The 72,089-nt window shown below is 44.1% G+C and overlaps 2 protein-coding genes across 3 annotated transcripts; both read left to right on the top strand.

Moving 5' to 3' along the window:
* The first annotated feature begins 29,752 nt into the window (after window positions 1-29,752).
* Window positions 29,753-29,908, top strand: LOC120236825 (60S ribosomal protein L39-like). The gene has a single exon (XM_039239849.1). The coding sequence runs from the start codon at window positions 29,753-29,755 to the stop codon at window positions 29,906-29,908; it is 156 nt and encodes a 51-aa protein (XP_039095780.1).
* Window positions 29,909-48,639: 18,731 nt separating this feature from the next.
* Window positions 48,640-57,040, top strand: CCDC160 (coiled-coil domain containing 160). Of its 2 annotated transcripts, XM_039239893.1 has the most exons (4): window positions 48,640-48,741; window positions 49,872-49,926; window positions 50,908-50,954; window positions 56,031-57,040. In XM_039239893.1, exon 4 carries the CDS (start codon window positions 56,055-56,057, stop codon window positions 57,024-57,026), a length of 972 nt encoding a protein of 323 aa, XP_039095824.1. In that variant the 5' UTR covers window positions 48,640-48,741; window positions 49,872-49,926; window positions 50,908-50,954; window positions 56,031-56,054; the 3' UTR covers window positions 57,027-57,040. The 2 variants fall into 2 exon arrangements, with proteins under 2 accessions (XP_039095824.1, XP_039095822.1); XM_039239891.1 differs by lacking the exon at window positions 50,908-50,954.
* The last annotated feature ends 15,049 nt before the right edge of the window (window positions 57,041-72,089 follow it).

The following is a 72,089-nucleotide window of genomic DNA, read 5'->3' as shown; positions in this document are numbered from 1 at the left end:
ATTGTTTCACTTCATAGGTTACTGTGTGCATTAAAAGATACATTGCCCATGAAGCATCAGCACAGTGCCCAGCACTCAGTAAGTCATGGTTATAATGATCTAGACTCTTCATTCTGCCAATTATGTTTTTCTCCCACTACTTCATTATAAAAAGTCCCAAACATGAAGAAAAACTGGAAGACCTGTACAGTGAACACACACATCCGATCACCTAGGTTCTACTACTGTTAACAGCTTGTTCTAGTGACTTAAGCCTCCATCTGTCCACCCATCAGTCCATTTTAATTTTGTATGCATTTCAAAGCAAGTTTCAAAATAAGCATTCATCCCTATATGCTTTCACATGCTTATCATTAACTAGAATTCAGTATTTAGTCTGGTTTTTAGGTAAATTCAATATAGTTTGGGTTTTAGGTAAAATGAACACAGAGTGAAATGCATAACTCGTAGATGTACCCTTTGGTTAGTTTTAACAAATGCATACATCCCACAGAACACAAACGTCTGTCCAAATACAGAATATTTATTTCCATCACCCCAGAAAGGTCTCCCATGCCCCTTCGCAATCTGAAGTGATACCTTAGTGATCATCTCACTACTTATATATACTTTGATCAGCAGATCAGGATAGGAACCTCAGCAACAGGCATCTATTTCTGTACTGGCATTGCTTCTAAAATGTTGCTTTATAATGTTTTCACATCTGTTAATGAAAGTTCCATCCACTTCATGACTCCTTTTTTCCACCCTATTTTCTTGACCGTTCCTCCATATTTATTCTTACAGGTGAACTTTAGAGTCCTTGTGAAGTTTGGAAACTATCCCTCTGAGATATTGGCTCGGATTGTATGAAGTCTATCCATGTATTGGAAGGGGAAAGCTGCCTCTCCGTCTATGCTGCTACTGCTGTCCTGATTCGAATCCACCCGTAAAACAGCCCCCCAGCTGGCTTCCGGCTCAGTGCTTGCCAAGCCAGACTCTACATTGCTGTCAGGCTGATCTTATTCAACGGGCAAATTTGGCTTATGTCACTTCTCTGCTTAGAACTCATAAGTGACTTCTCTTTCTATTCAGGACAAGAATCCATGATCTGGTCCTAATCTACCTGTCCCCTCACACACACCATACATTCGGAACCAAGCACAGTTCCCCGGGGGCGGGGGAGACTTGATCTGACCTCTTAGCTTAGCTTTTTGCATAAACAGGTTTCCTAATAAAGGCCCTTCATTGGCCTTCTTGCTTGCTTTGGCTCCCCTAGGGACCCTCCTCTGGGAAGCACTTCCTGGCCCAGCCACATTCCCAATCCCAAGCTGTGCCCTGTTCCCTGCTTGCAAGCTTCTAGCGTGGGCTGTGGGCCTTAGCATATTGGTCCCTGACTACTTATCAAAACCTTGAGCAAGTCACTTCTTTCTGCGCTTCAGTGTCCTCAGTTACTGGACTATTTCTTTCAGCTAAAATTTTACTATTATCCATTTTCCTGTTTGTCCCTTGTTTTTAAAGCTAAAATAAGTGAGGATTGCCAAAAAAGCAACTTCTAAGTCAACATATGTTTGAGCTAATTAAACCTATGCCACATCAACTCTTCTGTCTAGCGAAAATTAATGGCCACGCTGATGACCTTGAAAAACCGTATTTACCCTCTGAAGTAAAGACAGAAAATACACCTGGTGGCATTACCTATATACTGAACGTACCGCTAGTCTTTAGAAATGAGTAAGCTATACACGGTGTATGTATATATTGCTCATTTTGCCCGTACCTCAGAATTTCAAGTACCACTTTCCCCCAAATTTCTAAACGAGTGAATTAGGTGCAAAGCACTTTTAGATTTATTTGAGGCCTGGAACTTTTAACACGGACAGATCAGAATTTTTGAAGCCAGAGGAGGCCCTCCGATCATCCAGCTCAGCCCTGACTTCAGGTGAAGAAGCGGGGACTGTAACAGGGAGACTGGCCTACCCCTAAGGAACACGGCCCCTCCACCCGGGCCCATTAAAGGTGGAAACCGCAGTAACTGTCTGCGTACTAGCCACCTTTCGTAAAGCACCGGTGAACCAGTGGAAACAATAAACTTGTATTATTAAAGCGGAGTTTTGGTGGTGTTAAGGATTATAACAAATAAGCTTTAATCCCCTCTTTTACTGAGCTACTTTATTAGAGGGGAGGGAAACCTTTGCTTTGCTGCCACATCAAACTTTAACAATGATTAGGCACCAACAAAGTAGTAAGCATTGGACAGCACAGGAAATATCTGTAGAGTTCTTTATGCTTGTATAATTGCCTCAAGCATTAGTCACTTTAAAAAAAAATCACACACACATACTTAATACTGGAAGACAGACTTTACTACCAAAAGTCTCTTTTCATTAAGATTTCACTTCATCACGAAGAATTAAAATCCAGCCCCCCAACCACTACCACCAGAGAATGTACTTAACCTGCAGATCTTTGAGGTAGGCCAACCTTATCAGTTTCCCCTAATGAGGAAACAAGACCTAGGCAACTAGCTCAAGGCCAAAGTGCAGTTCGGCAAGAGCCCCTTTTACTGATTAAATTGGACCGACAAAGGGTTTGAAAATTCAAACTCTATGGCAGCAGGAAGTTAAGAATGACACATCCAGGGGCTCCTGGGTGGCTTAGTCGGTTAAGCGTCCGACTTTCGCTTAGGTCATGATCTCGCGGTTCGTGGGTTCGAGCCCCGCGTTGGGCTCTGTGCTGACTGCCAGCTCAGAGCCTGGAGCCTGTTTCAGTCTGTGACTCCCTCTCTCTCTGACCCTCCCCTGCTCACGCTGTCTCTCTCTCTCTCTCTCTCTCTCAGAAATAAATAAAACATTTAANCTGTGACTCCCTCTCTCTCTGACCCTCCCCTGCTCATGCTGTCTCTCTCTCTCTCTCCTAGAAATAAATAAAACATTAAAAAAAAAAAAAAAGAATGACACATCCATAGTCCCTCTTTGTCAGCATCTCCACCCCAAAGATCGAACATGAAATTAAAGGTAGGCAACTGGTTTTGCTACCTTCATTTGTCCTAGAAGCAGAGATCTCCCGATTCTCTTTAAGCAGCGCTTCTCCTAGTATGGCCTCCAGCGGCTGCAATGCAGACCCTGAGGCCTCAGCGGACCTGTTGAGTCAACTCCTGAAGGACTGGCCATCTGTGTTTTACCAAGTGCCAGAGTCTAAGAACCACTAGGGGACCCAAACTGCCTGATGTGGTGGCGACTGGCTGACTACACTCAACACTTTGTGTTGTCAATATTCACTTCTACCTTGTGAGCTCTCAGACAGCTAACTAGCAGGGTGTGAGGAAGTTCTGCTCAAGGTTAGTCACCCTACAGAGCCCCTGAACCCCAGCCCTAACAGTAAGCTCGCACCCAACATCCTAGCCCTTGAAGCAGAGGCAACATCTCTCCGTCCAGCGGCCATTCCACCCCACGCTCTCCTCAGAATCCCAAACCCTGTTTGACAAGGCCACTCTTTCCTCAAGTTACATGTCAAGTGTGCCTAGTTCCTCAAGGGCAGGGATCCCACTGGTTCACAATTTTGCATCCCCTCATATGGATAAGCACATGTACTTAAAATGGGCACATTTCACCCAAAATCTGGTAGCATAATCAATTTCCCAAAGTTAGGGGTCTTGGTTCTTTCTGTAGATGCAACTTGAAAAGCAGCTATGCCTAACTTTCCCCTTAGGGCCACCACCACCTCCGCCACCACCACCCACCACGAGATTTTTTTTTTTAATCCTCTAGCATTCTTAATCTTTAAAAAAATAAAATAAAAAGAGTCCAATTTTAAAGATTTTTAAATCTCATTTATTTTCCAAGATCGAGGCCCAATTACATTCAGTAACAATCTGATCATGCACCAGACTGCCAAAACACACACTTCGTAACTGCAAATATTTTATTTTAAAATCTTCATATTGTTAGTTTTGCATTCCAAAACATTTGTTAATAGCGGTAACTTGAGAAAGGATTTTACCATCTTACTTCAGTACCAATACAGGCCGTCGTCAACAAAGGTCCTGCGGTTTACAGATGGATACCGTGCAATTTTTCTCCTATTTTACTAACCAAAATTGCATCGTGATCCACCCGACAACAGCAAAACAGGTCATTGGTCAATTACCAAAGAGCAGACCGCACAACCTTTACAATTTAAAATGAGAAGACGATAAAATCCTCCTTTCTTCCACAGGCCGGGACAAGTGCAATACTTTATATAGAACAAAAGTAATGCCACAAATCCCCACCCACGGATGAACGGGCACGAAGGCTGGAGACACACACGTACAGTCCCAGGGCCGTAGACCGCACACATGATCACAGTCAGTTTTGCATGGATTTGCACAGCCATATATACATATATACGCTGAAATGCAAACCTGCAAAACTAACCGTAAGTGGCAGTGTCTCTCAATAGCCTCTCCATCCCCGAGAGAGTCGTGACCCGAGAGTACTGGAAGTGCCCATACTACAGTAGAGTAAAGCCAAAACTACCTGCACTACGAGCACTTTGGTACCACGAGGGCCCGATCTTCTCCTTGGTGCGCAGCTGTGCACTGCGCAGTCCCCACCGTCTGCTCCCACCAAACGATGAAACGACAGAAAACAAACCTTTGGAACTGGTCCTGGTCAAAGTGTGACTCAAGGGATACTTTGTAACGCTGAGCATGAGGCAGCCTGTGCGGGAAGGGGCATTTAGGGCAGTAGGTTTTAAGCTGTTTCACTAACTGCACTAGATGCACCTTAACACAGGCGACACATCAGGAGGAACAGCGCAGAAGCATCCACAACTTAATTATGCACGAACTACAGTTGTCCGTAGCCATTGATTAAATCACCATGGTAATGTAAGAAGTGCTCGCATTGCAGTAGATCTCAAAAAGCTACCTGCACTGTAAGCACTTTTACATGGCCAAGGCCTATTCCTGGAGCAAAATGGTCTTCCGCGAGCTCTTCTTTCCCGTCCTCACAGATCTATTCAGACTCACCTAGCTGAAAAAAACAAAAACACAAAAACCAAGAACACAACAGAATTAGTCACCGGGCAAGTAAACTCCTAGTTTAATATTCCCGAAACAAGCTTTTCTTTGGCTCAGAGGGTCCGAGCTAGGTGTCGGGAGTTTCGGCCAAATCCTGAGAAATATTAATAATGTGAATTATTTACACGGAGCCGAACACAAAGAACACGGGCAATTTCAGAAGTCCGATTCTTAAGTGTGAGCGGACTGTGGACTTCCCCTCACCATCCAAGAAAACATCTGCGGGCCCATTATATCCACCCTGATTTAGAAGAGGCGTATCCAGAGCAAGATATGTGTAAAAGTCGGGGATTTGCTTCTTGAGGTAGGGCCTTTATACAGAATGTGACTGTTAGATTAAATGCATATTCCCTGCCCCCACCCCATTAATAGAAAATGAGAGAAATTTTAGAGCTGCTTTAAGAAACCTAGCCTTCCGCGCTCTTCACATAATGCACAGATGGCCCAGAGATGTCACATTTTGATCTATTTCAAAGGGCTCTTGTTCTGTTTAAACATTTATGGACCCATTTTCTCCATTAAACCCAAAGAAGGCAGATTAGCTCTTCTTTCCTCCATGTCATTATCGTCCATAAGAAAATCTTCGCCCATTTCCAAGTGCTTATCTCACCTAAGAAGGGGCCGCAAGGAGGGTTCCCCTACCTCTTCCACGATGGGTGAGGTTTTGTCAAAAAAGGAAAAATCCAGAGACCAAAATCTCTAATAGGTTTACCTAGTGAGGGAATTTTTCCATACAGGGCTTCCGAAATGGTACCTCCTGTACCACTAATCTAGTCTTTAAAAGAAAAACTCAACGGGTTCCTTTTAATTACATTTAAACCTAAAATCAATTTCCTACAGGGGAAGAAGACTCAAGTTAATACGGGGGGAAAAAAAAGAGTAACCTTTTCCCTCTTAAATTGAGTTTCTACCCCCACAAAGTTATTTTGTCTCCGTTAAAATAAAAAAACAAAAAAATAAAGCTAGGACTGGTCTCCTAATGCATAGTATCTGCCGACTCCGCTTGGCGAAACAGTCCCCCGAGGGTCCGAGAGCGCGCCCTGCACACTTAGTACCTTCCTTGAATTAACTGGTCATCTGGTATACATCGCGCACGCCGGGGGGCCACTGCGAGCTCTTCGAATAGTAACGAGTGGGCAAAGCCCGCAACGCCGTCCACACGCGCCTCCGCGGACCCCCGGGCCCCTTCCCGCGTGTCGCACACGCTCACCTAGTGCCCGGTTGAAGGCCCGCAGCGCCCGCGCCCAGGGTGTGCTCCAGCTGCTCGCACCACGCGCTCCCGTCCTCGTGCTGCAGCCGCCGCCGCCGAGATTAAAGAGAAAGAAACAAAGCATCATGGGAAACGGAGTTCTCCATTCAAAGCACCAAAAACGCGCCAAGCCCACGCCTCCCTCCCCCTCCATTCCCGGGTTGGTGGGAGAGAAGCCAAGGGGGAGGGGAGTCCTTTTCTCCCCTCCACGTGCACCCCCTCAGCCCGCGCCCCCCCCCAGTCCTCCGGGAGCCTAAAGGTCAGCGACGGAGGAGAAAGGGCTGCCCCCCCACCCCGCCTCCCGCGCGCTCCCCCTCAACTGCGCTCTGCTACTTTGCTCTTCTCAAGTCCCGCCCGCTCCGTCCCCCCCACCGTCCCCTCCCACCCAGCAGTCAACTGTCCCCGCTCCCGGCTGCCCCCACGGAGGTCCCCGCTTCTGCCCGCGCCTGGCCCTCGCAGGTGGCACGCGCGGCGACCCCGCGCCGGCCGGCCCGCTGCCGGCGCCCGCGCCACACGCCGCCCCAGCGCTCTGGGGGCCCGGGGCGAGCGCAGCCTCCCGCAGAGCCCGGGGAGGAAGAGAAGCGAGCAGACGCGTCCGGACCACTCCTCGGGGCCGCGAGCGCACGCCTCACCCGGGCGCCCCCGTCCCGACGGCGCGGGCCACTGGCCTGGCGGCCACCACTTGAGGAGCGCTCCGTCCCCTCGGCCCTCCGTCCGAAGCTATATCCCTGGGAAAAGCCCGCCCCTCCGCCTTTAATAGCCCAGGGAAAAAAGCCCGCCCCCGCCCACCCGGCCGCACAGGAATTAGGAAACGGAACCCCCACCCGCCACAGCGCAAACCCCACCGAGTCGCAGTTACCCACGGGCCGGGCGCAGCCGGCATGTTCCCCTCTTTGCCCCGAGCTGCAGGCTTTAATTAAAGGCGAGCCCGGGCCGCCGGCCGGGCCGGAGCCGGTGCCACTGGCGCCGAGCCCAGGGTGGCGTGCTCGCCGCCACCCCGTCCGCTCCGGCGGCGCTCGCCCCATCCCCCCACCGGAGACAGACGACGAGGCCCACGGAGCCGTGGGAGCGGGGTGTCCCCCACCCGGCGCGCGCATGCGCGCCGCCTCGCCGCTAGACTGAAAGTGTCCCGAAGGCCCGGGGAGGAAAGAAACATACACAGCACTTCCACTCTAGGCACATGTGAAAGTTTTAACCTCTGGCACCTTGTGCTACTGTTAGGAGGGTATCGCCTTTGCCAGGCGCCCCCCCTCCGCCACTAAATCAGGGTTTCTTGGCAGGCATCGCGAACAGTTGCTGCCACCGAGTACACGCACGAATGCAAGGAAGATACGGTACAATTATCTTGCTTTCTCTTCTCATTCCGCGGCTAATGAGAACCAATTGAGGGCGGACTGCTTAAAGGCCAAAGCCCAAGTGCACTGTGTGAAAAGACGAGGTCTCCGTTTCAGAAGCACAATAAACACGGGCCGGTGCATGCCGCACTGAGCACTGGGCGAAACGCAATAGTCAGACCGTATCTACTCCACGTCCCAGGCGGACACCGGCGCGGGAGAGACTTTGGGGCGGGGGGGGGGGGGCAGGGGATAGTGCGGGAGACGAGTTACAAACCGGAGGGGGCACTGAGCGGGGTCTGGGGAGGAAGGCACTGGAAGGCGAGCGGGGGGTAAGGACGGAGCGGGATGCCAAATGAAGCCGGATCCCTCCCTCCCACTATTGTTACCGCGGGAGACGGTGGCGGCCCAACGCCCAGAAGAGGACAAGGGCGCCATGTGACTCTCAACCTGGTGCACAGTAGTAGCTCAGGCAAGCCGCTTACAAAAGACTGGCCTCTCCCGCCCCTGGCCCGAGATGGAGTCCAACCTGAACGGCCAGCGCCCCTGGGGAGTCAGCGGAGGATGCGACGCGAGCCGCTCTCGTTTCTCCAGCAGGAGTCACCGCTACAGGTGGGCTTTCTCCTCTTTCATAAAACGCGCAAACAGACCTTGCAACCCACCCCGGGGCGCCTGATACTTTCTGGAAACTACGCAGTCCGAAGTTTAGCAGCCAACCAGATCCCTCCTGTGTGATGGCACCGACTGCAATGCAACTTGCGACCTTTAATGGTAGCCACTGGCAGTGGAAAGAAGAGAAGGGGGAGGGAAGAAAGCTTAAACCCGACTTTAAGAAACGTTGTATTAAAGCAAGATAAGAATAGTACCTTTGAGCTCGGGCAAAACCTGGAGTGAAAAAAAGGGGTTTTGCGAAAGTGGCGCGAAGATAATATCATGTGATCCGACCCCAGGGCGTCTCCTTCCCCTTTTGCCAAACTCCCCTCCCCCCCCAAAAAAAGGGGGTGGGGGAGTTACATCCGCTCCTCACAAACTATTAGCATAATTAATTGTGTCCTGCCGCTGCAGCCAGAGCTTCTGGTCAATGAGTAAACACATCCTCATCCTCTTCACCATCGGAACGAAAAGACCCATTACCCTGATTTGGGAAAATGTTCCCAAATAAATCTCATTATCATCCAAAGTCTTAATTTGGCATTCCGACTCTATGTGTCTGGGTTTGAGACACCGAGGAGAGTCGGAAAAGATGAAATCATCCTACTGAAAGGGAACAAGCAGAAGAGTGGCTCCCCAAAAGTGAAATGTTTAAGTAGAGGCTTTCAAATGGAAATACCATATTGAGGGACTTCGCCAGCTTAAAATTTCCCAAAAGTTTTAAACAGTTCATTAAACAAGACAGTCTCCCAGAGTCTTCCTACTCGCTCCCCCCCCCCCCACCCCACCCCGCAACTCCTACCCCTCCTCCCAGCCCTCCTTCCCTTTAAAGCCAGAACAATACCCGGAATAAGGTATTTTGAGATTGCTTTGCCAGGATATTTTCTTGTTCTTAACTTTTTTTAAAGGCTTGCAACATATAGAATGTCTGGATCAAGTTCCCAACTGGCGAAAATAATTTATTCCATCTCAGTACCTGCCTAACGCAAGGTAAAATTAAGTACAAGATATAGGCTATTTTAAAAGCGAGGACATTTTGACACATGAAGTAATTTATTTTTGTCTTTTTTCTTTTGGAAAAAAAAAAGTGTAACCATCAGCCAAAATACCTAGACAATCAAAAAAAAAAAAAGCTGAAGAACAAAGCATTTCACACACACACACACACACACACACACACACACACCCAAAAAGTCAGAATAACTAACAGCTCAAAGAAAAGCACGTGATCCCTTCATGCTTTAAAACTTGTGGTCATGCTGAGGCTAAAAGCTAAGAGCTTGTGACCCTGCAACCCTGTCCCCTCCCCCAGACCACAGCCCAGGGCTTAAGGCTCCAGGCTCCCACCAGGCTCCTGCCCCGCTCTCAGCATTGTGAGACAAACAATACTTAGGCATTCTGCAAAATAAAGGAGCCACAACTCCTAGCCCCAGGCACATCATTTACGCCCAAACAGATTGGCCTGTGTGTGTGTGTGTGTGTATCTATATATATCATATAGAACATATGCTTACACAGAAGCCCAGATGTTCTATAAGAATGTGTGAGAAAGGTATCAAAAGTGGCCCCAGGGAGGGAGAACTTCTCTTTTGTGAGCTTGAGAAGTCTCATCACAATTTAAAATTCTCGCCACTATTTTGAGCTTATAAGGAATTTAAAAAGCGGATATCTTGTAAAGTATTCCCCCCAAGATAGAGAGACTTTGAGCTTTTATCTGCCCGAAGAGGGGAGGAGGGGCCCCTCTATATTGACCTCTAGATTTAATTGTGCCGCATAAAGCTGCAATCCCAAGTAGTTTAGATTTTAGCACCTTTAAAAATGCTACCGGTAATTGACATTATACCCAGTTGAGAAATCATTTCACTTGATTTAGAAATAATATTAAGTGGCTCTGTTAAACCTAATGATTGGTATCTTAGAACAAAAAGGTCCCCATGGAAACCAGAAAGTAATTTAAGAGTATTATGTTCCTTGCACAACTAGAATAGAGCTTTTGTTCTATGTGTATTTACTACTTTAATTTTTTTTGGACTACATTTGCAGTTGAGGCCTCTTACACTCTAGTTCTGTTACATTTGTGTGGTTCTGTGTTCATGTGTGAGTGTGCATGCCCGCGAGGCCTAAAACAAAGCCAGCAGATGAGAATGAGCACTGAACAAAACGGGAAGGGTCCAAGGAGAAAATATTTCAAAGGCTAGTTTGCTGTCGGATCCTAGAGCAGAAACTATAATTTCATGAGACACAGATAAAACTGGCCTTCCCTAACTCTGTTTTTGTAAAAACAAGAAGTGTTCTTGTATTTACAAACATTTTGTATTTTCAAAAATGAATCAGTCTTGTTTTGAATGGCAACAATATTAAGATCAATCAACCTAAAAAAAGAAATTTGAGTATTTTTGTTACCAAACCTCAATTTGCTTATGAAAACACGTCAGCGGAAAAAGGAAAAAGTTAGAGTTAATCATGAGCTTCTGAATGTTATTTCTTTTCAATAGCACATACCAACATAAATCAAGTAAATAATCAAAAAACAATGCACCTTCAACTAAACAGTGTCAGTGTGAGTTAACTATCAATTTCAGGAGATGCACCCCTTGGTAAGAAGCAGAAAATTCCACTAATTGAACATGCACAGTTACTATGATTTGGTTCAAAAATGCAAAAAGTAAAAATATATTTATCCCAATCTCAAAGGGTTTCATGACGATCAAATGGCAGCAAGAGATGGATTGACTTTCTGAAACGTGAATAAGATTAAGATACACATTTTATTAAATATCATTGTTGAGTGAGCTTTACTTCCATAAACTGGTCTTGGCTAAGTTGGATGTTTTTTTAAAGAATAAGCATTTTATTATTTACAAACATCTCTTATGTTTATTAGTGAGTTAATCTCATTTTGAATGGCAAGAATAATTAAATTACAATAGAATGAAATTACATCTTACAGAATTAAGATGGAGTCTGTCGGTCCTAACACTTACAACAGGGAACTAATTGGTTAACATGCAGTGTTTTAAAATTTCACTGTTCTGTGGATCTTTGCTGCTCAGTAGTATGCTAAAACTGTATCCTCTCACTAACAAAGTATTTTTTACAGGTCAAATATTTTAAATCAAAATACTTATGCAAATATTGAAAAGATCTAAAAAAGAGCCTGCCCTCCATCAGTAGAAAAAATTTTCTCAAATTAACCCTCCTACCTTGAGCATAGACTCAGTAGACATTAAAGTGATTCACCATTAAGATTAAATAGTGTTAAAGGTATTTTTACACTCTGTTTGAAACACTTTGATTTTCCTGTTTATGTGACCTCAGAAGTGGAATTTCTGGCATTACAAACCATAAAATTGCTAGCAGACTGTAATACTATAATCAAAGAAAAAGCTATAAAACAAAAATGTTTTACACACATCACTTTTTTCAATTAATTTTCTGATTAAGTTTGCCCATCTTGGCTCCATTATGCTTTTCTACGTGGAAATAGTCACGATATGGATTGTAACCACCAAAAAAGTGTCATCATACCATTTTCTTCCAAAGCAAGCAAATCGTCGTGCTAAAGGTGATCGAATTATAGAACCATTTTACACTAGTAAATGTGCTACTTGAAACTGTCGTGATTAAGAAGTAAAAGCTCTGGGCCACAATTGTTCACTGCAACTGGGAAAAACTGAAGTCATTTAATATTCTCTGCGCTGTAACTGAAGTAAAGCATGGTCCTATCCTACAACCTCTGTGGAAAGAGTATGTTTATCCTCAGCTTGGTAGTCCTCTGCTAAACCCAGAGATTCTCTTCGACTGTCTCCTGATTTGTGATTGCTGAAGGAAGTCGAGCTATTGTCTGGCCTTCTTCATGCTGAGGAGGAAGGCGCAGTGAAATGTGTTGAATTATCCAGATGCCTGAAAGGACTCTCTGAAACCCAAATAACAGGGCGAACGCTCACTGTCAAAGGGAATCTTTCAACAGATACAGCCTATGGAGGACATCTACTTTAAAAATGAAAGAGAGATTTTCTTTTCTCGAAACAAATGTAATCTAGCTTCCTTTTGAAATTTTTGAAAGGATGTCTAAGTCCACAGGAAGGCTAAGGATTTCAAAATCAAACATGGAAGGGCGTAGTTGTATTTGTTTAAATCATGTAATTTATCACCCTCTTTGGAGCTCTGCGTGTATTTTTCTTCTATCAGAAAAGAGTGATCTGTGCATATCATCCCACACTTTTGCAAGTCCTAATGAATTTACTTGATACTTTACTCCCTACGTTTAAAAACGAAGTCACATCCCTAAGACAAACGGCTCCTTTATAGCTGTTAGTGATCCCATTTCTATAGCTGCTACTTATTAAAACATCTTTAAGAATTAAAACAGTTTGTGCGCGAGAAGAATAAAGCAAGGAGAAAATGTGGAAGTTATGATTCAAGTATGGGCTGGATATTTGCGGAACTTTTTAGGTATCACATTGATAAACTCACTGAGCTAAACAACATTATTGTAGGCTATGTTTTAAGCATTCCAGAACTCAAGGTTAAAGTAGCAAACATGAAATGTTGGTGTGTATTACCAAAAAACACTGTGCGGCAGCATGCTAAAGCTTTTTATGTTTTTTCTAATTAATTAAGTAGACCAAAGTTCAGTGTTTCCTTGGAGGATACCAAGGCTAATAAACAAAGCCATTTTAAATATAGAGTCTGCTTGTTGATTTTGGAAGAACAGCAAGACAAATAATCCTAGTGAATATCTAGGGTTAAAACATATTTTTAGAATGTAATACTTGACTAATCTGTAAATCCTCTCATATTTGTTTCATTAGCAATTTTGCTTTTAAAGATCCTTTAAATAAAAGCATGGAAACCACTAGATCTTGATGAACAGTAGTAAGTAGCGTCTTCACAGCAAGACTAAGACGTACACCTTGTAAATGTCAACAACCTCCAGATCCAATTACACTATTTGAGGCTTTCTTCAATTTGATCTGAAATCCAATTTGGTTTCTTCCTTTGCATATTTTAATCATGTGTTTTCTGTTGTCAGGCAGAAACTTATTCTTCCGACATCATATTACGTATTAGTGTATTTGGATGTTACATCCAAATATACTGGTAGCCTTATAGTGATTCCTCAACCCAAATTATTTTCAATAATCTAATGTCTAAAGATAATCAACAAACTAGAAATTAAATCGACCCCATCAGTGTGGTTAACCACCTGACAAAAGCAAGACCAATTTTTATTTGCTGTAGTCCCACTCAACTAATTACCCCCTCTTCATTAAGCTTCAAAAGGCTCTTCTTTAAATAGTTGTTTATAACATCCTTAAAATCTGCTGGGGGAGGGGGGAAATGTCATACATTTACTTGAGTTTTAAATGTAAGCATCAAAGTTAGGAGAATACATTTTATATTTTGGTTCCTAAACAAAGTGTCCTATTTACACTTGTTTTGGTCAACAGTTCCTTGGTTTCCTGCAATTTCAACTATTTCATCTACAATTCAAACCCACCATTCTTAAACTAATCTCTATGTTTGATGAAACTCCAGTAACAAAGTTACAAGTTTACACAAAGGTCTTAAAAGTTAAGATCTAAAGCTCTTGGCAAATTAACTCCAAAATTATTTTTGCTGGCTTTAATACTATCATGTATTCACAGCTCCAGAAATTAACCCTAGTGTTTGGCAGACTGGCACAAATTGTTGGGGGAAAAAAAATCCCACATTCCAATTTGCCTTTCATTTTGCCCGACTCCTGGTCAAGTTCTTGCATCCTTTGGACACTACGTTTCTGATGAGGTACTGCACGTAACAGCACTAGAGCTTGAAATGCCCTAGCAGGGAATCTCTTAAGGAATAATTGGAGCCAATACTTTAGGTTGGCATGCTTCTTAGCGGATATCTAACCTAATCATTCCATTTTACAGATGAGGAAACTGAGGCCCCTCGAAGTAACTTGCCTAAGATGCCTCTACTAATTGTCGCCTGACCAGAATGAAGAAAACCACAATTTTGGGCCAATTTTGAAAGAAACTTAAGTAGTCCTTGACTTATTTTCAAGCTCGATCTTCCCGTGTGGCTGTTGGGAAAATTCAATGAGGTAATGTGTGAAAGCAGCAGAGTGATCACAGTGGGCAGTGTGGTGCTGCTGGGGCCTCAACCCACCTTCTCCCTTCTTTGCTCTTTCCTGATGCCCCGTGCCCATCTTGCAGACTCCTTCCCAAGACCCTGGCTTCTTACTGCCAAGATCTGAAGCACCAGAGGTGCAAGCAAGACCCCGAAGGACCGTTTGGGGAGACGCATGCTATCAAAGCTGTAACGATCTAGTCATCCTCACACTTCAACTACAGTCCAATTATACCGACTGAAAAGACACACCAACTACCACTCTCCTACTCAAATGTTCCAAGGAACCTGGCTGGCTGTCGCACAGGGAAGTGGGTATCTGCTTTCTCACCCCCCCCACCACACCCCTGCTCCAGACTGGGATCTGAAATCGTGAAACCAGATAATGACCCTTTGACCATCCAAATGCAGCTTTATGTTCAAATTCATAACCTGCAAACTGAAATGTTCCTGACGTGTTAATCGCCTCTCAGATTTTTCAACTGTATAGTTAAAAAGGAGAAACACACTCGTTCTCTCTCTGATGCCTTTATATGTACTAGCTTGACATTAAAAGAGCTGTTAATATTGTATAAACTGTTATACCATCTGTGTTATAATTCTGCCTCATCAGGTTTTATGGAACGCCCCCCCCCCTCCATTTCCTTCATTCCACCAGGCATGTCATCAAAGGAGAATAAATTAAGTATTGTGCCAGAAAATGTGGTCTACTTTCTAAAAGGCATCTATCTCTAGCTTTCAGAAATGCCTTTTGGAATGAGCAATGTGGAAACAGTGTCCCCATTGTTGTATAGGAATGTCATGAATTGGATCCCCACCCCAGCCTTTTATAGAGAAAAAGAATAAAAAGCGTTCATCTGAGTTTAAAATTATCATATTTTATAGCATATGCTAACATGCTAATGAGATGAGGTATTATCACATCTCTGCCGAGGCCATTATGGATAATTGAGCTTTGTCCATCCGCCCTACTAGATTGTAAACTCTGATGGTGGAGACAACTTCAACTTTGCAGTTTTATGAGCCCCTTTCAGAGTGTGTTGACACTTCCATTGTTGGTCTAGTGACGAGGTTGAGTATTTGTATTGGGGGATATCAGAAATGCCAGCTCTTTTCCACTTGGTAAATTCTGTTTCAACACAAAGTGTTTACTAGCCACCCAAAACCGAAGGGAAGGGACTAGATAACACGAGCAATTCTTTACCTCTGTCGAAAAATATATAACCGAGAGATCAAGCAGTGTTCTCCAAGCAAATAAAGATAACTCTAGGGAGTTTCTCTGTAAAGATTTCGACAGCTCACAGAGAAGTTCCTTTTGGTGGTTTGGAATAGAAAAGGGTAGGAGAAGATTAAGGAAAGCCAGTTCAAAGTGTAAGAGAAGGGGTTTTGCATCTCAAAGAGGGGGAGGGGGTGGGAATCTAAGAAGACCCGGGCTGGGATTTTGGGCCTTACCCTTTTCCACTGACTGCTCAGTCAGCTCTCTCTCCCAAAACCATGTGGTGGTGCCGAAAGGGACCTGGAGAGAGAGGGTCAGGAGATTTCAGTTTCAGTCTGCGCTCTGTCACTAACTAGCTGAATGACATTTAAGCAAATCACTTACTAGATTACCTCTGAGGTCTCTTCCCACTCCATAAATCTTCGCTCTTTATCTCCTTCCTCCCTCCTTTATGTTCTTCCCTCCCCCCCACCCCCCACCCCTTCTTCCTGGTCTTCCTTTTAACTGCAGTAATAGTAATAATGAATTAGTTACCTCTGGAGAGAGAGCTGAGACGGTGTGTGGAGAATTAATGGAGACCCTGCCTTTTTATCTCTGTCGTGAACTCTTTTCTTTATTTCCGTGCGTTTGCTTTATTGATTGAATTACAATATCTCATAAATGTAAGGTGCTTTATTACATTTAAGTATTCAATGATCTGCCCCAAACGTTCCTCTTTTGTGGATGTAAATGTTAACACAAAACATTTGGCCACAAAGGGTGCAGTAAATCAGGGATTCGTGTGGAATTATTCCACATGGACCTATCATGTAGGAAAATACTCCACAAGAGTGAGTGTCCCGACGCGCCGGGTGCCTTCTGCCTCATCTTTTATTCTATGAACAAGGGTTTCCGTTCATGTAAGTCAGCAGAAAGATTCTGGGAAGCCCTTTGACTATGATTGTGTCTGAAGTGGATTCATCCTTTACCTCCCGGCATGGACACGTGACTGGCAGCCATTTGGGCAGATCAATGGTCTCTGGTTCTCTCTCACTCTTGAAGGGCCATTTCGGGTTACACCTCCCGCAGAAAGCCTTCCTGTTAAATCTCCACCTTCTCTGAACGAGCACGGCACTTGAATTCCATTTTGCTTAAACGGAGTACTTGCGTGTTTAGAAAGAGAATAATGATTCGTGGCCTCTGCGTCGGAGCTGGACGTTTTTCAAAGCACATCAACGCACGTACGTTATTTTGTCTGATGGTCAGCTGAAGTGTGGGAGGTTAGATGGTGGAAGTTGTCCCCATTTCCACTGGCAGAGAGCGGGACCTACAAATGCCACAACTGCGTGCAACCTCTGGCCTTCGGGCGCTTCGCGGTCCCGAAGCCTGCTCCTCACTCCCGCCTCGCCCCCAAGAAATGGTCTTAGCTGCTCTCCCCTCCATCAGTTCCTTCAGACAAGGGATACCAGTACCCGAGATGCTCAGTCTTTGGTGATTCTGTAGCTTTATCAGTCATCGGCAGAAGAGCCTGGCTAGATTTTTCACCTAAACTCAAAATAAATCTATTTATTTATTTGTTTGTTTATTTTTAATTAAAAACATTTTTTAAGTTTAGTTCTTTTGAGAGAGACAGAGACAGTGTGAGTGGGGAAGGAGCAGAGAGGGGGAGAGAGAGAGAGAGAGAGAGAGAATCCCAAGCAGGCTACAAGTTGTCAGCTGCAGACCCCGATGCGGGGCTTGAACCCACAAACCCTGAGATCATGGCCTGAGCCGAAACCGGGAGTCGGATGCTGAACTCACTGAGCCACTGGGCGCCCCTCAAAACAAATTTAATAATTCAGACCCCCTCACCTCAAAAACCACTCAAGGCAAAATTAAGATGAATAATCTGTGACATTGATTGAGGGCTTACTATGTGCCATTATCGCTCTAAATACTTTATATAAAAATCTCACACCATGACCCTATTTCACAGGCAGTTATTAGTGTTACCCTTCTGTTCTAGGTGATGAAGTGAGGTTCTAAGGACAAGTAATTGGACATGATGGAACTTGAGACCAAGCGAGATCAGCCACTCAGGACCATTTCAGAAATCTCCATTCTCGTCACAAAGGAGACACAGCAAAGCCATGAGGGGAGCATTTGGATAAGTAATCAGAGTTAATTCCAGTGTTAGGCTCAGTGATAGAATGTGGCTTCCTTCAGAGCTTCTGAGAGGGAGGGAAATAGCATTTGCTGGAACAGAGTCAAATAGTCGCTTACCCACCAATGAGAAACCTAATGGGATACAGTTTAAGGGCAGCGACGGTTGGTTCCTTTAACACTTTTGAGCAGTGCCGTCCCAGAGAAAGATAATACAAGCCACACAGGCAACTTTACATTTTCATGTAGCCACATTATAAGAGCTTTAAAAAAGGAGTATATTTTAGTTAACCCCAAACATCCAAAATATACTCATTTAAACATGTAATCAACATAAAAACTAGTAACGAGATGCTTTGCTTTTTTGTATTAAGTCTTTCAAATCCCATGTGTACTTTATACATGCTGCCCATCTCATTTCAGACTAAACACATTTCAAGTGCTCAATAGCACATGTGGCTAGCAGCGACCATATTGGACAGCACAGGCTTAGGGGATTTGTGCTGCCTTCTGGCACGGACCAGTCTATTAATAGCACCAGCTACTCTGTCCCTCTTTCTTATTCATCGTCCACGGCATGGCTGTTAGCTGTTAATATTACTTTGCCAATGTTCCCAGGTCATCAAGCCATCTCCGTTAATAAAGGGTTCACTCCATATTCATCTTGTAATAACAGCTAACATTTATTGAATATGTATTATGTGCTAGGCATGCTTCTAAGTGCTTTCGCTTTATACATGTAAAGTCATAAAATCCTCACAGCGTCCCTATGAGCTGATCTTTTTACCATCTTCCCACTTTCCACTTGAGGAAACCAAAGTTATTTAACTGCCAAAAACCACACAACTGTTAATTAAGTGGTGGAGCCATGAGTCCAGCCCCACAAGCTTAACCACCTCTCTACACCCCCCCCCCACTTCCCCACCCCCTGCCAGGCTCTAGAACCAGGGCCACAACCAGCTAGGTAGCACTTCATTTGAGTCAGTCACAACTTGGTCGCAGCTCCCCCTCCGAGACTCTCCAGACCTGAGAGGGATTTGGACACAACTGCTTTCCTTTTCTGTGGTCACTGCTCATAGCGACTAGTACATAGTTCATATATAGGGTTTATGTCTACCTGTGTGGGTCTGTACCTACCTACACACACACACACTCACACACACACACACACACACAATATCAAACACAAACTATAGTGTTCATAAAAACCATAGAATTGTAGAGCCAGACGGGCTCTTAAAGACCATCTCCTCAACAAAGCACAGACCAGCACGTTGAAGAGGCTTACTCAAACTTCCGTGGCAGAACTAGAACCCAGATAAACTGACTCCAAGTAACTTAATGTCTACTAGAGTCCTCTCACATAGTGCTTTCTGCTTGAAATACAATAGATGCAACAGTGTAGCACGTCTGTTTTCACGAATACACCCTTTTTCCAACGCTTCTCTGCCAAAATACCACGTTTTCTTGTGTCCCAATTCGCAAAAAGCACTTGGGCTTTCTAGAAACTTAAAATTGGGGAGCTCAGAATTAAAATGGATTCCTCTTGCCTTACTCTGTTCATGCCTCTGGTTTAAGCATTTCCATTGTTTTCTAAATGCTTCACCAGACCAACAACATATTTAAGTTCTTTAAGGATTAAGACACTATCATAAACACTTACAGGAATTCCTACATACCGCCTAATTCTTGAGAATAGATGTGTAATTAACAAAATTGAAATTGTACAATGATCAGTATGAAGAGGTTGGGCTTAGCCCTTTCGTTTCAAAGATTTATTTTTTTTCATGATGTTAAAACAGGCTCCTCAGAAAGCATTGTTACCAGCTTGACCTTTAGGATTAGTGCAGGTCATCATTCCAGCCAAAGGGACAGCAGTAACATCTCACCAAGATTCTTTCTTTCAGCAACTAACTAGTCACAGCTCTTTCCTCGGATCCTTCTGTTTCAAAGAGGAGAGTTTGATGGTAATTTCAATGTTGAAATGTTTCCCACTTAAGTCCAAAACATACGTGATTTCGTATTTTTAAAAAAATCCCACCGCTTTTATATATTATGTTTCAAAGTGAAGATGGCTGTGAAACTTGACCTCAACGCGACTTTTTAAAAGTGCTCAGAAAACTGTTCTTCTAACAAGCATGATGAGAGCCTGCTCTTTAATGATTTTTTTTTTTGGCCTGCCTACATAATTTATTCTAAATCATTAAAATATCAAAATAGTTTACATTAAATAAATCCTTGAGTATGAAAGAGGACGGTCTCACCCACTGTTGGATAAAGACTGAAAAGGCTATAAAGCCAGTCCCAGTGTAGAATAGTGTAGTGACAGCTTAATTCTCAGGAGCTGTTACTTAACAGAACTTTAAAAAGAAAAATGACATATCCTTGAATTATTTATAAAATCATGCAAAAAAAACCACTTCAGGGACCATGGGAAATTAATTTTGCTCTTGCTTTTAACATTTTCAGAGCCTACCTCGGTGAACAAAATGCTAAGTACAAAAACACATGAATTAACATTTAGGTGCTTGAGCAAGACTCCTGGTTTTTGTTTATTGCTCTTTGATTTTTTGTAGTAGCTCATTGTAAAAGCCCTGGGGCACACCTTCAGAATACATGAATAATGTCAATAATAACTAATACAGCCTGCTGTGGAAAATACTCTGTTTTCAAAACCACAGGTTAGTTCCTGGAAGTCAGCCGGTCAGAGAAAGGATGTGGTATAGCAGCAAGTTGAAACAGCTCGTACAACAAAGAGATCTGGTGACTTCTGCCTCCCAGAGGGTGGAAATCGGAAAGAACTATACTTAAATAGATCATTCAGAAAGCATCGAAGGTGAAGAATCCATCCCATTTTGAAAAGTTTCACTAATCACGCTTGGGAAATCAGGTGAGAAAGGAACTCCTGTACTAAGATAACAAGATGAAAATAAGTGTTAACTCTGGATTCAGCAAATCAGTCCGGTTCATTTTGGTTGTTAGATGGAGGGCATGGACATCACTTTTTTACGAGCCCCCGAATCCAGGTTCTCATTGTTGTGAACCGAAAGAGTCATTGTAATTCACCTGGCTTGACAATTTCTGTGCAGCCTTGGCATTCTGAAGCCAAACAAGTTCCACAAAATAAACTCATTGCAGGCTCAGGAAAAGCAGCTCTTTTACAAATACCTTGTGATCAGGCTCTAGGTCACGACCTGGGTCTTGAGAAACTTGAGTTAGTAGATGTTAGTTTTTCTTAGCTCTTTGTTTACCCTGGACTTAGACATTTTGTATTATTAAAAACCTGTGGCTTTTAAGGACATTCTATTTATCTTTCCAGGCTTTTTTGATGGAAATGCCTGGATTTTCTTGGAAACAGGGATTTTATTGTGGATTCCTGGTGCCCCTTAGAGAGGCTTATTTTTCTGGACAATAGTTTTCCTTAGTGTCACTACTCTTTTCATCTCCCAATGGTCACAAGCTCCCAAGGTCGAGAAAAGTGCATCCTTTTGTTCTAATGAATCTGAAATTCCATTTTAAAAAGTGCTGCAAAGGGGCGTTCGGTTAGTAACTCAGGGCATATTTCCACCGCATGAAGTATCCAGAGGGGCTACAGACTTCAAGACGTTTGGAGAAAAAGAAAATCCAACTCCATTCAAAGTCCAAGAATTCAGCAGGAGGGTTCATAGTTTGATTATTGCCACTTAAGAGTTTTAATCTGTTCTTATCTGTACTCAAAGTCTGTTGTACCAGCACAGGCATGCTTGCCTTCATTAGAAGAATAGGACCCGGCAAGCTTTGCATAAAGAAGTAAATTACCATCGCCCCTGACATTAAGTGGAATTTTCATGGTGTGAAGAGTTCTGGGGCTCCAGACGGCATCTCGCCCTCACTATGGCATAAACATGACACTGTTTTCGTGCATTCATATGTTCTATTGGTGTACGTTATTTTCATCAGTAACTTCATTTGTCAGGGAAAGCGATCAGCATTTTTAGTTCAAAGCCATACCACTAGCCAATAGCCACATGAGGCTATTTAATAGAGTTTAATTAGTGAAAAAGTAAGCAACATGCAGTTACATGTAACTAGTCACTTTCTGTATTGGACAGTGAAGATAGAGGGTATTTCTGTCTTTGCAAAGCGTTCTGAGACAGTATTGCTTCCAAGGGGACTTTTTCTTTGCCCTGAATCTTAATACCTGGCAGCAGAAAATGCTGATTCTTGTTGTAGTTTGCCATTCACAGAAGCCCAGGCTTCTAGAAGATGAATGGCATCTCCTCTCCCCAGTCACAATGAGGAGAAATTCACTGAGGCGGGTAATTTGGTGTGATTTTTGAGAATTCTGAAAATGTCCCTCAAGAGTTGTTTGTTACTCTAAACTATAATTAAAAGCAAACAAACAAAATCCCTCAGTGCTTCAGTGCCATCCGGCTTTGATTAAGCAAAGAAGATATGTGGCTTCCTCTATTATTTTTTTCCTAGCCAGGCTGTGCAGAACACTGTAGAAATTGTATTTATGCACATAAACACTAAAGGCACATAAAATTATCATTGAAGACTGTTAAGGGAAGATGTAATGGTAATGTGTTGTAAAGTGATTGCTGTTCAAAAGATCTATGTGATTCTGTGGGGGGGGGGACTCGATTAAAGATTTTATCTCTAAGTAATCTCTACACCCAATGTGGGGTTGGAATTCACAACCCTGAGATTGAGAGTCACGTGCTCTACCCGGCTGAGTCGTCCAAGTGCCCCTTGTTTTTTGTTTTTTCTTTCTTTCTTTTTTTTAAATCACCTATTTGGCCTTTTACTTTTTACAGTAGCAATTATTTCCTTTTAGTCATTCAAAATGTTGTGTCTCTTAAATAACTGTGCTCACTAGCTTGGTTTTCTATGTTTCCCAAGTTTGTGGTCCCTTCGATTCCCCACATGTCCTTTCTCTCTCTACTCTACAGTTCAATTGGCTTGCTCGCGATTCCTTGAATCCGTATCATGCTTTCTTCATCTCCTCCCCTTCATGTTCTTCTTGCCCTCTGGAGGCTGTCTCCCCCTCTGCCTTTCTGAGACGTGTCCATTCTTCAAGGTCCGTTTGAAATGCCACCTCTCTCTGGTCCCTCCAGTTGAAGTGAGCTCTTTCTCCACTGCATTTTCACTGCATTGTAAATTAGTGTCTCACTTCCCTTTCTGGACCATAAATTCGTTGGCACAAAGATCTTGGTGTTAGTCATCACTGGATCCCTCCACACAGTTGGCAGGGAGCTGAAGCTCTAGACATGGGAAATTCTACCAGTTTCCCAAACAGACACACAAGATTTTTTAAGCTGCATCTGCATCTACGGACCAAAGGCATGAGCCCTACACACGTGGCTTTACGTTACATGTTAGCAAATAATTCACCCATGCGGATTCATTTGGGTTCATGTAGATCATTTGTATTCTTTTTTTTTTTAATTTTTTTAATGCTTTTATTTATTTCTAGGAGAGAGAGAGAGAGAGACAGTGTGAGCAGGGGAGGGTCAGAGAGAGAGGGAGCCACAGACTCCAAAACAGGCTCCAGGCTCTGAGCTGGCAGCCAGCACAGAGCCCGACGCGGGGCTCAAACCCACGAACCGCGAGATCATGACCCAAGCGAAAGTCGGACGCCCAACCGACTAAGCCACCCAGGCGCCCCGTAGATCATTTGTATTCTTACCACAGTTATATTGACCTACAATAGTGTACTTGTGAGAGCTAATGAAGAAAGAAATTGGGCTGAAGCAATATACAATCCAGTTCTAGTCCAATCTAGATTGTATTAACCCTTGACGAGATAACATTTTCCATGTACCAGATTGGTGAAGACTAAGAGGGGCTTGATAAAGCAGTGTTGCTATGGGGAAACAGAGATTCATATTTATTTCAGGTGGTGATGTATATTGGCATTATTTCTGTGGAAGGCAATCAGTAATTCGGTGAAATTAAAAGACGGCACATGTAGGGGCACCTGGCTGGCTCAGTGGGTAGGGCACACGACTCTTGATCTCAGTCAGGGTCATGAGTTCAAGCCCCACATTGGGTGTGCAGCCTACCTAAAAAAAAAAAAAAAAACAAAAACAAAAACCTCAAGAGATGGTGCATACAATTTCACTTAGAGGAATTTATCCAACAGTCACACCCCCACCCATATAGAAGAATGTTTACAGTTTTCTGAGGGAAGCGTACAATGCTGTCTAGGGAGACTTCTTGCTGAAGCATTAAACCTGAATCTAATGAAGTCTCTTGATCAAACCACCAGTTTGCAGGAAATACAAGGGAGAGAGAAAGAACGTGTTAAATAACACCATGCAATGCAGTCAGAAAAACTCAGAATGTGAGACACGGCAGGACAAACAACCCAGTTTTGCCACCAAACAAATCACAAGGAATCAAAGGAGGGGGGTTTTGAATTTAAACTCAAGAGGGTATCTTAAGTAAGAGGCACATCAATCAAATGCAATCTTTTTTTTTTTTTTTACAAATAGTTTATTGTCAAATTAGTTTCCTTTTTTATTTTTTATTTTTATTTATTTATTTTTTTTACAAATAGTTTATTGTCAAATTAGTTTCCTTTTTTTAATTTTTTAATTTTTATTTTTATTTATTTATTTTTTTACAAATAGTTTATTGTCAAATTAGTTTCCGAATGCAATCTTTTCAACCTTGAAGTATTTACTGAAGAAGTTTGCCTCAAAATGCTCTGACTGGTGAAAGCATGGGGCGGGGGTTTAGTGCATATTCTACACTTTCCTTTTTAAAACAGGGAGGTTTGATGGCAGCATTGTTTGTAATAGGGAAGAAACCTAGAAACAACCCATATTTCTAGAATAAGGACTGGCTCAATAAGTGAATGTATAGTCACACATTGAAATACTATGATATTGTTAAAGATAAGATAGATCAATCGATCGATCTCCTGATATGAAACAGTCTCTAAGATATAACAAGTGAAAAATAACGTAGGGCAATAGGAATGATATGCTCCCATTTATGTAAAAAGGAGGCTAGATATACACATTTATGCTCGTATGTGTACAGGTTATTGCCAAAAGTATTCCTAAGAAATTGCTAACATTGGTTGCCCCTGGAGAAGGGCTGGAGGTTATAGGAGAAAGGGGTGAGTGAGAGGCACTTGCTACTTTTCCAGTTTAAAAAAAATACTTTTCATTTTTTAACGCTTGAAAATACGGCCCAGACCAGTAGTTAAGAGCTAAACTTCTTGAGTTGACTCATGCTCATTGACAAATAGATGGCAGAAAATTTTCTGCTGACTGGTGAAAGCATGGGGGTTAGACCACATTTTGAAATTATCTGCAAATTGGCAAGCATTAGTGCTGTCCTCTGTGTCAAAGGAAATACAGGCATTTCTCACTCCCGAACGAGAGAAACGTTCCTATTTGGAGGTTCCCCAGAGGAACCTATGTTTATAACTAAACACATATTTTCAAGGGCTACGGAGCTGCAGAGGAAATTTGACCCTCTAGAGCAGTGGCAGAGATAATCTGAAACACCAGATAATCCAAACTTCATAATATTTTGTTTTGAAATGCACAATATTATTTTTAGAAGCAGTCCATTTATGTTCTTAATTATGTTTTGCTGAGGATAATGGACAAATTAAAGTGAATTTGTAGTCTCTGAGCACACCCCCCCTCCCCCCAACAGAAGGTGGTAGAAGCCATATGGGCCAGAAATATGCTTTGTGGTGTAGGGGATACTGATGACCTATAACTAGGTCAGGAGGTGGTGACTGAGGGTTTTTATTTCACTTCCCACCACCATTTAGACCTTCTGCCTTTGCCTTCATGTGACCTCCCCTCCAAAATCTTTCTGAGAGCATTCCATCTAATTTTCCTTCCAAACCAAAGTTTAAAATAACAATACCGATCTGTAAGAAGAGAAGAAATCATTAGCATCCTTTCTATTTATAAAGTAAAAAGATTAGGGTATTTTTCAATTAATATGTTCCACATGGACAGCTCCATTATTGCTGCCTAGTGAAAGGGGAGTGTCCCACGCACCGATTCCTCCAGGTATACAGCTTAACAAGTAGGGCAGAAGCTTTGGATAGACAGCGTGGAACGCCACAGGTCACCGGTAAGAAGGCAGTGCTTCAAACAGTGTGGTTGTTCTCGTTGTTTCCCTGTCGCGGTGGTGGTTGGGGATAGAGCCCACGGCTAAGGCAGAAGCCCGAAAGGCAAAAATGAAGTCTCTGCTCCCGACCACCCCCTGCCGGACATTGTGCTGGGTGCTTCCGGACACGGTACCACGTCTCATCCTCACAAAGACCCAGGGAAAGAGGTGAGGGTGGGGAGCAGCTGCGTGGGGCAGAGAAAAAATGGGGGCGCCCCCTCCCCAATCTCTAGCTTGGCTGTCTGGGTAGATGTGATGCCTTTAACAGAGACGGGGAAGCCAGCAGGAGCTGCAGATTTGGCGAAAGTTAGGAAGAGTTAGGGAGTTCATTTTCCACAGGATAATTGGTGGGTCAGTAGGTCCTGACGGGTCACGTGGTGCATGTGGGTCATAACCTCTTAGCCAGTGAAAGAAACAAGCCATCCTTTCTATCCCTCTGAAAATCTTAATTCCCACCATATGTTTTACTGCCCATGGCACATTACAGATCATTGATCTATTTTTTAAATGCCAGAAAACTGTATTTCTATTGTTCTTATCTTTAAACGTTCAACACTTATATTAGCAATAGAAAAAGTTTATTTTTCTTAAGTGCAAATAGCATGGAAGTATATTTCATTGACTATAATAGCTGTGTTCCCCTAAAGCGGCACATATATCCATTCATTTCGACTCCCTTGAACAATGTACTTCTTTAAAGAAATATGAGTATCCAGTAAAACATATGAACATGCTCGACCTCGCACACAGTTTAAGAATGCACGTTAAGACAGCATGATTCACCTTCCTGTGTTGACAAGGCTGTTAGGAAATCTGTAGATCTTCTCCCAACAATAATAGTGTGAATGTAAATCCCCAAAATTTCTTTGGACCCAACAGCCATGCATTTAATCGCTCCATACCACCTTGTTATCCAAGTTTTGTAACTTTTCCCTACAAACACATGCCCACAAGTAGATAAAACATTATTTAAGAATGCTTATTACAGGGGCGCTTGGGTGGCTCAGTCGGTTGAGCCACCGACTTTTGATTTTGGCTCAGGTCCTGATCTCATGGTTCATGGGATCGAGCCTTAAGTCGGGCTCTGCACAGACAGTGCGAAGCCTGCTTCAGAATCTCTCTCTCTCCCTCTCTCTCTCTCTCTGCCCCTCCCCTGCTCGCTCTTGCTCTCTCTCAAAATGAATAAACTTTTAAAAAAAGAACATTCGGGGCGCCCGGGTGGCTCAGTCGGTTGCGTGCCCAACTTCGGCTCAGGTGGTGATCTCACGGTTTGTGAGTTTGAGCCCCGCGTCAGGCTCTGTGCTGACAGCTCAGAGCCTTGAAACTGCTTCAGATTCTGTGTCTCCCTCTCTCTCTGCTCCTTCCCCATTTGTGCTCTGTCTCGCTCAAAAAAAATTTTTTTTAAATAAAAACTTAAAAAAAATAGACAATATTCATTGCAATATTGGAATAGCAAACAGCTAGAAAGAGCTTAAATATCCATGAATGAGTAGTGAAATAAATGAAGATATATCGGCCAGGGGAATAGCATGCAGCTGTTCAAGAGAATAAAAGAGATCTGTTTGTACTGGACTCTACCTTCCATGTGATCCCCTTGGCGTCCGAACAAAGGTAAACAAAAAAATTCTGTCTCTCTCTGCTTGCATATTGTAGAAAATTTGGGGATGAGTTTGCAAGAAACTATTAATGATGGTGATGCCTAAAGACAAGATTAGGGTGGGACAAAGACAGAGGAAGGCTTTTCCTTTCACTATTTACCTTACTCAGTTGTTTGCCTTAAAATCAAACCCATTCCTAGGATCTGAAACAATAGAAAATAAGATGATGAAAATTTTCTCTGAAATAAAATATATTAATTTTGTAAGCTTTTAAAACCTATGCCTCTTGGGTCATCTGGCTGGCTCCAGTCAGGGGAGTATATGACCCTTGATCTGCAGGTTGTGAGTTTGAGCCCCACATTGGGTGTAGAGATTACTTAAAGATAAAATCTTTAGGGGCGCCTGGGTGGCTCAGTCGGTTAAGCGGCCGACTTCGGCTCGGGTCATGATCTCACGGTTTGTGGGTTCGAGCCCCGCGTCAGGCTCTGTGCTGACAGCTAGCTCAGAGCCTGGAGCCTGCTTCGGGTTCTGTGTCTCCCTCTCTCTCTGCCCCTCCCCTGCTCACGCTCTGTCTCTGTCTCAAAAATAAACGTTAAAAAAGCTAAATAAAATAAAATAAAATAAAATCTTTAAAAGAAAGAAATAAAGGAGTGCCTGGGTGGCTCAGTTGGCTGAGCATCTGACTCTTGATTTTAGCTCAGGTGATAATCTCACAGTTTGTGGGATGGAGCCCTAAGTCTGGCTCTGTGCTGACGGCATGGACCCTGCTTGGGATTCTCTCTCTCCCTCTCTCTCCACTTCTCTCCTGTTAGTGGGGGAGGGACAGAGAGAGGAGAGGACAGAGGATCTGAAGGGGCTCCTTGCTGACAGCAGTGAGTCCAATGTGGGGCCTGAACTCACAAACTGTGAGATCATGACCTGAGCTGAAGTCAGATGCTCAACAGATTGAGCCACCCAGGTGCCCCTAAATAAATAAACTTTTAAAAAAATAAAAATTTTCAGTACCATTTGTTGAAAACACGATCCTTTTCCCACTGAGTTGTATTTGCATTTGGTAAAAAAATCAGTTGCCCCTATATATGTGAGTCATTTCTGAGTGTATTTTGTTACATTGATCTATTTGTGTTTAATACCACACTCTTGATTTCTATAATTTTATAACATGTCTTGAAATTGAGTAATGCTAGTTCTCCAACATTGTCCTTTTTTTCAAAGTCGTTTTTACTATTCTCAGTCTTTCGAATTTCTATATGAATTTTAGAGCCAGTTTATTGATGTCCACAAAAAAATCTTCTGGGATTTTGATTAAGATTGTGTTGAACCTGTAGATCAATTTGGAGAGAGCTGATAACTAAGTAGTAGTGAGTCTTTCTTTTTGTAAATATTTTTTTAAGTCATCTCTACACCCAATGTGGAGCTCGAACTCATGGCTCTGAGATCAAGAGTTGCATGCTTGGTAAACTGGCTGAGCCAGCCAGGTGCCCCTACAATTGATTTTTTTGATACTGATCTTGAATCCCACAACTTTGCTAAACTCAGTTATTTGTTGTAAAAGCTTTTTTGTAGATTCTAGTAGGGTTTTCTATAAAGATGATCATGTCTCAGAGAACAAAAGCAGTTTTACGTCCTTCTTTTCTATCTAGAAACTTTTTCTTTCTTTTTCTTGCCTTACGGTGCTAGTTAGAAATTCTAATAATATATAAAATATAAATGGAGAGGACAGACATCCTTACCTTGTTCCCAATTTGAGAGAGAAAGCATTCAGCTTTTCACTATTGAGTATATCAGCTGTAGGTTTTAGTAGATGCCCTTTATCCAGTAGAGGAAGGTTTCTCCTACTTCTAGATTTCTGGAAATTTTTATCAGAAATGGATATTGGAGGGCATCTGGCTGGCTCGGTTGGTAGAGCATGTGACTTTTAAGCCCCACTTTGAGCGTAAAGATTACTAAAAAATAAAGCCTTGAAAAAATTGTGCAGCACCTGGGTGGTTCAGTTGGTTAAGCGTCTGACTTCAGCTCAGGTCATGATCTCTCACAGCTTGTGAGTTCGAGCCCCAAGTCGGGCTCTGTGCTGACAGCTCAGAGTCTGGAGCCTGCTTTGGATTCTGTGTCTCCCTCTTTCTCTGCTCCTCCCCTGCTCATGCTCAGTCTCTCTCTCTCTCTCTCTCTCTCTCTCTCTCTCTCTCTCTCTCAAATAAATAAACATTAAAAAATTAAAAAATAGTTTTAAAAATTGTTATTAAGAAAAGAGCCTTTTTTTCTGCCATTGTGGTGTGTGGTTGACTATTCCTCACCATGTCTTCTCACAAGACTTTCAGAATCAAGCAATTCCTTGCCAAGAAACAAAAGCAGAATCGCCCCATTCCCCAGTGGATTGGGATGAAAACTGGTAATAAAATCAGGTACAGTTCCAAGAGGCGGCAATGGAGAAGAACCAGGCTGGGTCTATAAGGGGTCGTACATGAGATGGCACACATATATATGCTGCACGAAGGTCACATGATCCTATCCTATCATTCTGTAAACATCCCTACTATCTGAACAATAGACATGTTTTATTGGGGAAATTTTTTTTTTTGTTACTATGCTTCTGTACCAGTAGGTTGGTTCAGAAATAAATATGTGAGACCTTTATTTGAAAAAAAAATGGATGTTGAGTTTTATCAAATAATTTTTCTAAATCAATTGTGATGATCATATGGGATTTTGTTGTTGTTGCTGCTGCTGAGCTACACTGATTGATTTTCTTTTTTTTTTTAATTTATTTTTTTAAGTAATCTCTACACCCATTGTGGGGCTTAAACTCACGACCCCAAGATCAAGAGTTGCCCTTCCTCCAACTGAGCCAGCGGCGTGCCCCCTGTATTGATTGATTTTCAAGTGTTCCCGACCTTGCATTCCCAAGAAAAACCCCACTTGCTGCATTGTCCTTTAAATGGTTGGCTTAATTTGATATACAATTATCTTATTAAGAACTTTTGTATCTGTGTTCATGAGGGATTGTGGTCTTTAGTTTTCATTTCTTGTGATTCCTTAGTATAGTTTTGGTATCAGATTAACACTGGCTTCATAGAATGAATTTGGAGGCATTTCAACTGCTTCATTTTCTAAAGGAGTTTGTGTAGAATTAATACATCTTTTCTAGATGGTAGGCAGAATTTACCAGTAATGTCATCTGAGCTTGGAATTTTCTTCGTGGGAAGCTTTTTAGTAAGTTTAATTTCTTTAATAGAGAGCTATTCAACTTATATACTTTTTCTTGAGTGAGTTTTAGCAGGTGGCTTCTTTGGAAGAAGTTGTCCACTTCATCTAAGTTAGTGAATTTTTTTAAGAAAACCATTTTATTATTTCTGTTCCCTTTCTGACCATTATTATGATCGTTTCATGACTTTTTTTTAACTTAAGTAATCCCAACGCCCAACATGAGGCTCAAACTCACAACTCTGAGATCAAGAGTTGCAAGTTCCACCAACGAAGCCACCCAGGCGCCCCTATTTCATTTCATATTAGTAATTTGTGTCTTCTCTATTTTTAAAATATTTATTTATTTATTTTACTTATTATTTTAAAGTAATCTCTATATCCAACATGGGGCTCAAACTCACAACCCCAAGATCAAGAGTTGTATACTCTACACACTGAGCCAGCCAGGCACCTCTTTCTCTCTCTTTTTTGTGATCAATCTGGCTAGAGGTTTATCAGTATTATTTACCTTCCCAAAGAGCTAACTTTTCATTTCATTGATTTTCTATTTTTATTCTTTAAAGTTTATTTATTTAAGTAACCTTTACACCAGGGTAGGGCTTGAACTCATGACCATAAAATCAAGAGTCACAAGCTCTACTCACTGAGCCATCCAGGTGCCCATGATTTTCTCTATTTTCATATTTTTCTGTTTTACTGATTTCTACTTTAATCTTTATTATTGGGGGGGTGGCTCTCTTGGAGTTTTATTTGATCTTCTTTTTCTAGGTTTTTAAGTTGGATGTTAAAGCAGTGTGTGTTGTGTTTTCATTTCGATTCAATTCAAAGTACTTTTTAAAGTTTATTTATTTTTTAAAATAATATCTACACCCAATGTGGAGCTCGAACTCATGGCTCTGAGGTCAAGAGTTGGATGCTCTACCCACTGAGCCAGCCAGGTGCCCCCGGTTCAAAATATTTTTAAAATCCTTTTGAATCTAGTTTGACTCAACGTGTCATTTAAAAGTGTATTATTTAGTTTCTAAATATTTGAGAATTTCCCAGATGTCTTTCTGCTATTGATTTCTAATTTAGTTCCATCGTGATCAGAAAACATACTTTGAATCATTTTAAATTCATTGAGACTTATTTTACGGCCCAGAATACATTCTATCTTGGTCAGTGTGTGTACTTAAAAAGAATATCTATCCTGCTGCTAGTGGGAGAGTGTTCTCTAACTATCAATTAGGTCCAATTAGCTGATAATGTTGTTCAGGTCTTCTATATTCTTAATGATTTTCTGTCTACTTGCCTTATTTATTGAGAGAGGGCTGTTGAAGTCTCTAACTATAATTCTGGGTTTGTCTATTTCTCTTCGCAGTTCAATCAGTGTTTGCTTCATGAAATTTGAAACTCTGCTATTAGGCATGTAAATATTTAGGCTTTATGTCACCTTGAAGAATTGACCTATTTATCCTTATAAAATGAAAATCTTTATCCTTGATAATAGTTTTTTTCTGAAATCTACTTTGCCTGGTATTAATAGAACCATTTCAGCTTTCTTTTGGTTAATGTTAGCACAGTATCTTTATCTGTTCATTTAGTTTTAACCTATTCATCTTTATAGTCAAAGTTTCTTTTTTTTTTTATAGAAAGAGAGAGAGCACAAAGAGGCGAGGGAGCAGAGAGAGAATCTTATGCAGGCTCCATGGTCAGTACAGAGCCCAACTCAGGGCTTGACCCCATGACCCTGGGATCATGACCTGAGCCAAAATCAAGAGTAGAATGCTCAACTGAATAAGCCACCCGGATGCCCCTAAAGTTTCTTGAAAGTAGCATTAACTAATCTTGTGTTTTTTTTTTTTATCCAGTATGACAATCTCTGTCATTTTTATTTTCTGATTCTATTTCCAAGTAATCTGTACTCCCTATGTGGGACTTGAACTCACAACCTAAAGATTAAGAGTCCCATGCTCCACAGACTCAGCCAGCCAGGTACCCCTGAAAATTGCCACCTTTTAACCAGAGTGTATTACCATCTCTATTTAATATGGTTATTGATAGGTTTGAGATTAAGTCTACCTTTTTACTATTTATCATCTATTTGTCCCATCTCTTCTTTGTTCCTTTTTCTGCATTCCTTTTGATTACCCGAGTATTTTTTTTTTTTTGAGCCACAACCATGTGCTTTTTTTTTTTTTTTTACAAATAGTTTATTGTCAAGTTGGTTTCCATATAACACCCTGTGCTCATCCCAACCAGTGCCCTCCTCCATGCCCATCACCCCCTCCCCCTCCCCCCCCTTCAGCCCTCAGTTTGTTCTCAGCATTCAAGAGTCTCTCATGGTTTGTCTCCCTCCCTCTCCCCCACCATTTCCCCCCTTCTTCTCCCCCACGGTCCTCCATTAAGTTCCTCCTAATCCTCCTATACGTGCAAACATATGGTATTTGTCCTTCTCTGCCTGACTTATTTCGCTCAGCATAACACCCTCAAGGTCCATCCACGTTACTACAAATGGCCAGATTTCATTCTTATTGCCATGTAGTATTCCATCGTATAGATAAACCACATCTTCTTGATCCATTCGTCCGCTGATGGACACTTAGGCTCTTTCCATGTTTTAGCTATTGTGGAGAGTGCTGCTATGAACATTGGGGTCCATGTGCCCCTATGCATCAGCACTCCTGTATCGCTTCGGTAAATTCCTAGCAGTGCTACTGCTGGGTCCTAGGGGAGTTCTAGTGTTAATTTTTTGAGGAACCTCCACTCTGTTTTCCAGAGGGTCTGCACCAGTTTGCATTCCCACCAACAGCGTAGGAGGGTGCCCGTTTCTCCACATCCTCGCCAGCATCTAGAGTCCTCTGATTTGCTCATTTTAGCCACTCTGACTGGCGTGAGGTGGTATCTCAGTGTGGTTTTGATTTGTATTTCCCTGCTAAGGAGGGATGCTGGGCATCGTTTCATGGGTCTGTTGGCCACCTGGGTGTCCTCTTGATTACCCAAGCATTTTTAATTTTTACTTCTCATCACCTTTGTTGAATTATTAATTATTACTCTTTGTAGTGTTGTTTTAATGCATACTTTTTAGGATGTATAGTACAGATGTTCTCTCTTTGCATAGTAGCATCGCATGACCACGCAGGCTGAACTGTGCAAAGAGGTCTTAATAATTCATGACAAAGTAATGATGGTTCTGTGTTCTTAACATGTTTTACCAAAATATTAAAATTCCTTTTACTGTTGTTTATAAATGTATGAGGAAATTAAAAATAGAGGAATGTGAATATTTATTTAGTACACTATAATTTAAAATATAAGAAACTTTGAGAATTAGTTACATTTTTCATTTAAAATTAGAAAATTTGTAACAAAAGAGACTTCCTCTTCCAGGACTATGGTGTAGACGTATTTTCCCCTATTTCTCCCTCTGGGTACACCTGAAAATCCTGTACACTGTATACAAAACAAACATGCGAAGACTGACAGTTGACTAGAAGCAGACATAGTGGCTGGGGATCTCAGGGGCTGAGGAACAACAGAGTGCTGAGTTCCCTGGGTATTATTTTGCCTCCTACATCTCAAGATATGGAGATGAAGAAGTTGGCAATCCAGAAATGCTAACAGGAACAGACCCAAAAAGCCCCAATAAAAACGTGCCCTCTTTAGCCAAAAAACAGAAGAGGGGCAACCTAGCAAGAAAGGAAACATTTTCTACTAATGCTCTACTCCAGCCAAACATCACAGGAAAAACTGTGGTCCCGCCCCCAGCCATAGCAGCGAATGCTGAGTGGGCAGCTTCCAGTTCCACACGAGGAAGGCAGTGTGGTGTCAGAGAAAGCCAAATCAAGAGCCAGGGTTTAAACAAATATATTTATTTATTTTTGAGAGGGAAGAGGGTCAGAGAGAGAGAGAGAGTTTTGAGCAGGCTCGGTACTGTCATTGCAGACCCCAATGCAGGGCTTGATCTTGCCAACCGTGAGATCATAACCTGAGCCAAAATCAAGAGTCGGATGCTCAACCCACTGAGCCACCCAGGCGCCCCGGGAGCCAGGACTCTCATCTCTGCATACCCATTAATAAGCTTCCCTTCTCTCTCGTTTCCCCAGTGAGGTGTCCATGGAGTCTACATGGAGAACCTGAACTTGCTCCCCTAGCAGTAACGGTATGCTCCTTCCCCTCTCTGCTGGAGTGGTATCATAAAATAAATTGGGAAGTGTTCCCTCGCCTTCTATTTTCTGGATGGGATTAGGCAAAATTGGAGTTAAATCTTTACACATTTGGTAGAATTCTTTCATGAAACCATCTGGGGGAATTTTTTATGGATTTATCTTGTATATAGAAAATCTTTTAAAAATCACCAAAAAAAAAAAAAAAACCCTCTCAGAGCTAGTAAACCAATATAGCAAGGTAGCAGGATACAAGATCAATATAAAAATACACTAGCAATGAACACTCCAGAAATGAAATTAAGAAAATAATCTTATTTGTAACAGCATCAAAAATAATAAAACACTTAGGAATAAACTTAACACAAGAAGCATAAGACTGCAAACTACAAAACATTGGTTTTTTTAAACATTTAAATTTTTTTTCAGTTAAAAAATGTTTATTTAATTTGAGAGAGAGAATCCCAAGCAGGCCCCAAACTATCAGCACAGAGCCCACGATGTTGGGCTCAAACCCATGAACCGTAAGATCATGACTTGAGCCAAAACTGAGAGTCAGATACTCAGCCAACTGAGCCACCCCACCTCCCCAAACATTCTTTTTTAACGTTTATTTACTTTGGATGCTCCTGGGTGGCTCAGTCAGTTGAGCATCCGACTTCAGCTCAGGTCATGATGTCACAGTTTGGGGGTTCGAGCCCCACGTGGAGCTCACTGCTGTCAGCATGGAGTTCGCTTTGGATCTTCTGTTCCCCTTTCTCTCTTCCCCTTTCCCACTCCAGAGAGAGAGAAAGTGGAAGCACTCGAGAGCAGGGGAGGGCAAAGAGAGAGGGAGACAGAGATCCAAAGCGGGGTCATCCCTTAACCTGGCTATAATCATCTCAGATACTTGAGCCTGTGACTTTAAAGAGCAGATATTTTCGTGGCTCCCTTGCATCCTGCTTTTAACATTATACCAATTTTTTATCTTTTTTTTTCCACCCAAGATTCTGCCTGTATCCCAGTTATTAAGGTAGAACATGAGGGAGCCAGGGTCTTTTAATATAAATTTTAATGGTACAGGTAGGGAAATGAAGGGATCTTTTTTGCCGTTTCCTCGTGTTACTGACAATTCAGTTTACCAGAAAAGCTCCCCCAATTAAGTATTTGTTTGAGAGGATAAAACAACAAGGGGAAAGTTCTACAACTCTAATGTGCCAGGAAGGAAGCAGATCGTGCTCAGAAACAGTCATAATTGTAGAAAAAAAATGACAGTCAAGTAGCAACTGAATAATGGGGTCTGCTTGTCCACGGCAGCTCGTACCATCAGCAAGAAGTGTGCTTTCCTTCTTGACGCCTCATTTCTTGCTTCCTGGAATTTCCATCAGTATTTTGGGCCTCTTACTCTTTTCCAGCCACAGCCTTTTTTGGAGACCCCGTCTCAGGCAGTAAGAGCTTGTCAGTGACTTAAGTCTAAGTAGGTCTCTGCCTGTCCTACTGCTGTAGGGAAGGAAGTATTGTTTTTATACACTTTCTCAGTTGACAGTCTTTTCTTGCATTATTTCCTTTGTGATAATTAGGTTTTATAAATAATTTCTACCTCAAATCCTTTTTGAACACGCTAGGATATAGATTCTACGAGCAATAAGCTACGTCAGCACGGTCCTTCCTTCACGGTAGCCTGTATCACCGTCTACCATTCCATATATGTTACTTCTTTCTTTTCTCTTTTATCATATGTATATAAGATATAAGATATCCTGAGGATAGGGAGTTTTGTTTATTTTGTTTATTTTTATTTATTATTATTTATTATCATCATCAGGGCTAGAACATTTTCTTGCACAAATTAGAGCTCAATTAACATTTTTTATTTAAAAATTGTTTAATGTTATTTTTCAGAGGAAAAAACTTTTTTAATGTATTTATTTTTGAGAGAGAGAGACAGAGTGTGAGCAGGGGAGGGGCAGAGAGAGAGAGAGACACAAAATCTGAAGCAGGTTCCAGGCTCTGACCTGTCAGCACAGAGCCTGACATGGGGCTCAAACCCATGAACTGCGAGACCATGACCTGAGTCTCAGTCGGATACCTAACCCACTGAGCCACCCAGGCGCCCTGAGAGCTCAATTAATTTTTTAAAGATTTTATTTTATTTTAGGGATGCCCGGATGGCTCAGTTGGTTAAGGATCCAACTTTGGCTCAGGTCATGATCTCGCGGTTCATGGATTCAAGCCTCATGATGGGCTCTGTGCTGACAGCTCAGAGCCTGGAGCCTGCTTCAGATTCCGTGTCTCCCTCTCTCTCTCTGCCCCTCCCCTGCTTGCACTCTGTCTCTCTCTCTCTCAAAAATAAACATTAAATTTTTTTAATTTAAATTTTATTTTAAATAATTTCTACGCCATCAACATGGGGCTCAAACTCACAACCCCAAGACCAAGAGTCACAGGCTCAACCAACTGAGCCAGGCACTCCAATGCTCAGTTAATATATCTTTTAAGAACTATCTTTTTAAAATAACTTTTTAAAATTTATTTATTTATTTTGAGATAGAGAGAGAGCATGAGTGGGAGAGGGGCAGAGAGAGGGACACAGAGAATCCCAAGCAAGCTCTGTGTTGTTAGCACAGAGCCCTATGCAGGGCTGGAACTCACGTACCGTGAGATCATTACCTGAGTTGAAATCAAGAGTTGGATGCCTAACTGACTGAGCCACCCAGGCGCCTCTAGAACTATCTTTTTTTCTTTAAAGTAAATTCAAGGTACTTAACATACAGCATAGTCTTGGCTTCAGGAGTAGAACCCAGTGATTCATCTCTTCAATATGACACCCAGTGCTCCTCCCAAAAAGTGCCCTCCTTGATGCCCATCACCCATTTAACCCATCTCCCTACTCACCTCCCCTCCAGCAACCCCAGCTTGTTCTCTGTATTTAAAATTTTCTTGGGGCGCCTGGGTGGCTCAGTAAGTTAAGCATCTGACTTCAGCTCAGGTCATGATCTCACGGTTCCTGGGTTCGAGCCCCGCATCGGGCTCTGTGCTGACAGCCAGCTCAGAGCCTGGAGCCTGCTTCAGATTCTGTGTCTCCCTCTCTCTCTCTCTGNGGCTCAGTCGGTTTAGCATCCGACTTCAGCTCAGGTCATGATCTCACGGTTCCTGGGTTCGAGCCCCGCATCGGGCTCTGTGCTGACAGCCAGCTCAGAGCCTGGAGCCTGCTTCAGATTCTGTGTCTCCCTCTCTCTCTCTCTGCCCCTCCCCTGCTCATGCTCTGTCTCTGTCTCAAAAATAAACTATAAAAATTTTTTTAAATAAAATAAAATAAAATAAAATTTTCTTATGGTTTGCCTCCCTTTCTGTTTTTATGTGATTTTTCCTTCCCTTCCTCTGTGTTCATCTGTTGTGTTTCTCAAATTCCACATATGAGTGAAATCATATGATATCTGTCTTTCTCTGACTGACTTCTTTCGCCTAGCATAAGACACTCCACTTCCATCCACGTTTTTAAATGCGTGAGTTATGGGTTAAACATTATGTACTAAACAAAAGAACCTATCCACTATGTATAATGTTGAATCTCTAGGAGAATGTTTTCTGAGTTCCAAATAATGAAATCCCAAGCCAACATGAGAAATACGCTGTTTGTAGATGATTATTTATTTGCTTTAACTGAAATGTAGATAACAATAAAAAGCCATGGGTTGAATTATTGAGGAAAAGGAGAAAGTAATGTAGGCTACATGGCTGTAAGCATCATAGGCCTATTTACAGATATGTTTTATGTTTCATTTTACCCTGATCTCTATGAGGATTATTGTCATGTAACTCATATCTTTTGGTTCTAATTCTGTGCGCAACGTGGAATTTCTCGTTATAACTGTGCTTTTCTTTTTCTTAATTTTTTCAAAGATTATTTATATATTTTGAGAGAGAGACAGAGAGGGCGAGCAAGGGAGGGTAGGGAGAGGGAAAGAGAGAATCCCAAGCAGGCTTCACACTGCCAGAGCAGAGGCCAACACGGGGTTTGAACCCAAGAACTGTGAGATCATGACCTGAGATGAAGTCAAGAGTCGGCCACTTAACCAACTGAGCCACCCAGGTACTCCCATAATTGTGCTTTTCACGTAGGTCTGCTTCTTGAACTTCTATTATGTGTCAAAAGCAGTGCTGAGTCCTGGGCATATAGTAGGAAGATACCAAAAAGGACCAATACCTTCTTGACCTTTTTTTTTTTTTAAAGCAAATTCTATTCCCAGCATGGCGTTTAACCTCACGACCCTGAGATGAAGAGCCGTACGCTCCATGGACTGAGCCAGCCAGGTACCCCTACCTTCCTGACATTGAAAGATAATTGAGGGAATAGACCCCAAATAAACTGCAAATAAATATTTAATCACAAATTATGATAAATTTTCTAAAGAAAAAGAACAGGATGCCTTTGGATTAGGTGGTCAAGGAAAGTCTCTGAGAAGGAAAAGTTCAAGTGAGATGTGAGTTAGGAACAGGAGTTAGCCATGCAAAACGCATGGTGCAAAATTCCAGAAAGAGAGAACAGCAACTATCAAGGATCTGAGGTGGCAGGGGGAGGGGAGGGCACCTGACTGGCTCAATGGGTAGACCATGCACCTCGATCTCAGGGCTGTGAGTTCAAGCCCCATGTTGGGTATGGAGCCTAGTTTAAAAAATTTGCCATATACACACAAGGATCTGAGATGGGGAAAAAAATGAGATGTTTGAAGAACTGGAAAAGTCAGTTTGTCTACAGTATTATATAAAGGGATAATTATGGATATATAGGAGGTGTTAGATCATACAAGGTTTTGTGGGTAATGTCAAATAGTTTGGAATTTATCTAAAGTTCAAATGCAGTATTTTGTAGGGTTTGACTTCAGCAAAATGATGATTCAATTTTCATTTTTTAAAAGATTTTATTTATTTAATTTTATTGTATTATATTATTTTTTGAGAGAGAGAGAGAGAGAGACACTCTTAAGCAGGCTCCATGCTCAGTGCAGAGCCTGACTCAGGACTTGATCCCAGGACCACAGGATCATGACCTAAGCAGAAACCAACAGTTCGAGGCTCAACCAACTGAGCCACCCAGGCGCCCTTATGAATTTATTTTTAAATAATCTCTACACCTGGCATGGGGCTTAAACTTACAACCCTGAGAGGTTGCATGCTCTACCACCTAAGCAAGTCAGGCACCACTTGATTTTCTTTTTTAAGTTTATTAATTTATTTTGAGAGAGAGAGGGAGGGAGAGAGAGTGAGCAAGACAGAAAGAGAGAATCTCAAGCAGGCCGCTCACTGTCAGCTTGGAGCCTGATGCAGGGCTCGAACCCACGAACCGTGAGATCGTGACCTGAACCGAAATCAAGAGTCGGATGCTTAACCGACTGAGCCCCCTCCCCCCTCCCTGATGCCCTGGAGTTTCATTTTTAAAAGATCACTCTGGTAGCTAGTGAAAATGGATTGGTCGAGGAGAAGAAGGAGCATCCAGTGACGGGGCTACTGCAGCAATATGAGAGGTAGATGCTAGTGGCTCAAGGCAGAATGGTGGCAGAAGAAATGTAGACATGAGGAAGCCCAGATCGGAGCCCTGAGGAATGGTCCTGTAGGAGTCATATGGGGAAGCGAGGTGCTGAGAAAGCCAGAAGCTTGTTCCAAGAGGGAAGGAATGATCAAGTGTGTCAGAAACGGTGGAGAGGTTGAATTAGATAGGAGTGAAAAGGATGTCAAATTGATATGACAGCTCAGAGATCTTTTCTGACCTCTGTAAAAGTTTAGTGGATCCAGAAGCTATGTTGAAGTGGGCCGAAGAGGCAGTACGGGCTTTCTGATCCTGGCATGTCATCATGGCCGAGACAACATAAAGAACTGGTTAATAGACGAGAAAGCATCTACTTAAAAGCTTCAAAGATCTGCAAGGTAAGGAATTATCAGGATAAAACCTCAGAGACTGTGAGAACACAGAGAAGCGAAACGACGACATCGGCTTCATCCTAAATACAATTGTGGTATTTGAGAGAGCTTGAGGATTTCAACTTTGCGAAAGCCACCCAAAACACAGGGGTAAAAGACACAAGCTCGGGGCCCAATTAAAGGTGGAAAGTCTAATAGAAGTTCTTTTCCCATTAAATTGGTGTCCAAAAGGAATAAACCCTCATGAAGGAGAACTTAACTTGCTCCCCAGTCCCCCAGGGTACTGCAAAGGAATATTTCCTAGATGCTGCCAAGCAGGACACAGAGGAAAAAAATTGGCCCAGAAGCCCTCATCATGCAACCCCAATTCCCACTGCTTGGGTGTCTCAAGAAATCTCTAGCCATAAATTTAAAGTGATCCTGGCCTATTAATGTTTCCAGACACTTAGCAAAAGCAGACATAGATCCTTGGTTGAAGAAATTCACCTTTGTCCTAGATCTGAAGAATTGATTCAAATTATCTTAGAAGGAAAGTGAGCAGCTTACAAAAAGGTGAAGAGCCAGAGAACAGAATTACCACAAGTGAGCACTGGAATTATGAAACACAGAATATAAGAACTATGTTTATTATGTTTAAATAAATAAATAATGTGTGCAGGGAACGAGGAATTCTAAAGAATATTTGAAAATTTATTTCATCAAACTTCTAGAAGTTAAAAAAATGTTATAATCGAAATTAAGAAGTCTCTTCTTCAGTGGAAGAGATTAACAGCAGATTAAGCCCAATTAGTTAGACAATTAGTAAACTGAAAGGCATTTCAAAAGAAATTCATAAGAGAACTGAAAATTCTCATCACAAGAAAAAAAATTGTAATTGTGTAGTAATGACAGAGGTTAACTAGACTTATTATGGTGGTCATTTCACAATACATACAAATATCAAAAAGCATTATGTTGTACATCTGAAACTAATATCATGTTACATGTCAATAATACCTGAATTTAAAAAAAGAAATTATTCCAGGCACCAGGGAGGCTCAGTGAGTTAGGTGTCCAATTCTTGATTTCAGCTCAGGTCATGATCTCATGGTTGTGAGATTGAGCCCCGTATCAGGTTCTGTGCTAGGTGTGGAGAGCCTGATAGGGATTCTCTCTCTCTCTCCCTCTGCCCCTTCCCTGCTTGTGTGTGCGTGCACTCTCTCTCAGAAAAGAAAGGTAAAGAAAAGGAAAGGAAAGGAAAAAGAAAAGAAAGAAATTATTTGGAAATCAGCACAGAGAGACAAAGAATTAGAATATATGAAAAAGGCACAAAATTACTTCCTAGATGTATTTTGCTATTTGATAAAATTTGAAAAAGGTTTATTTATTTATTTTGAGAGACAGAGAGAGGAGAGGGAGAGAAGATCCCAAGCACTGACAGCAAGGACCCTGACGCGGGACTTGATCCCACAAAAAGTGAGATCATGACCTGAGCCAAAAAAAGGTTTCAAATCAAGTTGTGGGGGTGCCTGGGTGGCTCAGTCAGTTAAGCATCTGATTTAGACTCAGGTCATGATCTCATGTCTCATGAGTTCAAGCCCCACATCGGGCTCTGTGCTGACAGCTCAGAACCTGGAGCCTGCTTCAGATTCTTTGTCTCCCTCTCTCTGCCCCTCCCCTGCTCACTCTCTGTTCCTCTCTCTCTCTCTCTCTCAAAAATAAACATTAAAAAAATTTAAATCAAGTTGTATAACATAACATCTAGTAGATGGTGCAGGGACAACTGGATGTCCATATGCAGAAGAATTGTTGGCCATGTCTCTCTTTTTCTTATCAAATTTTTAATAAAATGTCACTTGGATTTATCATTGGGATTCACGAAGTCATCACAACCACACACTTTGCTGTCTGTGCATGAACTGAATAACAGCTGCGTGGTGATCAGTTGTCAACAAACTTTGAAAGAAGTGGTGTGATTGGTTAGGGATCATGAAACCCATTTGTCATTTACATGGTTGTGTGTTGTGTGTATGTGTGTGTGTACCAAAGAGTTAGTGGCAAAGTCTGTACTTTATGCAGTTACAGTTAATACACTGTGGTAACTAAAATTGAGAGACTGAAGTTATTTAACTAAACTGTGGTAACTGAAATTTGTGCATATTAGAACCAAGCAAAGTGAGAACTATCTGCATATACACTTTACTTATTAGATTCTACCTTCAAGTGATATATAACACTCACATATAGTATAAGAACCATGCAATACTATGTTTCCATTTATTCCCTCCCAACGTTTGTGCCTTTTTTTGAAAAATATTTTTAAATGTATTTTTAAATTTATTTTTGAGAGAGAGACAGCATGAGCAGGGGAGGTGCAGAGAGAGAGGGAGACACAGAATCCAAAGACAGGCTCCAGGCTCTGTGCTGTCAGCACAGAACCCGACGTGGGGCTTGAATCCACGATCCGTGGGATCATGACCTGAGCCGAAGCCGGACACACAACCGTCTGCCGTTTTTTGTCATATATTGTTTTTACATATGCTATCAGTCCACAAAATATTGATAATTTTTAAAATCATTTTTGAGTAGGAGAGAAGTCTTCATACCTATGCACATATTTACTATTTCCAGTGTTCTGCATCCCTTCATATAGAACCAGGTTTTCAAATTTATTTCATTTTTAAATTTAATTGTATTATTTTTTAATGTTTATTTAGTTTTGAGAGAGAGAGAGAGCCAGCGGGGAAGGGCAGAGAGAGAGAAGGAGGGGGACAGAGGATCTGAAGTGGGCTGTTAGCACAGAGCCCAACGCAGGACTTGAACTCAAGAACCGTGACATCATGACCTAAGCTGAATTCAGACGCTTAACTCACTGAGCCACCTAGGCTTCCCTAGAACCAGATTTTTGAAAAGATTTTATTTTTGAGTAATCTCTATACCCAGCGTTGGGCTTGAATTTACAACCCCGAGAACAAGAGTCACATAACCTTCCAACTGAGCCAGCCAGGGGCCCCTATCTAGGTTCACATCTTCATCCTATATGAGGCCTGAAGGTCTTCCTTTAACATTTCTTGGAGTTCAGATCTTCAGGGGCTGAAATCTTTTAGCTTTTGTATATCTGAAAGAGTATTTTGCATTTGTTTCGAAAGATCTCTTTACTGGGTGAAGAAGTCTAAGCTGACTTTTTTCTTTCACTACTTTAAAGATGTTCCACTATGGGGGCACCTGGGTGGCTCAGTTGGCTAAGCATCCGACTTCGGCCCAGGTCATGATCTCACGGTTTGTGGGTTCGAGCCCCGCGTCGGGCTCTGTGCTGACAGCCAGCTCAGAGCCTGGAGCCTGTTTCAGATTCTGTATCTCCCTCTCTCTCTCTCTCTGTCTCTCTCTCGCTCACTCTCTCATAAGTAAATAAAACATTAAAAAAAAAAAAAAGATGTTCCACTATGTGCTGGCTTGCCTTTTTTCTGATGAGAAATTTCCTATCATCTGTATGTAATGTGTCTTTTTTCCTCTCCTGGCTGTTTTTAAGATTTTCTCTATCACTGGTTTTAAGCAATGTGATTATCATATGCCTTGGTGTGGTTTTCTTCATGTTTCTTGTGCTGGGAGTTCATTGATCTTACTAATTTTTGAGTGCCTTGTATTTAGCACACTACCTGAAGTATTACAGATAAATCAGCAAGTATTTCTGAGTCAAGTGGAATGATTTTGTAAGGTAAATCAACTGTATGAATGCATCTATTTGCATCTTCAAGTATTTTAATTGGCTAACCAAGATAATTTTCACTGACCAGTATTACCTTTTTCTGTGGGCTCTACACTCCTTCTGGCTCCTCCCACCCACTGCCCTGCACTTTAAGCTCCAGGAAATCTGAATTATTTTGGATCTTCCAAACTGTCGTGCTGTTTCATGCTTCTGTGCCTTTGCACACGCCATTCCCTCTGCTTTTATCTCTTTTGTCTGCCTGGGGTACTATTATGCATCTTTCAAGATCCAACTCAGATGGTTCAACTTCCAAGAAGCTTAAGACTTCCTTGATTCGAACCCCTTTCCCATCAGATTGACTTCTTCATCTGAGCCCATCCTAATTTTGTAAATACTTCCATCACTGCATTAATCACATTTGACTATCTGAATAATCTAGCACTTAGCCCAATTTCGGGCACATTGAAGTGCACAGTGATCCTTACTTGAATAAGTGTGAGTTTGGAGAAATTGAAGAAAAGGACGAGAGAAGGGAGCCTGGGTGGCTCAGTCTGTTAAGCATCTGATTTTGACTCAGGTCATGATCTCGCGGTCCATAGGTTTGCGCTCTGCGTGGGGCTCTGTGCTGACAGCTCAGAGCCTGGAGCCTGCTTTGGATTCTGTGTCTCCCTCTCTATCTGCCCCTTCCCTGCTCACCCTCTGTCTGTTGGTCTGTCTCTCTCAAAAATAAATAAACATTAAAAAATTTTTTTAAAAAGAAAGAAAAGGAAGAGAGAAATTAGGAGGGTTCTCAATGCAAATCCTATAGGGCCTTATTGGCTATCGTAAGGATTTTAATTTTTACTGTAGGTCAAATTGAGAACCTTTGTAGGCTTCTGAGTAGAGTGATAACATGATCTGACTTAATAGTTTATTTATTTTTCAAATGTTTTATTTTTGAGAAAGCGCAAGTGGGGGCAGGGCGGAGAGAGGGGGACAGAGGATCTGAAGCGGGCTCCTCCTCGCTGACAGCAGCGAGTCCCATGTGGGGCTGGAATGCGCAAACTTCTCCATCATGACCTGAGCAGAAGTCAGACACTCAACCGACTGAGCCACTCAAGCGTTCCCTGACCTAGTAGTTTATAACGGTCTGTCTGGATGTATGTTGAGAATCAGTAGTTGGTGTGTGTTGTGGGCTGCATCGTGTCCCCCCTCCAGACAAAAGATAAAGCTCAAGTTCTTACCCTCCAGTCCCTATGAATGTGCCTTTATCAGAACTAGGGTCTCTGTGGATGTAATCAAGTTAAGGTCATACTGGTCATATTGGATTAAAGTGGGCCCTAGCCCAATAACCAGTGTTCTTATTGGGGGGGGGGGGTTGGGCACACGGACACACACAAACAGAAGACAGCTATGTGGAGATACACAGACACATAGGGACAACACCATATGAAGACAGAGGCGGAGATTGGAGTGATGTGTCTATAAGCCAAGGAGGCCATTGATTGCTGTCAACAATCAGAAGTTAGGAGCTACAGACGGTCTCTCAGAGGCTCCAGAAGGAATCATTCCTGCCAACACCTTGATTTTAGACTCCTAGCCTCCAGAACGGCGAGAGAATAAGTGTCTGTTGTGTTGAGCCCCCCAGTTGGTGATAGTTTGAAACGGCAGCCCTAGGAAGCTAATAATGCAGGGGACAAAGGTCGAAGCGGTCAGGAGGCTAATGCGCTAGCTCAGTGAGTCAAGAGATGACGGGACCGAGATCCGGGCAGTAACGGTGGAGCTGGTGAGAAACCACCAGATTCTGGATACATTATGAAGATAGAGCCAACAGAATCTGCAGATACATAGGTTGTGGGGTGTGGGAAAAGTTAGCTATTGTTATTATCTGCATGAATCATTGAAATCTTTACCAACATACAACATATACGCACAAGCGTGTATTTTTTTCATTGCTCCAGATATCCCAGGTTTGAGGTTCTTCAAACAAGGCTCATTCATCGGGGACATAAAAAGAAGCTTATTTTGCTATGTGATCAAAGGGTAAATCACATGATTTCCCCGGGTCTTAATCTCCTACTTGGTAAAACAAAAGTCGAGCTCTATTGTTCAACTATGTGGTTCTATTATCATCGAGTACCTTGTTGCTTCGGTACTGATAACGTTTCCAGAGAATAGCAAACTGTTTTCTGGCTTCCATATTTGAAAACCTATCTGCAGGCCTGCAGTATCTTCCAGTCCCAGAACTCTCTGTCCTCTCTGTTGTTGCTTGTCTGCCATTTGATACTCTGAGTAGGAGTGACCCACCATATTTAAAAATAGAATTACAGGGAGACCAAAGTAACCCTTTATGCATTCTTTCGGGATATGAGAGTGGAATGGGGGTGCCTGGTGGGAGTCTGGGACGCCATCTGAAATAAAGACTTGGAATTTTGAGTCTCGAGACTTCAGACTCCACTCAGAGCCACCCTGACTTTATCACCCTCTGCATGTTTATATTTATATTCTAGGAGGTTAATGAATTCATAAGACAAGATCCTTGTCATACGAACAGGAAACATTCATATAGGGTGTGCTGTGTGTCAGGCATTGCTCTAAGGGTTTTGAAAATATTACCCTACTTAATCCTCACAACACTCCTATGAGTTTAGGTAGTTATTTTTCCCATTATACAAACAAGGAAACTGAGGCACAGAGCTATTAAGATTCTTTGATTGCATTAATGGGGGATCTCCTATCAAGCAAAACTAAATGGAACCCTTTCAAAATAATTAAAACAGAAATGATAAGTGCAAGCAAGGCAATTTGGAGAGTTACTATCAAGAAAAGAGGTTTTGTCACAGTCCCACAAACTAATTCTGACGGGGTCCATAACAAAACAGCCTTGACATTAGGCCTTCCTGCCTCCCACCCTTGTTGACTTTGGATCTCTAAGGAGGAAAAAGGATTGAGAACTAGGCCTCAGGGTATCTGAACGCAACCGTGCCAGCTCGCAAACACCTGTTAGATCCGGTTCTCAAGAAGTTTCGAAGCTTGGAAATGTACCCTGGTATTGTTTCTAAGTCAGCCCCTTGCTGGGTCTCGAGAAACTAGACTGTCTTAGACTGTCGCTTTGCAAACGTGCTTTAATCTTTCACTTGAGATTCCGGAGCCAATGTTTCCTTTCACCTTCATGCTTCTGGAGAATACGAGCTTTCCTAAAAGGCACAATTATTACAGTTTTGGACACCCGAGTCCCGCTCTGTTCCAGGCCCCGCAGCCTTCGGCCAGGCCTATCTTTTTGGTCAGTCTCAGCTGGGTTCAGATCAGAGTATGGCCACGCTGTGTGATCAGTGTGTGTGACCGAGTCGGTGACGGAAGATCCAGCGGTGGGCAACCAGGCTCCTCCATGACTGAGGGGAACATTTATTTATTTGGCAAAATACCGGGAGTGACGTCTACAACCTAACGAAGGACGGGGGCGTGTTCCCCCACCCAATCCTGGAAGTTGGGAGCAAACTTTGAAGCTGGTGTAGAACTGAGTGCCCCCAAATAGATTTTAGACTCAGGTGGGTGCCGCGGTGGTTTGGGGGAAGCTCCTGAGTGATAAATGAGGAAACCTGAGCTACCTGAGACACCAGCTCCATCTCCCACAGGGGCACGATGGGGGGCGTGGGGCACAATGCTCTCCCGACACGGGCCCCTCCTTAGAACGCCGGCCAGAGGCAGACATTCCGGCCAGACCATTGAGCAGAGGGGCAGGGGTGGGCGTGGGGGTGGGGGTGGGGGGGGTGCCATTTCCACCTTGTTGGGGATCCCCGAAGCACATGCAGGCTAACCTGCCCGAGCTAACCCTCCTCAACGTCACGCCACTGAAGGGCAGGCCTAGGGATTAGCCCCGTGCCACTCCCTCCCTCCCCCCACCCCCCACAGTCACCGTGTCCAGGTGGCTTTGTGACTCACCCGGACCCTCCGTAATAAGCCCACAGTGGGTGGGGCCGCCTCACACTTTCTCGCCCCTTCCCACCCTGACCCAGTCGTCCGCCGACTGAGCTCGCGACGCCGGCGGACAGCAGCCTAGCCGCCGCCGCCGCCGCCGCCGCCGCCTTGACCGCCCCACCGGGCATGCTCAGAGCCCGGGCCGGCCCTGCGTGGCTGCAGGCAGCGCCCGGCGCTCCACGCGGGGCCCCGGCGCCCCGGTCCCTTTAAATCCGGCCGGCTGGTTGCTAGGCAACGGCGCGGCCCGCGCTGGCGCTGCACTGCAGAGGCTCTGCCCCGCGCGGGCCGGGCCGGGTCGCGGTGGCCAGCGCCGAGCCCAGGGCTGCCGGCCGCCGGTGGTGGCTGGCTTCGGGAAAGGGGAGCCAGAGCCCTCCGGACCCCACCCACGCTTCCAGGTACGTCTGCGCGCGGGAGCGCGGGGGCTCCCCGGGGATGGGCCGCAGAGTTCTCCCCCGACCCCGGCCGGGGCGCCCGGCTCCCCCCCCCCCCAACCTCGACCCCCCGCTGCGGCTTTCGGCTTTCCTCCAAGGCCCCGGGGCCCGGAGCTGGCGAGCGCCAAGGGAGCCGAGGGAATGGGGCGTGGGAGTCGGGGCGCAGAAGGAAGAGTGGGGTCGGGCCTCGCCCGCCGCGCTCTCTCCCGGCCCCCGCCCCCTCCAACCCCCCTCCCGCCATGGGGTAGGGACTGGGGAGGTGGCAGGTAGCGCCCAGACCACCAAGGGAGCCCCCTTCTCCCCACTGGAAGCGGCGACGGCAGGAGTTTGTTAACCATTTACCGAGAACCCCCCTAACTCTGCATGCATAGATGCCGCTTTAGAGCAAGAATGTGACTTCCATACTAATAAAGTACTCAGCCTTCGGAACTAAGGTGACTCCAGTATCTCTTCTTGTAGAAGGAGTAGTTTCACACTAATAACAAAGAATTGGAGGGTAAGAGCCGTTCACCGGGCCCAGTTTTCAGTTTTACTTGGCATCACTTTCAATATCTGCCAAACAATAGGGAAGACAACTTGTCCCACGAAGTGGACACTTGGCTCAACTGTTAGGAGCCTGGAAGATGAAGGCGAAAATCGAGGTCACTTCCCTTTTTAACGATTTTACAAATTAACCCGACCCTCGGAGCGAGGCAGGGAGGCAAGACCTGGGCTCCAGCCCTTTGCTAATGTGGCTCTTGGCAGGCTCCTGAGGAACAAGCATGCTGCCGCGGCCACCAGCGGTGGCTCATTTGTTCACCAGGTGCTAAAGGCCGGGAGATACCTGTTGAGTCACATGCCACCATGATTCTGGTGCTGTTTGATACCTGCGTTGCTTGGGGGCCGGAGACCTCGTGGCCTAACAGTTGGGAAAGTGGGTTGACAAGTTAAAAAGAAAACTTGCTTCAGAGTGTCTGGCGGCACATTCTAGAGAGGCCACACGGCATTCTAAGTATATCGCTTGTCATTTTAAGCTACAGCTCGGGTATAAACAGGGATCTGGGCATTCTGGTTAATTATATTTCCTAATTAGGCTGTGGGGATTTTATTTTCAGTTCAAGCTGGAGGAGAACAACGGCATCCAATAGAAGACCTTGGACGTTGGAAAGTGTAAGTTCTGCCTGCGGGCTGATAACTTGTTACTGTTGGCGTTTAGAAGCACAAAGCCTCCCTCAAAAGTCTTCAACTTTGTAGCTAGATCACTAGCCTGCATTGTCAGCACGCTATCAAAAATGTCTCATGACAATACAAAACAAAAGAGTGCCCCGAAGACGTTAGCCAAGCCGAACAAACTTTGAGGGAAAAATAAAAGTCCTATTCCTAAAATGTTACGCCCCTCCCATACTGTATAACCCAGAGGAGAAATTATAAATATTTGCAAAAACTCCATTAGCATCAAAGCGTTAATAGAATTTCTGGAAAGAAGATTAAGGAGCACGCACTCAACAAATACTTATTGGCAGCTCTACGTGCAGGGATACAGAGCCGAATGAGATGCCGGGAGATCACAGAGTATTGGTGAAATAGAAGTGTGATGAAATGGGGTAGAACAAGCCTGGGAAAAACCCAGAGTGCTGGGTCATCCGTCCTCATATTCAAACTGGTAGTCCGCTGTGAGATTTCTAAGAAGTTCTTGGTGGCACTGAAAAACACTGGGGCGTTTGGAAAGTTCTTGGTAAAAGCAACTGGAGATAAAATGCAAATATCTGCTGGTGCAGCAAAGACTACCTTAGAATCAGGTTAGCTTCAGAAATGTGGGGGCCTCCGTCCACCCCCCATGGGACTCAGGGCTGACATTCCCCGAGGATGCAGGTTAAATCAGTGTAAGATCCGAGTTTAGGTTCCCCACTGCTGATTTTAATAGCACTTGCTTTTTTTTTTTTTTTCCCCAAACGGACTTTTTCTGATGAGGTCTGATGACTTCAGGCTGGCAACTTTGGAGAAGGAGTGGGTTGTCTGACTCTCTGGTTTATGTCCCAAGGGAGGGTGAGGAAGGCCCCAAAAAGAACAAAACCTATTGTTGACGGTAGACTTTAAAATTGCTTCCGTTTTCATTGTCGTTCATTTCTCTTAACCCCCCCCGTGACATAGGTATAGTTTCCCTATTTTACACCTGAAGAAACTGAAGCTCAGAAAAGGTGAGTTTTCCCGTAGTTCTCAAGTGTGGGAGATGAGATACCTACCGCCCTCCAGTCTTTTTTCACTGTAGTCCTTACCCACTTCCTTTGTCAAGAACTTCCTTTTCCTTCGTCCGCACGGTTTTGCACGGTAACACATGCTCCTGCACTTTGACTTCAGACACTTGATTGGGGTCCCCATTTGGGCATTTAACATCTTTCTGCGAGCCGGTGATGCTCAAGAGGGTGGAAAATAGAGGCTCTCCCCTAGAGGGGGCAAGTCAGGATCTTCTCAAATAAGGAGTGAGGGGAATGATGAGAGTGTTTTATGCCTGGGAACAGTGAAAGCAGAAAAAAAGGTGGGTTAACTACTGCTTTTAAGTGAGAACAGATCGGACAATTGAGCAAAGAAGGCGGGCCGGTGACTTTCTTTGTGGCAGACTTTTTTTTTTCTTTTTTCCCTCCTTCCTTATTTTGGCCTTGCCGTTTTTTCTGCGGGTTGGGAGAACTGAAACCATCCAAGAATAATGGGGAAAAGTTCCCTGCGCTAAGAAGGGCCCTTTTGTCTGCCCCTCGCTGCTCCTGGGCTGTGACTAAAAGCCACGCCTCTAGCTGAGGGTGGCTGAGGGGCTGAGGGTAGTGACAAAAGTTTGACCGTCGCAGGTTGGAGATGACCTTTTCCAACCGTCATTCTCAATTTACAAAGTTGGAGAGGAAGCACCCTTGCGAGGTGGGGGGAAGAAAAAAAAGCCTCTGGAGGTTTTCCAGAACTGCCTCCCAGTCCCAGCCTATCCCTGCCTGGAAGAATAATTGCATTTTGCCGGCAGATGTAGATTTATGCAAAAGACACTGTCCTGAAAGTTTGAAATCAGATTCCAGTATGGATGAGATGAGGCACCAGAAAAAAGATCTTTGGTTGTTAGCTTATCCAATTTCCCTAAAGCATGCGATTTTAAAAACGAACATTTTAGAAAACAACGAATTGGATTTAACAGATTTGGTCACTTATCCACCTTAATGGGAGTGTGTTCCCCAGGGCCCCCTCCCCTGCAAATGAAAATGAGATGATTTTGTGGGTTTCTCCCTTCCCAGTAAATAGTGGTGTGTTATTTTCTGGACTATTCGAAGGTAGCTGTGCATCTGCCCGAGTTTTTTATGGAATGGTTTGCCTACAGGTCCATAATGAATGATGGCTCTTTGCGGAGCTCTCAGCAATTATGTTACACGGCATTACGTTATACATTTGTTTTCCATGTATCGTATCAGTGGTTCTCAAATTCTTTAGATGACTACAAACCACTTCTGGGAGTCAGGAGATTCCCCGGCTCCACCAAAGTGCCCTCCTGCTTTGCCACTGGCAAAAGGAAGTCACCCGAGGAGGAATAGTGATGTTTTCAGAGAGAGACTAACCCGAGCGATCAGGAGTCTAGTGCTAATTCACATCAGGCACAAATGAGCAGCTGTAACCATGTTGTGGACACCCATGTCTTGCCAGTGCGGTCCCAAGGACTTCTGGGGGATCACTTTCTTAGCGGACTATTAATGTTATTTTTGTCATGTGACTTTACAGTGTTTTCCTCCGTTCCGGCTTGTTCGTTTCTTTCAAATTTTCATTTCTCTGGGACCTCCTTCCCCCACCCTCTAGTGCTTCTGTAAGCGGTGTAGCGGAGGGTCGGCACCCACAGTAATAAATGCTCACCACTGACCCCCTAGAAAGGCCTGCTTCTACTTTCAGTAATGGCTCCGGCTTTGATCTGCCTTCTGCTGCCACAAATTACCCAATCGCGTTTATTGAGAGCAAGATGGCTGCCATGGCCGGGTAGAGGAGCAGCATTGTCTCAGAGCATAGTCCTTGTCCTTGCCAGAGAATACTAATGTCACCCTCGTCCTGCATAAAAAACAAACAGTGCAGTTCGCGAAGAGAAAATGAGACTGGCGGCTCTTACCCCCAGTCTGGGCTTTGCCATACTCTGTGACTAGATTTGGGAACAAGCCTTTAAAGGGTAGCTTGCCAATGAAAGAGAAAAAAAAAAAAAGAAAAGAAAAGAAAAGAAAGAGAGAAAGAAAGAAAGGAGCAGCTCAGAGACCCCTTGACCCTGTCCTGTGTAAGCCATGGGAGGGAAATTCCAAAAGGCTTTTCAAACCTTTCTCTCTCTGTCCTTTGATATGTGACATGCAGTTCTCCTTACCCTCCCCCCTTCATTTTTCCTCTCTGCTTTCGTGGCCCTTCAAAAATTACCTCAGCTCTGGAAGTAGTGGGGTTGTTTTCTTTCAGTTTGTGGAATGAAACCTAGCAGGAGAATAAAGAGGAATTTTAGAACAAGCACTGACCTGGGAGACAGGGTCTCAGTTTTACCACGACAGGCTGTGTGCACTTGGTCAAGTCACCTGACTTCTCTGAGCCTCAGTGATAAAATAAGTGGACTCTTCCCAGTTCTTTGAAAATCACTGACCATATCAGGCAATTGTACAGAGGTTCAGGGAAGAAAGGTAGTGAAATTGGAGACAGACTAAAAAAAAGGTTTCTGCCAGAGAGTTATCAGAAGGTTGGAGACAGAAGTCACCTTCTCATGGTGCAAAATTATTAATAAAAAGTTTTTTGTTTTAACCTTTTTCTATACCCAGATCTCTGTCTCAAACTTGTCGTTATTGCTACCTCTAGGTATACGGTGGCCTCACCGCACTTGCCCTCTGTCCACCTCCTTCCTGATCAATCTCACCAATACCTTTCATCCAGAATTAGGTAGGAGGAATAGTCCTCTCTCTCCCATTGCTGTCTTATGAGAAGCATTTTTATCTTTTACAGAATTGTCTGGTGAAAATTTGACTACTGGAAAATGTGACTGGCAATTAGCATCACTGTCTTCTCTCTTTCCTCTGTTCCTTTTTTTTTTTTTCTCTGACCACTGTAATAACTCCCAACCGTATTCACTCATAGTTCTGAGAGAGGAGAGAAACCAAGATTAGGATGATCTTGCCCTTTAAGAAAAGATAGAGCATATATGCTTCCGGGTGGTGATTTAGTAGAATAATTCAAGTCAGAAAGGACTGTTTCAAGAGAAAGGAGATGAAGTTCCAATGGCAAATATATACAATGAATTTCAAGTCTACACTTCTTACTGTGGTCTTGTTAACTAAACTTAAATAAAGCTTGGCTTATGGCTTGTGAACCAATCATTTGAACACCTTCGCTGAGTATTTGTATCTTTCCCTTTCCTCAAAGGCGAGTAGTTGCCAGTGGGGAGTGTACCCTTGGGGATGATGAGTCCCCCTTCCCTCTTTTTTGGCAGAGGGTGGAATGAGGCATGTTCAGCACACATAGATATCAAGTGTACTCTCTCACCATAGCAAGGAGGGGCGCCTGGGGGCTCAGTCACTTAAGTATCCAACTCACAGCTCAGGTCATGATCTCATGGTTTGTGAGTTTGGACCCCGCATCAGACTCTGTGCTGATGGTGTGGAGCCTACCTGGGATTCTCCTTCTCTCCTCTCTGCCCCTTCCCTGTGTGTGTGCGCTCTCTCTCTCTCAAAAATAAATAAATAAACTTAAAAAATCCTGGAGAACTAATAGACCAAAAAAGTAGTTCTCTCAGAGCCATGGGACTAAGGGAGAGTTCTGTTTTGTGTGCTTTTCTGTATTTTCCAAAATTCTACAAAGAACTTCCACTACTATTATCTTTATATTGTATAAATATATACTTCACACTAAATACTATATTATAACATTATAATCTTTAATAATATTAAAGAAAATATCACTTTAAACACCACGAAAGAAATGCAACAATTGCCATTTTCTGTTACCGAGATGAAATTACATTGTGTGCATGGGAAAAACAGATGCAGGCATACTCTGATTTTTCTCAGCGGTGATGCTACAAATATATTGTAGCAAATGAACATATCAGTGATTGCAGCTGCTAGTTTGGTGGCTTCAGATGTCAGTGGCCTTTCAGAGTGTTGCCTGGGTCCTTCTTCCTCCCTCCTCTCCGGAGTAGTTCTGTTGGATCTAATATTTCTATACGTTAGGAAAGCTGTATGTTATGGATTCCCTTTGAATAGGGAGGATTCCTCTGGACACAAATAAAACATCCTCCAATTTTGAGAAATTTGGAAAGTTGGTCGTGATTTAGTCTGTTACATTTCTACCTAAAAGCCACCCTTGGAGTCAGTATCTTGAGAACACCCCATTTGGTGGCATTCATATCTTCAACTGTTGACATTCGGTTCTCATCACGAAATTGCTGTCAAGTTGGATAGAATTCTGTACACTTGGCAGCCTGGCCTAAGAGCTAAGCCCAAGACTGGAATAGCAGGAATTTGCAGGTCAAGACAGAAGGGCATTTGGAAGAGTGAGTCATAAGGAAGTCCGCATGGTATAGTTTACCAGACACAGCTCACATTGCACTAGGCCCTGATGTTTTAGTCACTTTAAAGAATGAATACGCGGTAGTCCCACCCAAAAGAACTAGAAAAAAAAAAATCAGGCACATTAGAAGCAAAAGTATTAACCTACTATTAATATTAACCTGTCCATTTGAAATCACGTTTACTCACTCTTTTGAAGCAGTTCATTTTCGTGTGTGTGGTTGCTTTCTCATAGAAACGTTTTCTCGGTCTACAATGAATAGCCAAATGTGGCAAGTGATTGGTTATACTTCGTAGCATCAGAGAATTTGAAAGCTGAAAGTGCCTATGGAACTTAGCTGGCTTCATGTATATATTTTTTAAAGTTTATTTATTTATTTTGAGAGAGAGTGTGTAGGGGATAGCAGAGAGAGAGGAGAGAGAGAGAATCCTGAGCAGGCTCCACGCTGTCAGCGCGGAGCCTGACACGGGGCTCGAACCCACGAAGCGTGAGACCGTGACCTGAGCTGAAATCAAGAGCTAGCTGCTTAACCAACCAAGCCACCCAGGCGCCCCTGGTTTGCAGTTTATCAATGAGGGACCTAAGCTCATGTCACTCAGTGAGTCAGAGGGACAGCTAGCCCTCAAATATTTAGGTCCTTTCACCCGTGAGCCGGCACAAGTGGTTCGTTCAGCTGCCCCAGCTGCCAGTGTAAACAGTGTGCCTTGATTTTAAATTTTGTTTTTCAGGAATTGGGAGACGTACCTGGAGAAATGGACGCTAGAAGAAAACACTGGAAGGAGAATATGTTTGCTCCTTCTTTTAGTGCACAGGATGTTCTAGATGAGGCTTCCCAGCCTGAATCGTCTTCTGAACAAATGACTTTAGATAAGGCCAATAGAATAGAAGGGATTTATAATTTGTCTAGTAGGAAGTTTCAAGAAGAAAATAAATTTCAGCGGAAAGAATTTATTTCTCAACTAAGTGAAAAAGAACAAGAACCAAATTTGAGAGAGAGAAAGATAAACATTTCAAAGAATGAAGCAGACACAAATTCTGTCTCCTGTGAATCATCTACTTTGGATGTGGTGACTGAAGAAAGCTTTATTAGCACGGAAGATCATGCTACCTGGAGTACAAAGGAATTACCAGTCCTCCCGCGGCAAGACACCAAGAAGAAATTCACCGAAGGAATGTCTCCGAAACTTCGCCTGAACCTTTTGAACGAAGAACTGGAAGAACTTAATATGAAATGCAGAAAAATAGAAGAGGAATTTGAAAATGCCGAAAAAGAACTCCTGAACTCCAAAAGAGAAGTCTCTGCAAAATCCCTAAATTTTCAGGACACAGGGACAGATGCTTCCAAGAAGGACTGGGAGCTCCAAGCTTTAAGAAACGACCTATCTGAAAGAGTGACTAACGTCCAGAACCTAACCGAAGAACTGCAGCAAGCCAAAGAGGTCATCCACAGGCTGAGCCGAGAGAACCGAGATTTAAAGGAGGCTGTTAGGAAACTGAAGCGTCAAACTGAGATCGGAAACACGCTCCTGAAGGAAGAAATGAAACTGTACTACGAACTAGAGATGGAAAAGATCCGCAGGGAGCTGGACGCCATCAAGAACGAGCTGAGAGCTGAGAAGAGCCTACAAGCAAGAAATAACAGGGCCCTGGAGCTGCTTCGGAAGCACTTTGCTTCTGTAACATCATCAAGTACCCTCGACAGCTTGACAGAAGAGTTTTTTTAAAACTTAACAAAAATTAAAAAAAAAAAGCCTTTCACAAGGCGAATCTTGGAGCCAAATCAGTGTTTCTTGTGCTTTCTTTGTGTGCTACTTAAAATGCGTGTAATCGGACGTAGTTTTTCATTTGGGTGGAATTACACATAAAATGTATAAGGGTTCCCTTCAAAGCCTCTGCTTCCTCTTTCGAATGACGTAATTGCGAGAGCCCACATAGAAATGAAGCTTCAGGAATCTCTTTATACACATATACATACATACATTTCACTCAAAGACCTGTAGTGATTCACCAAATCATTGATGAATACAAATCAACAGCCATTTTGTCATCTTGTGAGCAATATGTCCTTGGCACGTCAATATCCTTCCATCTGTGTTCACTGATGTTAACAATAAAAATCCTGTTTATGTGTGTAAGCATAACATGTGTCTCTGGGTCTTATAGCTGCTTGTTCAGACTCCATGGGATACTAAAAATGTATCTGCTTTCTTTGAGATCCAACCTTAATTAGACACATATAAACATCTCTGGAAAAAATGCAGTCCCCCCCCCCCTGCTGTTTTCCCCATGCTTTCTGCCTTGACCTGGCCGTGCAGTTCCCATAGACTGGAAGACGACTAAGAGGCATGGCTGTGACCTTTGCTAGAGCCCTGATTTTGTCGGCAATAGCTTTTGCAATTTCTCGTGCTGACCAGCAAGGGGCGTTGTTGAACACAGTTCTTCCCGAATCCCACTGGAGAACATTCATAAGCTTCGTGCCCAGTTTATGTCACCAGCTGGCTGGGACCGGAGTGAAAGGAGTAAGATGTCACCTTAGGTAAGCCCTTGGTGAGCTGGCTTGATCTGTATGGGAATCCAGTCCTGTCGGGCCTAGGCAATGACAGTTTTGTACTTACAGCGAATACAAGTGTACTGCTTCGGTCCTTTGGTGGAAACGATAGGCCAGTTGATTCCGTGCGATTGTTTGTATCTATCACCAAGGTGTCTTGTAACCGGAGTCCTATTTGCATGGCGCTTTTAAGTCCAGTGAGCCAAACGGAATTGCAGGTACAGTGGTAAGGGGTTAGGTGTCTTCCCTGATGGGAAATCCCCAAATCGGGAGTCCAGACGCTTGAGTTCTAAGACTGTTGTGCCATTAACTAGCTAAGTAACCTTCTAGGCCTCTTTGTCATCATCTGTAAAACGAGGGAGTACATCCATCATCCAGATTCTGTTCTAATGTTCTGTGATTTCAACCAGTGGTTTGGTTTGTAAGTGTAACTGTGCCTGTGATGAGGCAGGACTCCAGCACTGGATCCACTTGGTTCTAATACTTTGGGGATGTACTTGGCAGAACCGCCCCCCCCACAAAGGAAATATACACAGGCTCCTTTTTTTTTTTTTTTTTTTTTGGTAGTTTGAACACCTCCAAATACTATGTCATTAAAAAGTCAGGAGAGGAAGTAAATGAGGTTATTTGTTCTCCTTTCTCCGGTTTCATTTACTCATTAAGGTCAGGGAAGACACTGAATGAAGGCAACCTATGCTATCCTGGGAGGGGAGAGGCGAGCAGGGTATGCCTGGCCTGGGAAGATTGGACTTAATTGGGAGATAGTAATCTTTGGAGCTTTCTCACTCGGCCCTGAGAACTTAACCCAGGCGCTGGCAGCCTGCTGGAAGAGGAAGATGACTTTCGGGCGTCTGGTGGTCCCTGGCTTCCCACAAAGGTCTAGGCACAAAAGCAAACTAGGAACAATTTGCCTTGTTTGGCCCTCTTCCTCATCACCCCCTTAAATGCCCTTTGTCCTTGCCCCAGAAGGCCCTGCCTGCTAGTGTGCAGAGCCGCTTACATGTTTAAAATATTTTACAAATAGTGTTAGCCACGGGGCTCAATTTTTCTTAGTATATTTCAATTTTTGAAAAGGAGTTTTTTCACTCCAGGAGAATTTCTGTCAAGCAACCACATGTCTGAAGTCTTCAGTGACAACTTGGTTTCTCTTGCATGAGTGTGTATATGTGCTTATGTATGCTTAGGGGGCAGGGAAGGAGTGTGTCTACAAAAGGTAAGTGCATGGCTTAGCCCCGCTTTGGGGCACGGGGTGGAGTTGTATTGCTAGGAGGGAACGAGAACACAGATTCTTGAGGAGCCAGCCTTGGATGCTGAGCCCCGCACGGCCTGCCCTATGGAAAGGGCCTGGGGAAATCCTAGGTCCAGTCACTAACCAGGAGAGAATACACAATCACCAGGTCCAGGGGGCCAAGGAGAAATGGAAGCAAAGGTCACAAAACCAACAGTTTGGAGCCAGGAATGGGCCACATTTTTGGATGTTTTTTAAAAATATTATTTTTTAAAGATTTTATTTTAAGTAATCTCTACACCCAATGTGGGGCTCGAGCTTATAACCCCAAGAACAAGTCACACACTCTACTGACTGAGCCAGCCAGGCACCCTGAAGCTTTTATTTATTTATTTATTTATTTATTTATTTATTTATTACTTTTTAAACATTTGATTATTTTTTGAGAGAGAGAGAAACACACAGCGTGAGCTGACGAGGAGCAGAGAGAGAGGGAGACACAGAATCCGAAGCAGGCTCCAGGTTCTGAGCTGTCAGCACAGAGCCCAAGTCGGGGCTCGAACCCACGGACTGCAAGATCATGACCTGAGCTGAAGTCGGATACTTAACTGACTAAGCCACCGAGGTGCCCCATATTTATTTATTTTTTAAATATACATATTTTTTAAGTTTTATTTATTTTGACACAGAGAGAGAGTGTGTGAGCAGGGGAGGAGCAGAGAGAGGGAGAAACAGAATCCCAAGTAGACTCTGCGCTGTCAGCACATAGCCAGACATGGGGCTCGATCTTATCAACTATGAGATCATGACCTGAGCCAAAACCAAGAGTCAGATGCTCAGCCAACTGAGCCACGCAGGTGCCCCAGTGCTTTTATTTTTTAATGCAGGCTGTAATGTACTTGGAGAAAACTGGGCTGTTACTGTTCCTCTTCATGGACAGATGTGAAAAGCACTGGGTTGAACTGGGTTGAAGAGGCAGGATCAAGGCAGATGCAAATACTCTGTACCATTGTCGCCATAATCACATTCACTTGTTGAATTAGGTGGCCTCCAATTTTGATTAGAATATATTGTCGCTGAATCCTATAGTCTATCAAATGGGAGATGTGGAGGTGTGTTTTGTTTTTGTTTTTGTTTTTTTAGTGGGAATGGCACATCAGGCCACCCAGCCCTTTAATCGGTTGGATTAAATATTTGAAGTCAGCAATGCAACCGCACACCATTCTCCACCAACTCTCAGTTCCTTCTTTACTAAGAAGCATCGGCTGTCACGGGGCCCTAGGAGTTTCTGTTCTACCTTGAGTTCACAATCCAGTTCTAGAAACATTTGCTAAGCACTTATTACCATCATTCATCACTTTGGAGACATACTTTTGTTTTTTTTAACATTTTGACATAATGTTAATTATGTCAAAATAATTTGGGACACCCCTGAATAATTTGGGACACCTCCTCAAATCAATGACATATCATAGTATAATTGTCAGTTTTAAAAAATCTTTCTTAGCGGTTCATAAAATAATGGTATATCTTACAATCAATAGGGTTTTAGAGTTGATGAAATATGGCATGTGCTAGGCTGGGGATATCGGGATAAAAGGATTTATGACTAAGACAGGTCTCTGACCTCGAGGACCTTACTGATGCAACTAACTAAAACAATGTGGGAAGGGCTAGGCTAGCAGAGCTAACAGAGAGTGCGGGTGGGGGCACAGAGGAGGAGCAATTAATTCTGCCCGTGGGGCCGGGAAGGACTTCATAAAGGAGGTGACATTTGAGCTGGGCCTTGAAGGATAAGAAGGATTTTTCCAGGCGGAGCATGGGGGCGGGGGCAGGGGCATTTCTGGAATGTGAATGTGGAAGATCCATTTGGCTTCAAAGACGACTCTTAACAGCAATGTACAAGAGCACAGGGATGGTGCGTGTGGCTCATTCTTCAAGTCCCGTGTGAGGTTCTGCCCTGAAGACTCCAACATGCTTGTTCATTTGCACGTAGACTGGAGAATGCAGGTCTCATGACATAAAGACCAGGTTCCGGATAACAAACAGCAGGAAACAATTTTGCTGGTGCCACTGTACCTTGGCTGCCATCATTTTTGTTTTGGAAACAAAAGACCTAAGAGATTTGGGTCATAATACCCAGCTAAGTCCACCGTGAGGGGTCTGGTTTCAGAGACGTGTGAAAGAGAAACACCACACTGCTCTTTTGAGGAGCCAGGATAGCACAGAGATTAAGTGCACCAACGCCGCTTACCCACTTACTCGCCGTGTGACCTTGGGCAAGTTGCATAATCCCCTGTAACTCAGTTTTCTCACTTTGTAGGATGGGGTTAATAATTAGTGTTGTTGGGAGGGCGACCTGAGATCACACGGTCAATAAGCATCGCCATTGTTGTTATCATCATTATTATTGCATAACTGACAAGGGAAAATCGACCAAGTCTATTCGCCTCCCCCCAGCTATTACTCTGGCCAAGCTTGTCACCCTCATTGTCCCTCCAGTTCTGTTCTCTGGAGAGGATGCGGGAAACGCATTCACGGTACGTGTGTCGATGATGTGTGATTTGTCTGAGAAGGTGCAGCAAGTGGCAGAGAGGATATTTTTACCTTATTTGTATACAAGGCCTTAAAGCCAAAGTGATGAATCTTGGACTTTCCGGCCTCAGGACGAATCCTGTAAAGCGAAGTTTCTTGGGTCAGAGCCTACCCAACCCCCCTCCAATCAGGTCGGCATAAGGCTGGCCCCGGGCCCTGGCAGGCCGAACACCAGAAGGGGGAAGAAAGCCCTGCCCTAGTGCTCCAGTGGGAAAAGGCTCATCTAGGAAAGGGGAATGGAGACAAGAGAGGCTATTATAGTGTTTTCCATTTCCCCTTGGCACAGCTGCTCAGATAAGAATAAGGCATTGTCTTCCTCTTTGTACCCGTAAGACACTGACGCTGTAGTTGCCCACGTATTGTAGGTGTGCCCTCCTTTCCCCACCGAGCGTCAAGGTCGTGTCTCCCCAGTTTAGTGGCCAGAGCTCTGTCTCTTTCTCTCTCTCTACCATTGATGACACCCAGTCTTCTGATGACTGCTACGTGTCAGTGCGCTCAGGGTACCATTGCCCAGGAGACTGGGTTTATACCTGGTCTCCGGGGAACCCTGGAAGCATTGCTTTCGCCTTCTTTTGGCCCATGCCTATGGACTCCACGACAGCTGTTGTCATGTGTGTTCCAGACCGTGATGGGGGACACACCGGAGAGATTCTCTTAGCGTCACTAGTGCCCGAGGCTGCAATCGGGCTGTTGTACAAAGCCTAGCTACAAAACTATTATCTGTCACACACTTCCACGTATGTCGTCTTCTGACATCTTTACAATCCTTGATCATCAGATGAAGAAACGGAGGCTCAGCGATAGTAAACGATTTATTCAGCATCGCTGACAGTAAGTGGCAGATCTAGAATCCAGACCCAGACTGTCCAGCCCGCCGTACGATGCTTGTTCCATGATATTAGCCCCACTATTCGTGCTAAAATTTATGAACCAAAGGTTCAATCACCATGGATGTTATTTTACCTTTCTCAGAGACAAACCGGTTTATTACTCTGAACTCAACTTGCAGCAGCCATCTCATAAATGGCTGAGATGAACAGTCAAGTTGCATGTCATTATTGGAAAAGACCACAATGTATCCACATCTTCTTAAAGATTTTATTTTTAAGGGTGCCTGCGTGGCTCGGTCGGTTAGGTGTCCAGTTCGGCTCAGGTCATGATCTCACGGTTCGTGAGTTCAAGCCTCACATCGGGCTCCATGCTGGCAGCTCTCTCTCTCATAAGAAATAAATAAACTTTATTTTTTTGAAAATTTTTAATGTTTTATTTATTCTTGAGACAGAGAGAGACAGAGCATGAGGGGAGTAGGGGCAGAGAGACAGAGACCTACAGAATCCGAAGCAGGTTCCAGGCTCTGAGCTAGCTGTCAACACAGAGCCCGACGCAGGGCTTGAACCCACCAACGTGAGATCATGACCTGAGCCAAAGTCAGAATCCCAGCCGACTGAGCCACCCAGGCGCCCCAGAAATAAATAAACTTTAAAGAAAAGGATTGTATTTTTAGGAAATCGCTACACTCAACATGGGGCTCGACTTCTCAACCCCGAGATCAAGAGTCACATGTGCCACCGAATGAGCCAGGGGCCCTGGTACCATCTTGTAGCAATGACATTAACTGTAATGTAAACAACAACAGTTGAAACGCGGAGCCCAGTTGACAGCTCTCTAATGCAAGCTCCGGCACTGCTGGGACCAAATTAGTAAACAAGCACGACTCTTCCATCAACATGCATTCGCACTTTGGAGTCAGATTTTTTTCTTATAATTCAAGATTACATATCATAGTTCATCCAATATTTATTTTTCCTCAGAATCTTTGCTTCCTAAAGCATTTTCATTGAAAGATGACTATATATTTTTATTTTTTTAATGTTTATTTATTTTTGAAAGGGAGAGAGAGAGAGACAGAGCACAAGCAGGGGAGGGGCAGAGAGAGAGGGAGACACAGAATCGGAAGCAGGCTCCAGGCTCTGAGCTAGCTGTCAGCACAGAGCCCAACGGGGGGCTTGAACCCACAGACATCGAGATCATGACCTGAGCTGAAGTGGGATGCTTAACCGACTGAGCCACCCAGGCGTCCCCAAAATTGACTGTATTGTGAGCCTCCTTGATGCATAGTAAGTGTTAAATAGAGGCACCTGGGTGGTTCTGTTAGTTGGGCATCCAACTGTTGGTTTCAGCCCGGGTCATGGTCCCGTGGTTTGTGGGATTGAGCCCCATGTCGGGCTGTGTTCTGACAGCACAGAGCCTGCTTGGGATTCTCTTTCTCCCTCTCTCTCTGCCCCTCCCCTCTTCATGCCCTCTCTCTCTCTCTCAAAATAAATAAACTTAAAAAAAGAAAGTGTTAAATATCCTTGATGATTTATACATTTCCTTTTATTCTTTCCTTGATGCCCTGGTAAGTTTCTCAAAGTTACAGTAAAGAAATCATAGTCTCTTCACTCATAATTGAAACAATTCTTGAAAAAACAATTTTAGGATCTCTTTGGTAAAATATCTTCCATAGCAAGACAAAAATGTTTTTTTTTTAGATTTACAAATGTATTCAAGGGTTTACAAAACAGTCCCCCCATCCTACCCCCACCCCCCCCCCGCCCCGCTTCTACGACGAAGTAGAAGAAAATCTGGAGAGCAGCTCTGGTGCTCACTAATGTGCGTTATGTCAGCAGAGAGCTGGCGGGGGCATTTCTGGTTTTGAGGTAATCAACCTTTTAAAATGCACAATATACTTTTATGTGGTTTTAATGAGTACAAAAAATATATTTGCATGTAGCACAGGACTTTCCCCCCATAAAACACGAGTTATCTGAAATCTCTTCCTTTGGGTATATATTAGGGTATGCTTCTAACTAACGTGCCGAGAACAAAGGGCGCCGGCCCCTGTGTCCGTGTCAGGGGGAGTGGTGTACCAGAAAAAGCATGGAATGTGGTGTTTGCTCAGGGGGGTTCGCCGGTAGAAGATACTGAGATGGAGTTCGGGGTGCCAGAAGTTTAGGAGGGATCAACACCTGTGAAGAAAAAGGAGCAGGAGACTCCGGGGTGGCTCAGTCTGTTGAGCATTCGACTTCACCCCGGATCATGATCTCGGTTTGTGGGTTCAAGCCCCACGTGGGGCTCTGCGCTGATAGTGTGGAGCCTGCTTTGGATTCTCTGTCTCCCTCACTCTCTCTCTGCCCCTCCTCCCTCTCAAAAATAAACATTAAAGCATCTTCATTTATTTATTTTTTTACACATAGTTTATTGTCAAATTGGTTTCCACATAACACCCAGTGCGCATCCCCACAAGTGCCCTCCTCCATGCCCATCTCCCCCCTCCCCCCCACACCCATGAGTCCTCAGTTTGTTCTCAGCATTCAAGAGTCTCTCATGGTTTGCCTCCCTCCATTTCCCCCACCATTTACCCCTTCTTCTCCCCCACGGTCCTCCGTCAAGTTCCTCCTAATCCTCCTATACGTGCAAACATATGGTGTCTGTCCTTCTCTGCCTGACTTGTTTCGCTCAGGATAACACCCTCGAGATCCATCCATGTTGCTACACATGGCCAGATTTCATTCTTTCTCATTGCCATGTAGTGTTCCATGGTATAGATAAACCAACCTGCTATTGCTGGGTCCTAGGGGAGTTCTATTGATAATTTTTTGAGGAACCTCCACACTGTTTTCCAGAGGGGCCGCACCAGTTTACATTCCCACCAGCAGTGCAGGAGGGGCCCGTTTCTCCACATCCTCGCCAGCATCCAGAGTCCTCTGATTTTAAAGCATCTTTAAAAGCAAAAAAGGACCAGAAGCACGATTGAGCAGAGAGAGAAGTCGAATCGCCAGGTAAATCCCACAAAGCCTTGGCAACCCCAGGCAGGGAGCTCTGGAGTCTTGTCCGTCAGTGACCCCGCGTTGGGTGGAAAGAGCCGGGCCTCCAGACCCCTGCCTCACTCCGTCACCAGACACGAGCTGCCTCTGGAAGGGTGTGACCTGGGCCAGAGTGAGGAGCTCACCGCTGGAGACCATCTGCTGACCTCACTCGTCTCTGCTGGGCAGCAAGCCCTTCCTTGGCAGCGACCTGGGATGGACAGTCCCTCCCTTGCACCCTCTTTCTGGATTCCTTTGGGCATCTCTTCCAGAAGGGAGACGGAAGAGTTTAGTGGGACTAACCACAGCCCCCACCTCTGCATCTGGCCTTGAGCTGCGAAGGATACTCAGTACCTCCTTCCTTCACTACCCGTTCTAGGTCACTCTCTCCCTTAGCTACTGCCCTCTGGTGGCCCCAGCGGTCCCTCATCTCTGAGGAGACACCCCCTGGTCATTATGCCCTTCTCAGCCTGGGGCTGCTGTACCTGCCCACGTACAGTCACCATTGCGAGTACTAACCTATGCCCCGGTGGCAACATGTTTCCACACGTATCTCCACACCTCCGCTGCATAACAGCTGCCCCCTCGTCCTGATAATCAGTGACCCTGGGGCGCCTGGGTGGCTTAGTCGGTTGAGCGTCCGACTTTTGCTTTGGTCATGATCTCGCGGTTTGTGGGTTCGAGCCCCGCTTTGGGCTCTGTGCTGACTGCCAGCTCAGAGCCTGGAGCCTGTTTCAGTCTGTGTCTCCCTCTCTCTCTGACCCTCCCCTGCTCATGCTGTCTCTCTCTCTCTCTCTCTCTCCTAGAAATAAATCAGTGACCCTGACAAATTGGCGGGCTCTCTCCTGGCCCGCTGGTCTCTGGACATGAGGAGGCCAAAGTGCCCAGGCAGCAGCTGTAACCTGTAATTCACTGGGATTCTCACTGTGGCCCCAGAGAGGGTGTGCCCCCTCTGGGTGCCCAGTCCCCTAGTCCTGTAGAGCTACGGGGTGGTTAGCACAAATTTCCTGCATTAGTCAGGATTCGATCAGAGAAGAACCATCAAGAGATTTGATGTTTATATCAATGTAACAGACAACTATCTGTTACCTATCTATCAATCCATCTACCTACGTAGCTATATATCAATGGACATCTAGAGGTTTCACCGTACTCAGTTGTGGGGGCAGGTTAAATAGCCTCTGTAGCCTTTACCTCTAATACCGGAGCTTTAAGTCTGCAGGGCTGTCAGGAGGGGACAGTGGAGAGTGGAAAAGAGCAAGGACACACGAGAACCCAGAGGCAGGACCGGGAACCCAGCGGCAGGATGAACTGGAGTCTCTCTCAGTCCCTCGTTACCTCCAACTTTGATAACGTGGCCATCCTGCAGGGGAAGCTGGTGGTGTTTGTCCAGAACTACGCACGCGCTCGCGCGCGCACGCGCGTGCACACACACACACACACACACACACACACACACACACCTTGTTAAAGGGGTCTGAGAAGCTAAAGGAAGGTTGAGGAGCGGGTGTGGCCATGGCTGCAGCCTGGTTACCGGCCCACACTAGTGAGATGAGCCAGCAGATAAGTGATAGGTGAGCTGCAACCATACCCAGTGCCCCCCGCGGGAATCGCCATCACAGAAACGAGTCGTTACGCCCCTGCTTTGGGAAGGCCCACCACATCTGCAAAACATCCCACAGGTAAAGGAATCGGGAAATGTAGTTCAGTCTAAGCAAGTGGTCGGGTTATACACCCACCTCTGGCCTGTGCGGGGTCGTTGCAGTGCCCGTAATTGAAACCACTCCTGCTTTCACTCGTGGATTCCCAGACTCTGCATTCTTTTCATTGAGAACACAGTGCCGTACAAATTTTTTGATTCAGTGTGTGTGCCGCGTTCTAGAAAACGGCACTCCTTTCTCACAGAGTAGTGCTTCCTTCAGTGGGTGATCTCAATGCTTTATCAGACCAGCAGCTTCTGGATTGTGTGGTATGTACTATGACCGGTGGTCCCATGGTCCTGGGCCCATGCTCATACCCCCTTGCTGTAAATTCGGCCATTTTGGTCTGGCACATGCTAGGGGATCAAATACTCCCTAATTCCTGAGAAAGGTGTTGGTGGAGGCCCTGCAGGCAGGAAAGCTAAACCTAGAGAATGGACCCTTGGCCCTTTCGGGATAGAAGGGGCATAATGTCATGGCCAGTTGGTCTCCTCAAGGAATGGTGCCATACTAGGGGTCCCTCGTTGGTGTCTGTACTTGGCAGGTTGAACATTTTGCAGCGGCAATAGCTGGATTGGCTTTGGTAAGTGGGAGTCCATGCTGTTGGGCCACACATATCCCACCTCTCTGCCACTGTGGGACTCCGTTCACGAGCCCATCACGTCATCACTGGGATGGCCAATAACAAAGGCTGAAGTCAACCTGGCCAGGTTATTTCGTCTACTTGGTTGTCCAGTGCCTCCTCAGAGCTGTACACTCTCTGATGGGTGTTAACACGCGATACAAAATCTTCACGCTTAGAGCCCGCTCTCACCCATCCATGCATGTGCCTCTGCCTCAGATCTCCTTGTTTCCACCCTTTCGGTCTTTCTTCCTTCTAAACCGCCAACTAGTTAGCCAGGCCATTCACCACGGACCATAAATTCATAAATATTTTAACCTCTGGCCATTTCTCTTTGCAACCAAGGTGGATGCTTAAGTACGTCACCCAGGGCTCTGCCCACTGGGAGGACTCACCTGACTGTCGTTCGGTGCCCATTCCCCAAATGAGGTATGAATTCAGTCACTGCCCATTTTTCACTTGTACCCACACACTGACCCAACCCACCCAATAAACCAAGCTTTTTCCTCATCATTCAGTTGATCTGTCGGGGTCCCTACAGAGCTGTAGGCACGAATTGAACAGGGTGCACCAGTGCAACAGGGCGCTTGCTGTGGGCATCTGAACTACCGGATCTTGCAGTTTACCTGTGCCCTTTAGTCCTGTTCATAATTGCTCCTGGGCACTCGCCTTTCGTCTTTTGATGGATTGTTGCTGGGTCCACCTGACCTGATGATTTGGTGGATCTGACAAAACCCAGTTCATGACAGTTCTAGTTGCAAGTTCACTCAGTGTGTCCCATGGTCAGGTGTTTTATCTTTACTGGGACCCAGGAGCATGGCAGAAATTGTTTTTTTTTTTTTTCTTTCAATGTTTATATATTTTGAGAGAGATTGTGTGCATATGCATGCACACGTGGGGGAGGGGCAGAGAGAGAGAGAGAACCTCAAGCAGGCTTGGGACTGTCAGCATAGAGCTCCATGTGGGACTCGACCATGCGAACCGCGACATCATGACCTGAGCTGAAATTAAGAGTCAGATACTTGGGGCACCAAGGTGACTCAGTCGGTTGAGCACCCAACTTTGGCTCAGGTCATGACCTCACAGATCATGAGTTTGAGCGCCACATCAGGCTCCCTGCTGTCAACCCAGAGCCCACTTTGGATCCTCTGTCCCTCTCTCTCTGCCCCTTCCCCACTCATGCTCTCTCTCTCAAAAGTGATAAAACATTAAAAAAAAGAGAGAGTTGGATGCTTAACCAACGAAGCCACCCAGGTGCCCCTTTTAAAAGGCACGCGATTGTCCTCTGCAGATGGCATGGTCTTGCTCCAGAACCCCACGGACCGGCATTGTGATTCTCCCACGGGGGTTGCCAAGGATTCTATACTGCGTGTCTTCTCACCTCCAGTACCTACAATACCACAGATGTGCCGAATTGTAAGGCCCAAAGGGCAGGGCAGTTTGCATGGTGGCCTGGCCCTTCAGCACAGCGCTTTGTTTCTCTGGGCCCCTGTTATGGGGGGGGAGCCTTCGTCGTCATCACCTACTATGACAGATACAGTAGAATCCTTAGGGGTGAGATAGGCTGCCTCTTAGAGGCGCACTAGGTGTCATGATTCACTCGTGGTGGCAAGACGTGCAATCCCAGGAAGTTGTCACTGTGCGCTAGTGTGGCCCCTCTTGGTAAGACACACAAACTCCTGAGGATGGGAGACTAAGGCCACGAAGATTCAGAGGTTTATCAGATCAACAAAATGCAATAGGCTGATAGCATATTCTGCTGGGTGTCCAGATGGTTCTGAACTCCTCAGACTAAATTAAGACAGAGGGTAGGAGAGCTGATATAGCCCTGGGACAAAACCATAAATGTATACTATTTTCTAGTCCATTTAAACACCAGCTCTTTCTGGCTCTCTTTTCTGATTGGGACAGAAACTCAACATTTTGCCAAATCAACGGCCATAACCATATATTTGAGGTTATATTAATCTCCTCCCACAAAGATATCACATCTAGCACAGCGGCTGTGATCAGACTACTATTTGGCTGAACTTGAGGTAGTCTATAGTTATCTCCCATCTGGTTTCTGCAGGCACGAGACTGGTGAAATAAACGGAGACATGACGTGGATTCCCACCCTGATCTTTAAGAGCGTGCTAATCTCCCCAACCACCACCGCCCCCATGTGCTGATTTACTCTCTTGGCTGGGGGGGGTGGTAGTGGTGATGGTGGTTTAGGATCAGAGACTTCCACTCGGGCCTCCCCACTGTGATAGCTCTTATCTCACTGGCTGAAGATACAAGGTGGTGCGTGTATCAACCACCCAGTCATACATGCGAAGTCTCCACTTGTTACCTGGTCCTCATATGCACCCCCCCTCACAGGGGGCCATGAGGATGTTTGGGGTCTCCAGGTATCTATGTCAACTCAGATTCTACGACCAATAGTTCTCAAAATGGCTAACTAGACCCTTTCTCTAGTGCTTAGTTACCCAAATAATTGGCCGGAGGTCCCTCTGCAAAAGAAAAAAAGGGAATCGTTAGCATATAGTTGCTGTGGGATTGCAGGGTTCTTTTCTCCTCGGGACCCAGCCACCTATTCTATCGGTGAGTTCTGGGTTTGAAAACTGACTCAGGTCTGGAAACCGGACAGAGCATCATGAACATTTCTGGAAATGACTGTCCTCGGCCACCCAGATTTTTTCTTCTATTACAGTTGAGTAGCACCCTTTTCAGGGGCCCATACGTTTTGCCCCTATGGACACCATGTTCTATGAACCATGGCCAGAACTCGGTGGGCCGGGCCGCTTGGCTGTCACGTGGACTTTGTCTTGTGATTGCCCCCTCCTGGCTTCTGGAGATTAAGCACCACCACCTGGGCTCTGTTGTTTTGGGTCTTATCATCTACAATGTTTTCAGCGAGCTAAGATTATAACAGGTTTTTCTACTGTCAGTCTCCGATTGCTGAGGATGCGGACACTGAACTTTGCAGTGATGCTGATGCCTCTCTTACCAGTGCATTCCCAGTGGCCTGGTTGAATAGCGTTCTCCGGATCTCCCTGTGGAATCCAATCTTCTGGTGGCTTTCGTGGCTGTACGTAGTCGTATCCATGCCAGCATGCCCACCTCCTCGAGCCTTCTAATCTCGTCCTCAACTACTTGCCACAGCAATTCTGACATTTCAACTCTACTCAGCATAGGCTGTGACATTTTCCTTCTAGAAGCCATCCTAGCATAAAATCTGCACTAATTCCGGCAATTAACACAGCATTACATCCTGTGTTTCTGGAAAGCACTCAATAAATTCAATAACCTCTTCTAAAATTTCTTTGTACCCACCTGGATCAAACACCCCATCCAGTCTCATGTATATCACCCTTCTCCTTGCTACAAGCCAGATACTTCTTACAGATCCTTTGGAGTACAATCCCTTTCGTCCCTTACCAGCACATTCTCAGCTGGGCTATGCTTTGACTTCCCCTACCTCTAAGGCTAGTGCAGAAAGGGAGGGTGGGTCCTGAGACGCAGTATGTGTTGCCTTGTGGGGGGAAAGGCTTCTGCATGGTCTGCCAGCATGAGGGGGAGAGGGTGATATCTCTTGATAGGGATGGGGTAGCCCATGTCTATGAGCTCAGAAGGTTCAGGGAAGTCTAGGGAGTCAAAACCTTTGTGTGTACTCACTTAGAAGACCCCATCCATGCATTGGTATGCCAGATTTCCAGATATCCACAGCCAAGGGCCTTGTCTTAGTTGGATGTTTTTACTTCAGTTGAAGTTCAGCCATTCTGACCCTGAAGTCCTGGGTCTGGTTCTCTGCCCTCCCCATACAGGAAATGAGAGCTCTTCTGTATGTAACCAAGGAGGGCTTCTTGGCTTTCATCCCTGGCTTTCAATTACCTGTTACCCTCAGCAATTCATTAAATCTGTGGTCATCTGATCTTGTTAGCCATGCAGTTCATATCACACACACACACACACAATATTTTTATTATTATTTGAATAAAATATAGGCATTATTTTATTTTATTTTTATTTTTTATTTTGTAGGATATACAACAGGATGGTTTAATATATGTACACACTGTGAACTAATTACCACAATCAGGGTAATTAACACATCCATCACCATACACAGTTATCTTTTATGTGTGTGGTGAGAACAATTAAGATCTACCCTGTCAGACATTTCAGGTATACAACACAGTATATTAACGATGGTCACCATGCTGAGAAATATATCCTCAGAACTTATTCATCTTATAACTAAAAG

This window comes from Hyaena hyaena, unplaced genomic scaffold (genome assembly GCF_003009895.1).
Source record: "Hyaena hyaena isolate Hyena2069 unplaced genomic scaffold, ASM300989v1 scaffold_162, whole genome shotgun sequence".
Lineage (NCBI taxonomy): Eukaryota > Metazoa > Chordata > Mammalia > Carnivora > Hyaenidae > Hyaena > Hyaena hyaena.
The sequence above is the reverse complement of the archived record's forward strand: the minus strand, read 5'-3'. Positions and strand labels throughout refer to the sequence as shown.

What these genes read in the sequence shown, in the direction of transcription:
- LOC120236825 (XM_039239849.1), top strand. Translation starts at nt 29,753, where the DNA reads ATGTCTTCTCACAAGACTTTCAGAATCAAGCAATTCCTTGCCAAGAAA.
- CCDC160 (XM_039239891.1), top strand. Translation starts at nt 56,055, where the DNA reads ATGGACGCTAGAAGAAAACACTGGAAGGAGAATATGTTTGCTCCTTCT.